Genomic DNA, 59,780 nt, shown 5'->3' with positions numbered 1-59,780 from the left:
AACGGCTTCCATTTATTTGCGATTGATTTACGGCCGAAAGTGTGGAGGAAACAGCGCTGCTTATCCTTCCAAGTTCAAGGCAGAGTAGAAAAACAGGCGGCACCGTTTCGGACGAAAATCAGCATAATCACAATGCGAACGCGAAACCGCGATGTCGAAACGCGCCAAAACGCAAGGGTGGATCCGGAGGCGCCGTCGAAAGTCAAAGGCTAAACGATTCGTCTGGTCGATCGTCGACGGCGTTTGCAACATCCGTGACTGAACTGCAGAAAATGCCCGTTTGGACGTTTTTGTTTCCACACTTCCACATCTCCACCGAGACTTAATACCACCGACGGACGGCGCAGGTGTTGAGAAAGGAGAGGAAAACTAATGCAAGATTCATTTCTTCGGCATGTGGCGTCGTCCAGCAGCCTCCCGCATGAAGCTCCGCGCGATGCCAAAACTGGTCCCACCGGTTTCGACAGGTGAAAAATCAATCAGCGAATTTATCGTCTCGTCCGGATGAATCTTTGGTTTTTTACGCTTTGTTTTCACACCACTTGCTCTCACTTTCGTTCCCGTTCGCCCGCGCGAGGTTACGATCTTTCGGGAGATTTGGTTTAGCTTCCCTCCTACCAGAATGCCACAACTAAATCGTGCGCACTAGATAAACCGAAAGCTAAAGCCCGGGAAAAGCATCTGCTAGCCGGTCCGGCAACTGATTGCAGGCTAATGGAAGCGATGCGAGGTCATGGATTGCGATAAGCGCACTTTCCGATAATGCTGCACGGGCGCCATTAGCTGACGGGTTGAGAGTGGCTTTTACGCCCCGAATGCTGGACTTGAACCTGAGATTAGAAAAATGTACAGGGTATGGTATGGGTATAAAAAAAAGGCTCATCCGTAAAATTTCACTTTCACACTCACCAAAGAGCCACCTTTCGACATCTTTTTCTTGCTACTTAGTAAGCTTATTAAGCAACTACAATGTTTGTGTGGCCTAACGCACCCGGTTCACAATTTCTCCTACAAATTTCGTCAAACCCAGGGTCAAGCAATTTGTCTCAATTACTTCGCAGCACGCCGTCCTGCCTCAGCTCAATTAACTCATCATGATTTTTCCTCGCCAAACGAGAGTGAAAAGCATAAGTAATTGCACCGGATAGATTTGATCGAACAACAGCAACAATGTGTAAAATGTGGCATTCATAGACTTACATTCCATCGTGTTTGGAAATCGTTAAATTGAATTATCATTCGAATTAATTGTAAAAGCGCACCTTTTTTCACGAAATTTTTCACTCCATAGAATGTCTGTTTTCACTGTCGATCGGGTCAATCATACTTTTAGAAAACACCCACAATTGATGGTAAATGTTATCGCCCTCCGCTTGAAAAGGTAATTATTTAATTTACTTTCGAATTTTATCAGGAAGAAAGAAAATCACAAAGGTTGCTTTTAACATCAACACCAAAATCATTGCATTGCCACCCTTGCTTCATGCGAACAACGGGAAAAAAGAGTTCTGTTTTCTTCTCCCTTGAAACCAACGCACCCCTAGCTCTAGATCTCTCGTCTCGTGGTGAAAAATGTCTAGTATCACTTGGACCGACTTGTTGACACAGCTTCCGCCGATCGTCAAGCGGCAGGGCAGCGTTGTTGAAGTTCCGGAAAAACAAGCACACAAATAGTTCCTGGTTGCAGCGAAGGTTGAAGCCCTCTTCAGCCCCAATGCAGCTCGCGTTGAGGCAACTGGAATGGGTAGAAGGAATGCCCGGCAAGATTCCACCACGGAACTGGAAGTACCGAGGGGAAAACATGAGCAGGGGAGGGAAGGGTGAAGGAAGGGTTGTTGGGACGGGCGCCCGGTGGGTTGATTGATTGTATGACTGTGGGCGATTATCATTAAACTCAACGTAGCCGCCATCGCCGCCGTCTTCGATTGGCGCCAAAAGACTTCAACGATCGCGCAAGCGAGGAAATCATCCTCGTAGCAGAACCCCGGCGTGCCGATATCAGGGCCGATCGGGCGATTTTCTTGCGTCTATTTGCAGTCCAGTCTCCCTCCGCGGTTCGCCACTTTCACCCACCGCATCATCTCCCCCGGTCCCATATCGATGTTGGACCCTGCGTGTACATTTGCGTGGTCGAGCGTACCTTCCGCGCGCGGAGAGTACTGTTAGTTTTATTGTTCCAACGGACCCTGGGATGCGCTCCGCGGTACGTTAGACGTCAAAGTGTCCGCCGGCCGGTTGTGGTAGTTGTACCGCAGGCCAGGCACCTAGCACGGGGCTGCGCTTGCAAGACAGAAATTTAATGAAATTTATCTATTAACAAGGTATAATTCAGTTAGGCCAGTGGAAGTTGCCCCACGGTCCGGCCCCCAACACGGACAGAGGACCCGGGTGGCCGCAAAAGGGTTTTCTTTTTTCTTCCCTCCCTTTATTTGAACTAATCCACGCCTCTTTAATCTGTCTAGCGGTCCTACAATGTGGCTTGAAAGTGAAGGAGGCTCAATTTCATCGCCACGAACACTAGACACGCGGGTTTTTCTGCAGCTCGAAACCGAACGACTCCGATGAGCGCGGCTGAAACAAGCTGCCCAGCGGACCTAAGGGCTTTTCCGGAGATAAATGAAGAAACAAAATCAATTTAAAATAGAAAATCACAATGAAGAGTTCTTCAAGCGCATTTGAACTGCGTACAAGTAAACGTACTCCGCTCGGTAGCGCGGGTGAAATGATACACCCGAAAACTTTTCCGCAGCTTTCCGCGGGTGGAAACAAAACCCGCTCGCGAAAGGTCTTCCCTCCTCATCGGCGTTCCCTCTTCCGGATCCGGCCACTGAGCGAGTCGGTTGCCCAGGTTTTGATGGTAATTGACTCGGTAACCGAGCATCGGCCGTGCATTGAAGCCATCATGATGCGGATGATGATGAGATCATTAGCACCTTTCTCTCGTTCATTTCGTTTCATTTTGGGTGTGTGTGTGTTTGTTTTTTTTTCCTACCCTTTATCTTAACTTTAGCAGCTTTTCACCACCGCGTTTCTTAGATTCGGCACATCTCCCGGTGAAGCGATCTTACCGAGGGGAAGACGGGGCGCGGGATGGATTGAGCGAAGCATAAACCACGAAGCATAAGTGATGGCTTCGATGGCCGCATTGGCATCCAAATTTAAAAGAAGAAAATTCAACCAAAAGCCAGCTGTACTGCTTGAATGCTATGGGATGGGCGGTAAAAACTCCATATTAATAGCACAAACCTAGTTTCGTCGACTACCTTTGGGTAACTGACGAAAAAGGGTGGTTTTTTGCTTTAAATCCCTCTTCACACCGTCTGCGTTCCTACTTCACCGTCAAAAAGGAGGTAATGGTGACGAACTGCTTTGGAAAATGACGGCGCTTGGCGGAGCTCACAGTCGGCCATCCAAAGCCAAGTCCTCTTCTAACCTATTTCCGGTGGAGGGGAGAAAAAATGGTGCGAGTTCGACATAAAATGATCTCCAGGGAACGAAGCGAAGGCATTGATTATGCTCTAATGAGCAACGCAAGGGGAACTGTTGTTCCCGTGCGTTCGTTGGGTATTCAATTTAGATTTTAATTTACTGGATAATTAGGTTAAAGATGGATTACGTTCATTCGTTAGTTCTGCTGAACGCAAAAAATAAACCGAACTATTTTTTGTTTATTAAACATGAATAAAACGGTATAATTTAAAAATTAATTTCAATTTAAAAATTAGTTTAACAAGGCAAACATGTTCTATAAAAACTTATACATTGATTACAAAATAATGCAGAGGCCAAACGTTGGATTGCGTTACATAAATCATTATCCACTGCAAGTCCAGAAACAATTACGATTTAAAGCTAGCATTTTCCAGCCACATGATCAATTATTCAATTAGATCAGAACCCTGAAGGGTAACATTTATCTGCATAGAGTAATCTACGTGAAAGATCTGAATCATTTAAAGGGGAAAACATCCATCGGGAAAATAAAAGAGGGTAAGGGCGTTATCCAGTAGGAAACGAAACTACCTTAATAGGTGAACCCTGCACGTCATTATCGTTAAGAATCGGAATGAATGTGCTTTTTGTGGAGGGAAAACTAACGATCTGCCGCATCATGGCTACCACTTTCCTTTCGCTGGAATTACTAAAAATGGTACACCTCCGGATCATTCTTCTCCCGTTCCACCCCGTCATTCTAACGGGGTCTGATCCCCGTTTTCAATTTCTATTATTAGCACATTAGCATCTTTGCGCAAGGCTGATCTGAGCTTAACCCCCCTCTCCCCGTCCGTCAAGGGCTCCCATTTCACCTTTCCATCGCTGGCACTTTTCACTTTCAGACTTTCCGACGCGAGAGGAAAAATAAATCTTTATCCACCCGATCCTCCATCCTTCCGCCGAGGGGTTAGCGAAACAGTTATATCCTTTCGTCCGGCCCTCCCCTTTTTCCGCGTGATCATGCACTCATGTTTCATTTTTATGTTTCCTCCCGCAGGTATGCCATCAAACGAAAGCAAAATCAAAACGGGAGCGATTTGTTGTGGCGGGCGAGTTATGGCTCATAGGTATGTTTATGAAAAACCCATCTTTGTACGATCGCAGGGGAAGCTAATGGGAGGCCGGGGGTGGGGGTGTAAGTAGTGACGATCGTGGCAACCGTGGCGCTGCAGCGGGATTAGATTTCACCCTTTTGCGATCGGATACCAGGGAACCATTCTAGGCGCCCGATGGGCAGGAAAGCCATCATTAGCGAAAGCATAAACCGCCCCCTCCGTTTGGCTAATCCCCCCCCTCCATGCTTCCCTCGAGCGGAGATCGCGCCGGCGCACGTGCGTTTATTTCTTGCGTGCGCAAACACCAACCCGTCCCCTCAGGGGATGGCGATTTTTCTTACGTTTGCTCATTTAGATTCCGCGCGGCTTCCCCGATGCATAATTAGAGTGCAAACTCGGCTCGCTTCGAGCAGTCCGACGCGGGGGGAAATGCCGCGAAGGCCAAAGGGCTGCTGCTAAATTGTTCATTTAATTTCTTCTCTGTTTATCTTAGCCCGACCATCGGTTGCGGACGCTCCGAGCGCACGGTTGGAATGAAACGGACGGATTATGACCCGCTCCCCTTCCCCAGAAAGTAATCCCCGCACTCGCCGGTTGGAGACAGATGTGGGAGATCATTTAAGCAAAGACACAAACGGAAGACAACTCTCATTTTTCTTAACCCCTCGCCTCCGGCGCCCGGAAGCAAACGTGGTAGCAAACCTCAACAAATGCCACCGTTAGCGAGTCTTTGAAAACAATTTTAATTAATCCCTTCCGAGCCTTGCCTTGCTAGTTGCTGTTGAGGGACCAATTTCGCCCACGCAGCAGCAGCAAACAAACAACACACAGTACGGTCCGCAAATTAGGCCCGCAATGGAAGAGGTTTTATTTCAACTCGAATTAAACTCGAATCGCGGTGAATGCGCCGGCGCTTGGATTTAAACCCGGCCGGAACGCCGGTAACAGGGTCAATCGCGAGTGGAATGAGCGATCCGGTACGACACTGGGTGGATGTGTGTGACTCGCTTTTAATTGCTTTTACTTTTATCCTAAACAGCGTACAGCGTTTCGCTGGCAATTAAGCCCACTCAAAATTGATGGCGTTTGGCGCTTTTCTGCCATACCAATTTTGTTTAATTTCAACTGACTTTTGAAACCCCTCTCCTTCAAAAAAGGCTTCTTACAATCACAACAGAAACAAGAGAAAGTTTTAACCTATCGACCGGCGGAAATGTAGAACAAGCCGTCTAGGAAACAGAAATGAGGAGAGTGCAAGAATGGGTAATGCGTAGGCGCTGAACGGTGGCCACGAAATTTAAAAGGAGAAACGAAAGAGGAGGACCGGGAAGTGGGGGGGGGGGGGGACAAAAATCCAGATCGTCTTAAGTACTTCGAGTGACTGAAGTAATTCAATGGGGCAATTAAGAGTCCAGCAGCAGCTCGACGCACGCAAGAAAGTGACGACAGCCACTAAACGGGCGGAATGTAAAAACAACGGCACAAAACTTTCGGAAGCATAATTATGTGGCCTCCTACGGTGGACAGCACATGTGTGAGTTTGCGCGTATTTTCATCTCCCGCATGCCTTTGCCTTTTACCTCTCAGCAGGTCACTTGAACAAGTCCGATTTCTTGTCCGAGCGCCGCTACTTCGCGAGACAAAAGAAATCGCTCGATCTTACGATCAATGGCCAGGTTGTCCAGGTTCGCGGTGATATATCTTTCCCCTACCTCTTCCTCTACCCGCTTCCGAGGTGGAAAAGGTAAACAAATCGAGTGACACGTTAAATAATGTCCCCTAGACGTCGGTCTCTGTTCGAGCATGGTGAAAATGGTGATAAATTAAGGACTTGTTAAAGCTGTCGCGTGACTACGATTGCGAACGAGCACGTGCTGCCTGTCGTTGCCGTCGACGTTGTCGAGTTTGTTTGACAAGGGTCGCTGATTCATTTACAAGATGGAAGGGGACAAGATCGCTGAGTGAAGTGCTATATTTTGTTCAGTCGTTGTTTGAAAGATAAAATGTACACGTCGTTGTCAACATTTCTTTTACGCAAAGACGTGTTGATAATAAAGAAAAGTAATGCAATCAGTTTGCTGATCACTCTTCCACCATTGATTGAATTAAATTATCATATTTGCTATATTAAATTACGAGTTATGAAAATTGTATTAATCGATCGCATGTTAGGAAACCCTTGAAATCAATTTTGAAATGATGCGTGCGAAATCGTACAGCTACAGATTCCTCCCAATCACTCCACATTCCAACAACAATGCGGAAGAGAAAACAAATGAACCATACCTACAGCGTGAAAATCAAATAAATCGAAATACCTACGGCGCGCAACGGTTTCCGTTTGTTTGATGCCAAAAAGTAAACCGAAAACCAGAACCCGCAACCGTTAGAAGCGCGCTGTTGGCGCTCCCCGCCAGTGCGTTATACATTTCCACTCCGGTTTGTTGCTCCCTTAGGCCTGCCATATGATGGTTTTCATCTTCATTACACCCCATTGCCACAAACACACACGCGCCCTTCGAGTGATCTGCGAAAGAGAAAACGTACCGCAGACTGAACCCGTTTGGTGTTGATTTTATTTCAACCATTTTTTAACCAACCACAAGACTTACGCTTGTATTTATTTAATGTGTTTACCGTTGGCTGTGCCAACCTTCGAATGCCATCGCCGCTGACCTACCCGTCGGGGGTGATCTCCGGTTGGAAACAAACAAGTGAACGGAAAGTACTCTCGAAAGAATGGGAACAGTTTGTTCGATTTCGACGTGTGCAACGCTGGTCAAATGGTGGACTTTTAAGTTGTTTTTGAAATTTCCATTTCATCTCCAAATGCCTTCGCGAGCAAATCGATCGCCTTTGTTGGTGAATGTTTTCGAACTTCAATCACTTGTACATCGAAGGCGCATGGACGTAGACGCAGACATAGAATTAGCATTAACACTCGAGCGAAACACAGTAGCAACATTCAATCAGCACGAGGGTTATCGTACCCTTTTTCACCCCCAATGGTGCTCCAGTTGGCCGCTCAGGATATCTTCATCCCCTAGGTTCATCACCCGAGCGGCTCGATGGTCGTTGTTCTCGTACCCCGATCGTTGGAACGATAGCGATCGCAGCCGATATGTATCGCCGATGCTAAACATTACTTCCAATTTGCCGTACCGGCGCGATAAGCGATCGCACGAAACGGTGGAAAGCGTATTTGCAAACAGTAAACGCCCGCCAAGTTGGGCTGCCAGTGCTGGCCACCTTGGCGGCTGTTTGGCCGAATGAAACTTGTAGCAACAAAAAAAACCGAACACGTTTTATTTACGACGAATCTTCTGCAGAATTCTGAGGATTTGTTCCTTCGCTCGCCTTCATCAACAAATTGCTGCAACTTCATCCAAACTGGGAAAAAAAATCGGCACGCCATCGAGTAAATCAGAACACACACACACTTTCAGAGAGAAACGTTCGATATCTAGCCTTTGCCATATCCCGCCTCTTCTAAAAAGAATAGTTCTACCACAAGAATTTCCATTCTCATTCCTTCACCAGGCAATGTAAAGGTTAATGTGCGGTTTCTAACCAAAGTTACAATTAAATTATGGTGCGCGGATGAGGTGGGGAGTAAAATAATATAAAGAGCGGTAGGAGAGAAAAGGAACACCAATAAAAATGCAAAATCCAATACCATCGATCCATCCACCCGAAGACGGATTCTTGAGACCACGATCGAGAATTTCTACATACATACTTCTCCAAAGGGTCTTTTATGGGGTGAGTTCTTTGAGGTGGTGGGAGTGATGGTGGTGGAAAACAAATTGCTTTCCCCGAGGGCTTCAATCGGCACACGAACCCCGCTCAACCGAATGCGCCGTGTGGAACGATTTTCTTTAGATTAAAATGCTAGCTCGGTTGGAGGACCAAGGAGCTTCGAGCGGACGCATTCTTCCGTGGTGCATACGATTTATATGCAAAATATGCTGTAACAAAGTAGTTCCGTTCGTTCGGCTTTTTCTTTTATTCTCTTAAGCAGCGTTCTAGAGCGGCATCTAACAATCTAACCGAAGCCAAAGACGATCAAGCCCGTTTCGGTTGGGTTATTTGCATTGATTGACTGATTACTAAATTTGTGCTTCATGGTTTCGAAAGTATTGTCTAGGAAGTTTCCAACGGTGCTTAGTAATGAATTGCACCTTGCAAAAGAGATTTGTGTTTGTTAATTTCACAAACCATTTCCGTTTCATCCAGGAAATATATGGCGTTTATCCTCATTTTCCTTCCTTCAGAGAGTTTTTCTTTGTACATTTAATGATTCGCCTTCGTAGTCATAAAAATATCATTGCTTAATAACTCATTTATTTGTCACGTTTGAGTATGGAATGTAACCTTGCTATTCACCCCGCAAGGGAATAGTGTTTGACCCACTAAAAGAAAATCGTAAACAACCGTTGCCGAAGGTCGAAATACTGAGTTACATGATGAATTTTTATTCTTTATTCCATTGGAATTTTACTCTCGAAAAACATGTTTCGCAAATCCATTCAATCCATTCCATTTCGCCTCCGTTCGACCAAACTTTGTCTCGTTTCGTGCAGCAATCGGCCATAAATCAAACAATCAATAAAACTGCCAACCGTTACATGTTCGGTCCATGTTGACCCGTTCCGGGCATGATCATATTTTCCGTAACATCGCGTCATTGGAAAGTGGTTCTTGGAACTCAGTCGCAGCTACCGGCCGACTGGCATAGGAGATCGTGATTTTTATCATGCACCTGGACGTTCGAAAACGGATACAAACGTACCAAACATACCAGCTTAGCTTCCGAGTTTTCCCTCCATACTTCGTATCGTTCTGCGGTGAATGTTTCTTGGGGCAGCGGAAAATCCAGCTTCATATCGCTGTGTGGTAAAACAACGCCGGCGATAACCGAGCATCGCATTGTGTGGAGAAAAATTAACAAAAACCCCCATGAAACCGCACGAGGAGCCCGGAGCCGAACCAAATCTCGTTTGTTGCTCCAATAATGGAGCTATCGTTATTTTATGTACCGGCGGCTGTTTTCCCTCCCCGCGGAAAGCTTCACCAAACAAAACCGATCGATTGTCTAACGTTCTACGGAGTCCGTTCGCACTCCGCGGGAAAAACATTTATGTTGCGCCGCATAGATCCCGGCTCATTGTTTGGCACTCGAAGGAAAATGCTGTAGAAAAGGGCCCTTTCGGTTCGATTCGTTGAACGTGGGTGACGGTCGATTCGGTAAGGAAAAACTAAAAAGAGTTGGAGAGCAGAAAAATGGTTGATCGTTATCATCGCAATTGAAAATCATTGCTATTGGAAATAGGCTACATTCTAAGCGGCGAAGGGTGGCCCCTCCGAAGTGGTGAACGTTTATTAGCACCGCCATCATGCCGGAAGCGCCGCAAGCGACCGCCATGGATGCAAATATGTGCTCTATCCGGTGCACTAGCCGGTCGGAAGCCATGGGTAGTTGAGGAAAGTACAAGAATGGTCGGTTGCAAAGGGTAGGAAAATGGAATGGAAAACAGAAGCAAGAAGCACTTTGGGTAATCAACCGTGGAATGGCATGGAGAGCGATATAGAGTCATTGCACCAGAAGTCGTGGCGAAGCCAGACGGACCATAGTTGTGGTGGTGGTGTATGTGTGCATAGTGATTGGAAAACTGATCTCCTTTTTATGCGGCGGGAAAAAAGATAAATAAATTAGCATAGCTCATAGATATATCTTTCTCTTCGCGGGTCGTTGCCAGTGTGTGGCGGCACTCATCGATCGGCCCTCCGCACTACCACCACCACCCCCAACCATCATGGATGCCCATGGATAAGGATGGATTGTGTTTTGTTTTCCATTTCCCGCCACAACTCTCGTTTTTTTTCCACTCGCGTCTCCTCAAGAAAAAGCGATCGGTCGATTGTTTTACTTTGTCCGCGACTTTCGCGCGTTCTTATTAAACGGAACGTGCGGAAAAGATTACTTTTTGTACGGGACGAGATCAATGAAACCTAACCTCCCCCTCTCTCCCTCGTCTTGTTGGCAAAACATGGCGATCCAAATCGGAAGCTAATATAGTTTCCGCACGACACGGAAAAGGCGGTGACTTTGCGGTCGGCTTTTACTTCTGCCCGCACCAGGCAGTGGTGAAGATTGGGAAAAAATGGTAGACTGGTAAAGAAAAAGAAAAAGGAAACCCTCGGCAAATTGCTCCATTTTAATCAACAAGATTGGACGGCTATTATATTCTGCCGAAACTTGGCATCGGAACATGATGGACATGAATGTTAGCGCGAACATCTATAAGCCGTGTCTTTCGACGCCGTGGATCGTGGTTCCCGGGTTGTGTGCCATTTTTTTTTTTTTTTCAATGAAAGCGGGCCATAGACATTCGGTTGACAGAAAACCTAACAACAAGCCTCCTATCGGCATCATAAATCTTCAACCTGTGGTCCCTAATTGGGAACAGCTGATCGCCAAACATTTAATACGGTTGGCATTAAATCATTGCCAAACATTCCCGCACCCGAAAACATCGCCAATAAATTGAAAAACATTTTCTAAACCCATTTTACCAGATAAATAACGAGCCGTATGTTGCGAAACATTTCTCTTTTTCCCCGGACCCCCGTTACGTGCGATCTCGGCGAATGATTAATCGCATCTTTACCGCTTCGCACGCACATCGAAAAATGTGTCAGTAAGGTCGTTCCCAAAATTATGCACACACTTCGGCCACTTGAGCGGAGTTCACTGAGGGGCAGATTATCCCGCAATTTACGAGTTGAAGTTCACCGCCCTGATTGTAAGTCGAGCGTCGGGGCCAATTCGTCGGTTATTTATGCACCTTACGAGCGGGATCTCACACCAGGTGATCTTATCGGCGGTCTGTTTTCACGTTTTTCCCCAAGCCGGCACGCGGTAGCGCGGGACAAAACAAAGCGGAACGATTAAACACATGCCATTCCCCCCCACGGCAGATGCCGACGATCGCCGAAAAGCCCCCTTCACCCTCGGGTACGGAAGCTACTCGAGCTGTCTAATTTGTGTTTTCGCCTTCCCGCGTGAACGTGCGCGAAAACCCGCCGCTCGGCCAAGAGTCGGTCTACCGTCGGATGGTATTTGATTAATGGTTTCTTTGGCTGTCCGTCGATGCCGGGCGTGAACCGTTGGATAAGGTTGGCCGTTCGATGCCGTGCCCCTTCGTTTACCGGTGGAGAGGACTGTCCAGGGAGGCTATTGTTTTTCGAGCCGCGAGCCTTTTTGGCGGCACGGACGGCAGAACACGTGGCACCAAATTTGGCGTGAAAATAAATTAGCACCGGCATCGGACGGACTGCTGCTGCTGTTGGAGGGTCATAAATTTTCCCTCGACACCGCACAGGGATGGAAACAATCAGCAAACCGCGACGACGGTTTTACGCCCGTTTGGAAGGGACAAATATTTAGCAAACATCCGATTGGACGCGGGAAAATTTGAACACCGTTTTTACAGACACCACAAACGAAAACAGAAGGTTCCCTTAAGAATCACCGCATGGGACGATTTGCTTACAAGCGTGTTGGTATTGTGCATTCATCTCGAAACACCAGAAGGGGTTTTCTTTTGCTTCATTTTAGCTTCTTCAGCCAAGATGCCACTCGATGCACCTCCGGAACGACACTTGAACACGTTTGCCAACACTGCACGTCGAGTTGTTTACTTTTCCGCAGCGTAATGAAGCATTCGAAAAGCTGTTATGTTTGGGCTTTTACCGCGCCAGATGACTATCGCCGCGAAGAGACACAGTTTTTCGGCACTCGAATGTGTGCCACCGTGCTTTGCATGAGCAGGAAAATCACCGGCAGAAAATGTGGAAAGTGCCTGCCTACATTGGAGGATTTTGTGTGCGAGTACATACATTTATTGTAACTACAACCAATTGACCCCGAATGTACGGCGCGGTCGTACCGCGCATGTGGATCAGTTTGAAGTACAAAAACATGGAAATATGTGCGGAAGGAAAAGAAATTACAGAAAGCGACCGAAACAAACTGCTGCTTTGCTGCTCATCAGCCGACGAGCGTTGAAGTGGTGGCCCGGTGGCCAAACGGCACAACCGAATTGTGGGGCGAGAAGATCGACAAAGTGAAAAGAAGAAAATCACATCCTTAACGCATACCTTCGCCATCAATTAACCAGGCCTGACCGGGGCGTTAATTAATGGCCAATCATTAACCACCCCTAATAGACGATAATTTAGACATCTGGTAAGCATGACGGATCGGTTTTCTCTTACGCGCATTTGATTGGTTTGGTTTTTTCGTGTCTCGTAACACTTCGACCGTTCTCTTAAACATCGATATTCTACGTTCCCGAAGACACGCGGAATGGATTGCGAATGCGATTGTCTAGAGGTGACGACCAACACACGCTACGTTGCGAGGACACACCATCGACTTGTCATCAACGAGGGGACGAAGTTCAAGCGGCTAATTAAATTATCATGACCAGTCTCTCGATCTCTCCCGCCGGTCGATCGGTTTTCCCGAATGACGCCACCGGGCGCAGAGTGTGATCATGATTATCTCGACGATGACGATTATTAAAACACCGGCAAAGACTGTAATCTTGGGCTGATGAGTGTGTGATGAACGAGGCCGGATCGAGCTTCGACCGACATTTTATTTTGCTTCGAGCCTTCAAAGCTAATGGAAACCTGATTCTGTGCAGCGCCGAAGGTAGCGAAAGTAATTCAATCAATGCCGGGTTGTGTTTTTTCTTTTTGTAAAGGCAACTCTTACTCGCTCATTAAGTGCAGGCAATGAAGTTGTGGCCCCGAGGGTGGACAATGAAAGTAAAACATGAGCTGAGCACTGATTAGATCCCGAGAAAAAGAACACATGGATGTTAGTGGCTGGAGTAGGTCAGTTGGTTGATATCTTAAGGGAGATAAGACAAATAAATACGTCGTGCCTGCAGCGTTCACTTTCTTTGATCTCTCGCTAAATCACATGACAAATTAATACTCTGCATGATTATTAAAACCAGTTGGTATACTTGGAAAAATTGTATAGATGAATCAGGGTGAAACATTTGAAATGCGTCATTTTGATCTTTTAATGCTCGAAAACAAAACAATAAACACAATAATAATCAAGCTGTTATATGAAAAACTTTTCCCTGGAGATTAAATAACATAATACAATACACCTACACGATTTTCTTACAACCAAAACCAACCCTTACAACGGAGACTTCGTAACGAAATCTTACAATTGCAGCGAATCCGTTACATTCCCTCGCTCAGCCAATGGGAATGTGTATTATCGAATAAAAGTACACGCTCCGGAAGGCAGACGACACACCAATCGACGATCTAAACATCCATCCGAAGAGTTTAGTAACCTAACGGGGTCGACCACTTCCTCAAACTCACGAACAGTTGAAACATGTGGCATAACATCATCCCGGTGGCATCATAGGTTCACCCCCGGGACACACCGAGCCAACGGAAGGCACTGTGTCGGTGTCACACTGTCAACCCCGAAGCTCATTAGGCGGACACGATATCGATGCCTTCCCTTCGGTTTTCCTATCAGCAAGGGAAAATCATGCACGGTGGTTAACAATCCACCGGGAAAACTGCCTCCCACTGAATGACGGTACGGTGCACCGTGCTATACGTGGATACCCGCTTCATTTGTCTGACGCCATGCTGAACACGCCACCAGAATCGACCCGGGAAAAAGCACGGAAAAAAGCCATACTGGAATCTATTTTAGATGTTTTTTTTTCCTCCCCCAGCCGTTGTCTAACCAGACATAATAATGTTCCCTTTTCCGCCTATTTTATCCCGCTGTCTGGTGAGGGGGAAAATTCAAACCCAAATGGTGAACCATCCGCAAGCGAATTGCACTTCGCCAAACGAAAGACTTGTACGCCCGCGCAAAGCGACGAACCCATTTCCCGGGAACTGTCGACGAACGAAGCAGGGACAAAGGAAAAGCAACGACTGTCAGAAACTCGACTCGACGATGATCGTGACATTTGATTCCGTGGCCTTAGCACAATATCCACGCTACCGAGCCTCCGTAAGCCCGAACGAATACAACACCCACAGATGATGGCGCAAAAAAAATATGGCTGCCATAAAACCCGACCTGTGTGCCGAAGTTCAGTGGGTTGATTTGAGGCTATCGCTGTGCGCACACGATGTGCCATCCTTCCCGTCCCGGTGTGCAGATCTTCATTACGTGATCGCAGCCCGAGAACACGACCTGTTAACCAACCCCGACGGACGGGAGTAAGGCGTTGGTTTGCAGAGGAACGAAGGTTACAATGTTTGATTTATGAAGTATCCCCATTTTATCCGCGACGATCCGGCTGGCTACATGGATACGAAGATGATTCTGGGTCAACCAGCCGCAGGAGGGAACGGAAAAGTCTCTCCTCGAACAATGTTTCCACGGCATCGAAGGATTTTGGTGTGGGTTTACTTCATTTTATTACGCGTATCGCGATGCGGTTGCAAGGAAATAATGATTTGTTTTGGGGTTGGAAAATTTGCATACCATGTGTTGCGGTTTGCGAAAGAAGTATGTTGGAGGGAAATTTAATTTCTTTCGACGAGTTTATGCCTCATAAAATCTAGTGCATCGTAAACTCACATTGATTACCTTTTATTGTTGCCGTAAGTAATTGATTATTTATTAATTTATTTGATTGAAAAAAGAATCACCATCAAGCGGTGCCCTCCCGAAACAGGACTTTCGCCGTCGACGTCATTTCCCATTAGCTCGATCCCGACTCGATCGACCCCCGACATTGACACAGTAATCGTTTCAATGATACCGGTAATTGAGCCGCTATTGCCAATAATTTCGCGGTCTCCCGATTCGCCGGCTGGTTCGATCGTCCCTTTCCCGATCTCGTGCCCTGATGGACAGTTAATTATTAATTTCATGCCCATTCCCGCCCCCGTGCGCTCGCGTATCGCGACGTTATAATCACCGAACCAGTCCGGTTGAAGTTGGAAAACAGGCACCACGGACAATCACCGGCTAGCCACGGTGCAAACCCCTTGCGAAAGCAGCCCTCCCTCTTGCAGCTCGTTAAGAACTCCCACCAGAAACGGGAGCCGGGTGGGGTTTGAGCGACACTGAACCTCGTCTCGTGAAGGAGAACCGCTGGGACGCAAGGGAAAACGCGGCTACTATTCGCCCACGTCCACGCCTCGGGGAAGAATCTGCAACCGTTTGCAACGTGGAGTGGAACGGGTCGGTTACCTTTTTTTTTTGCGAAGTTTTTTTTGCCAACCAACTAACGGGCGTCGCTCATCGCTGGACGTGTTTTGCTTCATGTTGGTGGGCCATCTTTCCACCGCGTTACCTATTATTCCACGGTGTCAGTGTCTCGACGAACGGTAGCATTGTGGGAGAACGTTTAGCATCTGAAGAATCCGTTTCACGTAGGGTAAAGCCGACAGCTTCAGGCTTGATAAGTCACAGTAGAAAAGGCAACGGCGTAAACTGTTGCAAATTTTGGACACTGGTTTATTCATCAACTTCTTCTCGTTATGCTTCGACTTGGTTACCCGTGCTTTTCATTCCACTTGCAAAATGAACATCCGTTTATCCCAGACACTTATAAAACAATCAGTTTGTCGTTTTAATGAATGGAATGTTGTCCGAACCATCGTATCCCATCACAACATAAAATGCGCACCGCCGAACATGAGCCCAAGACTGACCCTTCCCGACGCATCCATTGCCCGAGCTACAACCAGGCAGGTTTTTCCCGTGTCAAAATCGCGGAAATGTAATTAAAATAGCACTCAAACGGTCCCACACACCTTGCGAGATAATATTTTTTATTACATTCTTTCGCCGGTTGTTTTTCTTTATAGCGCCGTTGATTAATATGATTGAATAAAATATTCCTCCGGTTGTGCAGGCGCAGGCAAACCGTTTTTCCTTCCGCACCCCGGCCGGGTGATAAAACCAAATTAGAATTACAAATTCCACCTGCCATCGGGGAGGGGGGTCAGAGGAAGAATTTTCCAACCCATTCTTCTGTCCATTTTCCCTACGCGTCAGCTGTTGTATGTTTGTACCGGTCGAGTCCGTTAGCGGAATGGACACTTGTGCGCGGACGAGATGAACCCGTTTGACGCAAGTAAAGCATGGCAAAAGGTTGAAAATGAAATCCGCAAATCAATTGCAATGTTGCTTCGTTGATTGATCATTCCTTCTTTTGCCTTTCGACCATCGCTCGGGCTACCACTTTTCACTTCCTCCTCTGTGTGGAATGTGTGGAAATGACATCGATCCTCGATCGCTTACGGCAACGGGTGACCTTTGCACTCGGCTGAGAAATGAGAAAAATGTCTTGCATTACAACCATCGGGAAATCGAGTGTGAAGGTTCTTGTTTATGTTATCCTACATGTTTTCACACTCACCTTGCACACTATCTCCAAACAAGCGTACGGCGATAGTGACGCTGAAGATCGCTGCAAATGTCAATGGACAAAAAGCTCGCGAAAGCTAGTTACGAAGCACAGCGAAACCAAAAAGGAGGACAGCCGGCCTCGGAGAGGGTCCATAAATCTTTCGCCAAATGCTGGTTTTGCTGCAAGGGTGCTGGAACCATCGGGCCGAACCAATCCGTAAGTCTTCCAGTTTTTCTGCAATGTACACGAGGCATGATCGGGTCGCCCGATCGGGCAACACCGCAAGGCAGCGGGCGTTAGGAAAAAGGGACACAAACCTTGACCCACACGGCTACGTGACCCATTCCCTGCGAAGGAACCTGCGCGAGCTCATACCCTCAGCCGGTCCTGATGGTAGTAATTGAAAATTGAACCGCATAAATTGTCCTTTCGCTGGCAGCACCGTGCGACCGGCAACGACGACTCACACGACCCCGAGCAAACACATCGGTGTAATTTCGCGCACTCCCCGCGTGCGCCCGGCACGGTTACATTCTCTCCCCGAGGGCGCGAGCATCGTCAAAGCACGGAAAACAAATAACCACCGAGTAAAATGTAATAAAAACCCAAGCCAGCAATTATCGGTACATGATTTGTACATCGTTTTTGCATTTGAACCATGATTTATAAGGAAACATTCCAGGCACGTACCGATTGAGGCTGTTGTTTGCGTTTTTGCCTGATAGAATCTACGAGAAAATAACGGATAGCATAAAGCATCGGTGGTTTAGGATTCATTGAAAATGTTTTTCTTGTGCCAACATTTTGTTTTTATCTTGTTTTTTACAAGAGAACCTAGAGAGATATTCTGTGTAAGATCTATCTTATTTAAAGTAAACATGTAAATTGCATTCACTGAGTGAAATTCTAATGCGATATGGATATACACACTTTTTTAACCGCTAATGGAGGACCTACGTACAAAATTTGTAAAACCATCAAGTTTAAAATGCTCCACAGAGTTCATTTAAATTCAAGCCTGTGAATAAAGTTCAAATCTCATCAACCATTATCAATGACATACTCTCGAAAGTGTTTAAAGGTGTATTCACTAAGGTGGTGTTTTAAAAATATTTTGCTATTATGCTAGAGAAAAGTATGAATATCCTTAAATCTTTTACAGCTTTGGAAATAGATAGAGAATTGATACAAATTAAAATTAAGATTTGGTTACAAATCGATTGCCAAGGCTGACTGCATAAAACTACTTAAATTTTATTTCCGTTTCTTGGAAAATTAGATTTCGTTTTAATACTCTTCACAAGACAACTCATTTACTGATTCTACCATTTTCTCCAAACCACTTTCGTTTAGATAGATAATATCTACCTAACCCGCGAGATTTTCCAACGGCCTTTCGCTATAAATAACAGGGCGCCCATCCTCGATAGCATAGTGTTAATGAGAATCCCTTTTCTTTGGTGAGAACATTAATGCACATCCCCCAACCACCCCCCCCCCCCCCACCCCCCCCCCTTCCCCCACCCGCCATTCGAGCAGGGGACGCCCGTGATCGCGTCATCGATAAACTAGCAGATCCCAGTGCAACCGCTGCGAGTGTCAGGTTTTACTTTCGAGGCAAGGTTTATCACAAATTTACAGCGAACATAACAAAAGGAAAAGTTTCCCGCCGCGCGGGCGAAAGGAAAAGATAACAATGTTTAAGTGAATTATGAACGAGGTGCTCGCCTTGCGCGGATAAACATGTTCCGGGCATGTTCCAGCCTTAGGGTGGAACCGCGTTGCTTCCGCTACAGTTCGCTTTTTCTCCGCTCCGCATAATTGGCTGTGAAACGAAAAGCGGGTTCTGCTTTAACAGGCAGCTCGTCGCGAATGGGGAATCCACGGCGACACGCATCTTAATCGGGGTTCTCATGATCTCGCCGCCTGCCTTGCCTAGCCTTTTGATTGCAAATGTGCTGATGAAGCTGTCGGCGCGACGAAACTCTCGCCCTCTATTCCGACACCAAAAGGGAAATGCATCCGATCTTCCCTCGGCGTGGGGTTTTGTCTTGTTGAGGTTTCCTAAATTTTCCCACCCTCTTCAAGTTCACACCGAGCAAGTCGGGAAGCCAACGGAACCAATAGTTCACATGCAGCGTGCACGCTCGTCGCTGATAATGCTCGCGGTGCCCGTCACGGAAATGGCACAATGAACTCGGTGCAACCGCGATTCACTCGTTACCTTGGCCCAGTGACAGTGATGGGAGCCCTGGACCGTTTTTCCGTTCGCCCGCGGACGAGTAGAAAGTGGCCAACTGTCACCGGGTACGACGTTGCGCGTTCCGGTTTGCTGCATTCGCCGCTCTTATCCTCTGCCATCGCAAGGTTAACCACAGCCCACCACCGATCGTCCGCATCGAATCGTGTTCCCTTTGCCGATCGTCTTTCGTTTGCTCGTTCGATCGATGGATAGGTTTCAGCAAACGGGCGCCCGATCATCCACACCATCATCAGTGTGGCCGTCGTCGTCCTCGTTGGGGCAGAAACCTCTCCTTATTTGTTTTCCTCCCAATGAAAAAAGACACACTGGCCTTACTGGTTCACTGGAACAATAGAAACACCATCATTAGTGGTAGGTAAAAAGCAGATCATCACAAGGCGCCTCAACTGATGATCATTCATTCACTGCTCCGATCAACACAAGGAGAGAAAAACCGACCTCGAAGTGGCCGGCATCGGCTGTGATAAAAAGTAGAACCGTAAATCGCCCACACGCTAATCAAATAATTGGTTAACGATCTGTCATTATGACACCACCGTCGATTCCTCCCGTCAAATGGTCGTGCCTGGCCGTCTCGGACCGAGTAAGCTGCTCAACCAGGCACGCTTCCAAACACCCAAACGATACGGCCGTCCTATGGGATCGATCATTTTGTCCATCGTTGGTTCCATCCGTTCGTTCGTGTAATTAATTAGACCCATGGCGTTAGACATCGAAAAGGTGGCTTCCGAGGTGGCTCCAGCCGATGCGAAGAGGAAGCGCCATTTGGAAGCTTCCGTACGATCGCCACCGGGCCCAGCGGGGTGTCGTAATGTGACGGCGGTATAAATCAATCACACATACCGACACCGACACCAACACCAGGCCGTGCGGGAACGCGGCCCTTGATGGCCTGCGGCGAGTTGGTGAGATGGCCACACCGGACGCACGGCTGTGGTCTGCCACTGCCAATCACTGTCACTGTCAGGTAGGCAGCCAGCTCCCGTCTTCGGAGACCTCATTCGAAGACCGTGGTCCGTTCGTTCGTCATTGTTGGTCACGGTTTGCTTCATGGAGAGTCCAGCTGGGTTTCCGCCGTACGGCCATGATCGCGGCCAATCGATCGGGGATCGATGTCGGCTCGGCTTCTCGGATCGATCGCTTCGGGGGTGTGAAATTTGTAATTTTCCACCACATGACGGCCAAGGAGGTACGCCCCGGTTCGTATTGCCTAAGCGATCGACAGCAGCTGAACAACGCATCGCAGTGTGACCGGCCGGACATCGATCGGTGGGACGAATCAATCTGCCCGCTGGCATTGAGTATTGCCGGAATGAGAGCGAACGGACATTCCATTCGGTTGTTTTGGAGCCGCATTCCTAGCCGCGATGCAGTGCGATGGTTGCTCGTGGAAATATCCACTACGGAAATGCCGATGAAAACGCTACGAAAATTCAGTTAAAAACAATAGATAGTTAGTAGAAGTAAACATGTAGAAGAAAGTAAATAGATTACTGCACAAACCTATGCTACTAGCCTTCCATTGTCAACCGGTCGAAGCCCACCGCACGACTTCTTCTCTGCTACCAACCGATGACCCACGACGTCACCATCGTCATCCTGTGTTCAACGTCGACTACCCTTAGCTTGGAAACCTACACCCAATTACGCAGCTCATTAATTAGCCAAAACATACCACGGTACCGGTGCGGACCACCGCATTCTGCGCTTCTCGTCCGGGGCACCGTTAATTGGCATTGCTCCCACCGGAACCCACCTCCGATTGTCCCGCGCCGTGCAATGTGTCATGCGTACGACCGCGTCCAACAAAGGTGGGCACCAAACAAGTCCAGCCTAGTCGTCCGAACGCGTTGCAACGGATGAGAACCGGCATTACCTCACGACAATCATTTCCTTTTTTCGCAATCGTTCCGCACGCACCGAACCGGCATGGACGGATGGTGTGTCCCCCGGTGGTGCCAACTTTCGCTGGTTCGCCAAGAAGTCCGCCAAGATGCTAAGTGAAATCTGGCGGCCCGAAACTTCCTTCCAACGGGTTGTACTGCCACCATTCCGGCCGCCGGATGCAGTTGAGCGTGATTTGTACAGTTGTGTCTTTTTTGTCTAAAACCTACGCTCACGAGTAGACGACCCCGGAGACACCTCAGTCAGTCTGGTTCTCTGCAGTATTGGCGGCAAACGGTAGATCAGGTTTGGGTTTATCATAGCAACCTATCACGCGCTCAACCCCGTGCACACAACCTATAGAAAACTCTGGCGGATGAAAGCGAAACCCTCCGTTGACCCGACACTCTACTTTCCACGTACTCGCGTAGCTGCTTCTCATGGTAACATGCGGGTTTTCTAGTTCCAAATGCGCGCATGTAAATCCGTACATCGATACGAGAAAGTGAAACCAATCGACCAACAGCAACAACAAAAAAAAGGCTTCGCGACATCGTTCCGTACCCGGTCGACTGTGGGAATCTCTGGCAGTCCCGCGGGCTTCCCATTCGGTTCAGGTTGCGTATGGGAATGGTCGGATGGCTTCATACGTGTGGTTTGCCCGTCTGGCGTCTAATTCCAGTAGCGTCTTCTATTGTAACTGCTGCTAATTGCTGCGCTCAGTTCGGGTTGAGTCTCCTATCCTCAACGGCGTCTCCGTGCGCGTATAATTAACTTGTGCATCTGGAAAAAGAAAAACAAAACAAACACTACCTAACCGCATGGGTTTAATTTCTAATCTCAGAACAGACCTCTACCACCTTTCTGCCCTGGACCCTGGTGGCAAATGCACGCCATGGAAAGGGAATCTCCCTGGCCCTGTTTCAACCGCAAGACGAACGAAACGAACCATCCCGCCGTTCGTTTTGGAAAGCTATCGTGGAAATGTGATTCTGGGGGTTGAACAAAATCCATCCCAAGACCGCACCGCGGTACCCGAAGCACACCAAATGCTATCGCCAACTTCGCGACCGGATGGTTTTTGGGTCATTGGTTAAGGGATTCCCCCCACAGGCACAGTGGAAAAGGGAGTACCAAACGCGTTCCCTCCTGAGCAATGGAAAAGCTAAGCTTTAGTTGATCTATTTTTCACGCCTCACTGTGTTTTTTTTTCTTGGCTTCGATGGGAGACTTGGGACTCTGGCAAGCTGCCGCCACCCTCTCGAGACTTGATGATGCAGTTTTTATTTTTGTGCACAGAATCACGCAAACCCGGACTGGATGATGGTATAGACGCACGCTTTAGTTTAGTTAGCTTTTTTTTTTGCTGGCTACAAATCATACCCGGGGTCGCTCGGGGAGGCAACCCGGTGTCAGGTCAGTAACGAATTTATAATGACCAAGTCGCAAGCCGTCGTGGAAATCCGACCCCGATGGGCGTGTGAAAAAGGAAAAGATATTGGGAAGAAATGGGATCACCCATTGACGGTGTAGCAGTTCCGCCGTTCTATTAAATTATCAGTCGGTGAGGTTTATTTTATTCGGTTATTATAGACCTCCTGCGCAATGATGAAGATCACGGAACGTGCGTCAGTCGAGGCGGTACGAAATCGAAAGCGTACGAAATATGAGAGGCTTAATGGAAGGGTTTTCCCTGAGTATGACTCACTTAAAAAACAACACGTTGGTAGTGTGTGATTAGTATTCGTCCAACTTAGGCTTGCACGTAAAACCAATTCAATTCAATTCCATCAATTTTGTTTGTTCAACTGAAGGTGTTTTTAAATCTATCTTGTTCCTTTATATTGAAGGTACCCTGCGTCAAAAGTAGGCTATGATACAAAATTTTATAAAAATCGTAACAAACCTCAAACTAATCGTAAACAACACTTGAACATATTAAATTAAATTTAAACAGGATACAAACCAAAAAGAGGCTTATATTCGGCATAGTTTTCTTTTCGGAGCGATTCCTTGAATATATAGTAATAAGTTGTTGTATTTTCTTCTCGAAGACTCTTCCTTTCCAACACAAGGGAAAGAGTCAATCACGTATGTATCAAACTTGTTTAATATGAAAAGCCAATGATTACAATGATAAAACATTAACGTTCGCCTAGCTTCGACGAATACCACAATTCGTTAAATACTTGTACGTCTGCAACCTTAAAAATCACACACACACAACCCCCTCAATCACTTGTTCTTCGAGAGGGTGCGCTGCTTTTCGGCAAACTCGACCAGCTTCTTTTCCACCGCCAGACCCTTGCGCTCGCGGATCGCATCCATGTAGACGCGCGCCACGTTCGTGAAGTCGGCCTTCTCGCCGTACTGCAGATACTCCTCCTCCGTCGACGGCACCCAGTACGGGTCGATATCGACCGTCTCCCAGTGGCTGAAGACGAGCTGCGGCATCGCCAGCCCGGACGTCTGCTTGCGGATCTCGGTGGCGAAGTTGAACGACTCGATCACCGGTATGACGGCGGTCACGTCGAACTGGCCGCTGCCCTCGATCAGGTCGGCGGACAGGATGCGGCCCTGGCGGCGGCCGATGACGGCGTACAGTTTACCTGTCATGAGAAGGTGGAAAAGATTGCATTAGTATTTTCACACTGAGTGAGGGGATCATTTTAAGACAATTATTGTAAAGAGACTTAAACTCTAACTCAATTATGGTTTTCTCATCAGAGAAAAATTAGTTATTAGACGTACCACATGTTGTGAGGCAAAATGGTTGTACCAATAAAACTTCATCGTTTCTCATACTTGGGAAGTTCTTCAAGAAAAAACCTTAAATAGCTTTCCCACCCGCATACAAATTCATCTGCGAAAACGATACACATAATTCCACGGCTCAATCCCCAAACCAAGACTACGAACAGAGATTAATCGATCCACTCCTCCACCCTCTTCTTCTCTTTGCAGACCGGCCTGGCACCGACGAAGTACCACTACTACCCGCACAATCAACACATCTACTTCCTGCCCGAGTGCGCCATCCAGCAGGTAGGTGCTGCCGCTTGGCTCCTTGGTGCCTTTCCCGCGAGCACACGGAAACGGAACCCGTTAGGAAGATAAAGCCACTGAAGTTTACCGAAAACTTCCACCTCATGTTCAGTTCTGATCTGAATATTCACCCACCCGTTTTTCGATCTTTCATTTGCCTTTCGGAATAGGTGTGCAACGCTGTCTACGTTCGCCTCAACTACACCCAGCCCCTGTGTGCCTGCCCTCCACGGTAAGTTCCATCCGGAATCGGACCATTCCGGAGCAAGCAGGTTTTTCCTACTCGCGCCTCGAAACGAAAGTATTCTGTGCTTCGCGCGCGGGTCATTAATCGACGTGACATGGCGCAATGTGTTGAACTACGCAACCGGGTTTGGTTTCGTCAAAGCGATTTGTTTTGGACATTGTTTTAAAGGTTGGGTTTTTTAAAAGCAAGGTGATTTTCCCACGGCGTACTAGAGGGAAGATGGGAATTGAACTCCAGAACAGCAATGACCTCTTCTCTCGGTAGAATCAGGTGCTCATGCCCAGAAGTCAAGTGTAGGGAATGAGATGGGTTTTTTTTCCTCCCCGATGAAGTTTGGAATGGAATGTGTCGAAGCTTAACAACGCTAACTGGCGTTGCTCTTTAAACGCCCGTTCTGGTGGATGGTTGATTATGTACCGATTACCAATCGGAAAAGCCATTGAACTGCAATCACAATCCCAAAGAGAATGTTCGAATCTTGAGAATCTTCCCCGAATTCCTCGGAGCTTGATCCAATTTAAGAACACCGCGCGGTTGTCGCCCCGTAAAGTTCTTTGCACGATGTCGTACGACGAGTTCATTCACGTTGGAAGAGCATGCCATGACGACGACACGGTCATCAACGGGGTGCGCGCATAAATTTACGATCGTTCCATCGATCTTCCAAGGGCCAACCTAAGGAGTTCGCATACACACGCCGTAGTCATGTAATTGGTTTTCACTTTCCGCACCGAAAAGCCATGACCGTGGCGAATGCGGCTCCAATGGTTCCAAGAGCCAACCATGGGAGGATCTTCCGCACCGAGCAAGGGGACGCTCGCTGATAGCAGTATCGCTGGATAGCTGGCCGTTCCGTTTTCTTTTCTTCGGCCGTTGTTTTGGTCATCCAACGGCGTCCGTTTACCGACGACTGTCAGCACCGGTGCTTCGGCTCCCGAGAGGTTGGTCACGCTAGCTGGCAGGCTGGCGTTGAAGCAATTACCCTCATCAATCATGCTTCGGAAGTTCCCCCTCCATCCCGTAACCCCGAGTTCCAGTAGTACTAGTACCGGTACCACTACTGCAGTACTACTCCCAGTGCTTAAGATGGTGTGGAGTGCTGTCTGTTTTATTTAGTTTTTTGTTGTCTCTCCTTCAGATCCTCTGCTCCTTCGCTTCGGTTCACATTGCAAACTGTGGGTATACTCCAAACCCCCGCGAGTTGAAGGCCCCGGCGTACGGAACCCGTTGTGTGTACAGCGCGTCTCATTATGCTTGCTCCGGCAGACTAAACAAGCTGCTAAACATGATGTATGACAGCCAGCGGACGACCGGGACTTCCCACGTGTGTGTCCCCCCCCCCCTCCCCGACCCTTTTTTGTGCACCCAAATCACCCACCCTCCTCCTCACCACACTTATGTGAGGCTTTGGTGTAGAAAGCGGTTTTTGCCTCCGATGCAGCTGAAGGGTAAAAACGAGGGTACAGTTAGAGTTTATTGAATTTCACCCCCCTCGCCCGTTGTCTTCGTCTGCGAGAACCAATAAATCTACACGGTAATCGAATTAGTGTCTCGGGGTGTACCACCTTCAGGACGTTGGTGGAAGCAACCACGTGAATGCAATGAACCTTTCTGCACCAGACCGTGATGCTATTACATGAGCAGCTGGCCAGGGTAAAGGAAGTACAATTAATCATGCCTATCTGTGTCATACACTGGTTCGCACGCACCCGGTCCGGGCATTTAGGCCGCATCGAAAGTATTGATATAGATACCAATGGTTCGATTGAAAAATTAAATAAAAATGCAATTACACTTGAAGAAGTAAAGCTAGCTACTAGCGTTGCATGATCTTGAAATGTAAAATAAGATCGAAGTAAACCATTACCGCCAACGAATCGTCGTGGCATGATCGCATTCAATATGTCTTCCTTTTAATTTTACATGCCCCAACAATAGTTTCCTCTGTTCCTTCGGTTCAATTCCTCGCGCGGGGTCGAGGATTCCAACATTAGTCCAACATTCCGTTCGTATGTTGCGTTTGTGCGCTTTCGCATAACTTGTAACCGATCCTCGTGTACACCACACCACTCGGCCACACTTTGAATGCGTCCCCTGCATGCCTTCACCCCACCATCCCCCCATTTCGGGACACCTTTTAGGATCGCTCTACGAAGAAAAGCCCATTTTGCATTGTAATGTTATGTTTATTAATATTACACGACGACCCGTTGTGCAACGATACGGTCTTTCTCCTCCCTGCCCTGCGCCAGATTTTGCAAGACATTAGCAATTTTATGACATTCCACCCAGTGTCCCCGCGTGTGCGGTGACCCATTCGCGGGCGGTTAAACCCCACAGGGATATAGGGAGATGGGGTGCCCTCTAACTGCTGGCACACGTATCTAATTAAATCACCGGAAAACACGACACACAACGTCATGGGGAGAGCATGGCCGGAGAGAGGTCGGTTCACAGCGGTGTTCTGGGACAATCGCCCCATGTGGTCCGTGGCCAGCGAGTGTAAGCGCGAGGATTTGTTGCGCTTTATTAGGTCCTCGAGACCACGGCAGACCGTAGAAGGAAAGGAGAGTTATTAGCCGTACGGAACTATCCGCGCGCGAGGGATTTATTCCGGCATATTAACTGTCCCACCCCGGGCATTCTAGGATGCTCTGCGCCCGGCTGGGGGGAGGGAGAATTCTTTCCCAAAGTGCAAGATGTGGACGTCGTGGGAAGGGAAACCCCTCACCCACCCCGCTAGGATTCAATTATGTTGAGATCTTTCAACGCCACGCCGGAGCGCCACGCAGAAGATCGTGAAGCGAGAAATTCGCGTTCCTCCGGTTTTCCCCGGGAATGTGGAAATGGCACGCTGTACGATAATGTTTATGTAATATGCAATATTCTTTCGCCCATCCGCGTACCCCCTGCGCAAAAGCGCGACGACACAAAGGGAAAACACGGATAAGAACACGATCGCACGATCGTTCATGACTCGCTGGGGGTGACTGTGTGTGTGTGCTGTTGTGGGACGAAGGGATAATGAAAACTGTACGGCGCACTGAACACGGGTAGCAGCCTCATTTCCCTGCTCGAGGCGTTGCGATTTAGAGTCGATGTTCGCTGTTCGGGAGCGGGAAGCAAAAGAAAAAGCATCAAGCAAGCAAGACCTAAGCAAACGACAAAAGAGACGATCATGATCACCCGCTGCACACCAGTCCGAGGGACCCTTACCAGCTTCACCTGCTCGAGCTTCTTCAGTTAGTAGTGAGTCCCGACCGAAGAAGTGTTGGTCGTTTTCAGCAAGAGCACGGTACAAACGCGCCTCGTGAGTAAAGCCATCATGTCGTTCCATTTCGCCGGCCAACGAAGATTAGTCCGGGACACCAACCGTTCCACATAATCCGCGTGTGGTGCCTGTTGCACTACGGTCGATTGTGTAAATATATGCTCGCCATTAGCATATCCACCGGTGGTAAGAAGGGTTCGCTGAACAATCGATCCTAACAGGAGCTTTTTAATGGAACCAATCCGCGGACGTGTCGTTAAGCATGTGGTTGAAGGAAAAATGTTCAAACCTTCGGTCCCCAGAACCCAACGAAATCATCTGGCTACTCTAGTTCCATCCACTGCGGTCGCGCATCGTGCCGACCCGAGCTAAAGATTGGACACTTTTCCTCGTGTTCGGCGATGCATCACCAATCGGAGGGCATCGATCTTGCAGGATTTTTTTTTTTTTGGGTTTTCCACCATGCCCACCTTCTCACTGATCGCGAAATCAGTGTGGCGCCAATTTCTACATGAACCGCCAATTAAACTAACCTTGCTCGTGTACCCCGTCTTAGAGCGGTTTATGCAGATACAGAAGATCCGCTGCGCAAGATCTTAATTTGAAACCGTGTTTAAGTCGCATCTGATAGTTCGCGCTAGATCGCACTGATCGTGCATAATTATGAATAATTAGAAAATCTCTCAATTAATTCAGTCGAAGGGTGATCACCGTGGAAGATTAATGCTGACGATGAAGTCGGAGATTAGAAATAAAACATACTATTTTAGTTTTGTCTTTTAGTGTATCGAGAGTAGTTTTAGCAGCAGTTCACGTTATATATTATAGCTTCTAAACAAGTTCTGAAAAGAGAAAACAACAGATACTCTGCGATCTGCATCAGAAGAATTAAGAAGGGATAAAAAACCTCATGTTCAAAATGCCACTAAAACCATTCCACCACAAAAACAAATCTTCAGATGTCACCTAGAGCGAATTCATTTCAGTCAAATGTTTTTATTTTGATTCGATCAAGAATGTTATTTGCAGTTTAAATATCTCGAAAGACTTTTAACGTATGAAAAATGTAATTACATGCTACTTAACTCAACAAATGAATCCATTTGGCTTCGATAAACATCCGACGTGCAGGACTAAACCAAACTTGAGATAAATCCTAAATTCAACAATATCTTGGAAAACCACGATAATCAGTTACTGGGTTTATTATTCTTTTGATTTTGAGGAAAAGACAAAAGTTCAAAACCGTAGATGGTACGCACCGTTCAAAACATTCTGCAATTACCTATGAAAAGCTAAATTGAAAACTACAAAGCAAACGACATTTAACCCCATCGAGCGTCGAATTGAAACCGGCAATAAAGCGAGGAAAAGCAATCAATTGCCCTTTACGATGCGAAAAGAGAAAACCCCCCGCGAAATGGCCAACCGTTTTTGCACCCACCCCGTCCGACGGGCAGTGCAATATTTATCATCAAATCCGACGACCCCCTTGGCAGCAAACCATCGTTCGGGGAGGTCTGTTAAATGCTTCAACCCATTGGGGAGAGAAAAAAAAAACAGGGGAACAAAAAACATCATGCCCCGTTCAAAGGGTTCCACAATTCACACATTTACCTTAATTAACATCCCGCCGACATCCCACATTCCAACCCAAGGGATGTAGAGAGAGAGAGAGAGAGAGAGAGAGGGGTGGGGGGGGGGGGGAGGGGAAACAAATGCATCTCCATCGATCATTTCCAGCGATGGCGCCCCACATGGCGCTCCGTCCCCGGCGATGTGCGCACACGTATGATCGAACAATTATTACTATTTTTATTTTACATTCACCCTTTTCCCGGGGCGCAAACATACACACACACACACACACCGGGGTTCGGGGTCTGTTTACATATGGCCTATTGGAAAACCCGATGGTGTCAGGAAAACTCGCGATAACCAACGGGGATATCGTTGAGTGGGTAAAATAATGGACGATTCAATGAAAGGAAGGAAGAGAACTGGCTCACACCCTACTGCGAAGGGTTTTTTTTTCGTGAAATGGACAAACCGAACTTTCACTCTATCCGGCCCTGGAAAAGGGAACGAGAGGACGCTCCAGGCTGCCAGGAGTCAAGCGAAGGTTAGCCCTTTTTCCCTCCTAATGATTGGAAATTACTATACAATAACAATCCAAGAGAAGGAGCTGCAGCTATATGCGAGAAATCAGGACTCATTAGTGTATCGCATCCGGGAGGTAATGTGAGAGCTGTGAAACAAATGACACATTCAATGAGTTAATGATGTTCAGAAACGGCCAAGGTTTGGTATTTACGAAAAGTTTACTTTTTTCTCAAATCAAATGAAAATCAGTTACATACATAATAACAACTGTACCATCTTTTCACTGATGTTGTTGATGTACTTATTTTTTCCATCCGTTTTGGGTTTTCCCTCAACTGATAAGGGGAAAAAGAAAATGTTTCTCAGCTTTCTCGATGAAAATCTTTCCAGCTGTGATCGGAAAATGGGCCCAGTTTTCTGTTCCGCTTCCCACCGTCGGCCGTGTGCGTAGCATTCGGTATCGTTTCGATCTCGAGTCGATCGAAAATCATAATCGAATCGAATCTCCCTCCCCCCCAAAAAAGCCTCATTAGACCCCCACGCACGCCACTAAGTAAAAGCACCTTCCTCCACCGTGTTGCGAGCGGAGTGTATGCAAAAATTTCACCCCACCACGTGCACGGGGAAAATTGAGGTTTCGATGGCACCCCACAGGGGCGTCGAACTGCAGCTGGCCGGACTGGGCGGACGGAAAATGGGCAAATGAAGCCGACCAAAATGTTGCCCGCGCCGGCCTCGGAAAGTGCTCGGAAAGCCGGGCCCTGGAAAACATTATTATGTGCACCGCGCCAGCGACGATTGATTTTAATCGTGTTCCATTCGCGCCCAATCAACCGGGTCACTGGGGTGCGCCATTGGCCGCCGTTTTGCTTCCGCCGGTGTGGTGGAGGAGAAATGTGGTGGTCCAGGTGTTTTGAGCTGGCTGAGCTGAAAAGTGATTAAATTTCTTCGGCTCCTCCCAAAAGGCTAGATCCATTCGATTCCATTTCAATTAAGATCGGTTCGGCTTGCGGGCAGGTATGGTAGGTAGGGTTTGCACATCAGTCTGGAATTAGGAGGATTGCTTTTTATCTATATTACACAAATATTAACATACGCTAATACGTTTCGAACGATATGTGGAAGCACTGCTAAGCTTAAGTTCTGCCAAAATGTAGTTGCCATATAGGAGATATAAAAAAAAAGTCTGATCAAAAACATAAACTGGCAATAAACGTTGGTGCGAACACAATAGCAATGAATTTTAAATCAAAGTATCCACGTTAATTGATTGCATTAGGGGGTTTTCATTATAAATCCAACTTTTATTTCTGCAGACCTTAGAATTGATGTCTTTGGATTGCCTTTTTTACGTTGACCTTGTTCCCAACTGCAAACATAAAACTGCATTAAACGAAGTCAAATAAAAACGCTTGCAAACACACTTGATTGATGAATTGATGAATTCGATTATTTATAAAATGAGTCAAACATCACTTGCTACGAAACAGGGGAGGAAACAAAACGCACACACATTAACTAAGTAACTTCCGCACCACCCAAACCCCAACGATCGTGGAAAGTAGAGTATGAAGTACAGAGGATCCCGACAAAAGCACACTTCCGGTACCCGACTTGAGGTCACGGGTCAGAACGACAACATGCGGTGGCGCCACCGGTGCCGGCGTATTCTGGGTCATGACATGTGGAATAATCACCACCGGAACTCCCTGCGGATTGTAGTCCGCCCGCATCGGTTGCACCGGTTGCACCGGTTGCACCGGGGGCTTCCGTCTCGTCGGCACCCCGCCCATGTTGGTCGACACCGTCTGACACTTGGCGGCCGTGCGCCAACCCTCGCAGATCTTGGTCGACGCGAACGTGCAGCCCATCTCGTAGTTCCACGCCCCGCTGGCCACGGTGTAGTTCACCTGGAAGCATTGGAACTCCGGCGGCCCGACCGGGTACGTGACGTTCCGGAGCGTCGGATTGGAGCCGGCCAGGAAGAGGTGGGTCGTGTTGACCATCGACACGGTGCAGGGGGTGGACGGGCTGGCCAGACAGATCTGGAAGTCGCCCGCCGAATGGCAGACGCGGCAGTTCAACGCGAGCCCTAGAAACAGTGGAACGCAAAATAAACCGATGAACGGATGAACTAACCAACTTGGGCTACGCTTTTTTTCCATCCAGACGGTTCCAGAAACGTACCACTGCCAACGAGGCACACTGCAACGAGCAACGTAAAAAGGTGGCCCACACCGACGGTGGGCAAAACCTTCAGTTCTTGTTTGTAAGACATCTTGTGGCGTACTGGAGCACGGTTTCTGGAAAGATGTACCTCTGAGATATGGGACAGAAAAACATAAACCCCAAACATACTAACACCAAACCGTTTTGTTTGTACAGCGGTTCTTTGCAGCGCCACGGAACTCACAGAAAATTAAAAAGACATGAATCATGCCTAACATGTTGATGACTAGATACGTCGAAAACAATTTGAAAATGTGTTTTTCTCCATACTCTTTGTCATGTATCCAATTACATCCGGTTGGAATGCAATTTAAAGAAAACACCGAACCATCAGCCTATTATGTTATGTTGCATTAAAAGATGAGATCGAACAGGAAAAAGGTTGCTTGGATTGAAAAAAAAAGCATGGCATGGACGGTTTGTTTAATGGGAGCATATTTTCAATGTGGGTGCGTCATATTCTAAGATGTAAACATTGCAAAAACCGGTAAAGATAAGAAATTAAAGCAGTAATATCGGTGTCGTGAGTAACATAACATCCATCATATTTATAATCTACTCGTAACTTAGTCAACGTTTGTTTACTACTGTTGACGGAAGTCTCGATCGATATCAATGTTGATAGATATCGTTTTTACCGCTGATGCATCATTTCTAAAAACTTAACTTTGTTTGTATGTTGTTTCTGCCTTCCGTGTGGGAAATCCCCTCAAAACCTTGAACTGAAAATTGGCTATCAACATACGACAAACATGTGTGTCTATACGGAATTAGTAAAAAGAGGACGAGAAAAAGAATACGGTGTCATGTTTGCTGTTTTTGAGGCCTATTTCGCTCTACATGAACAGACTGGATACCATATTGGCTGAAAAGATGCGTCCAAAATCTGCCACATCGTTCCTTGTGTTGGACAAATGAATAACGCAAACCTTTGCACGGGGTGGACAAACTCATTAACGGCACTTTGCACGTATCGACGATGGGATATCGCGAGCGATCTCAACGGCGATCAATCTTTCTCCAGAAGACAATTCCACTGGCACGTGAGGTAATTATTTTCTGCTCCGCTCATCCCCTCCTCCTCCAGGTACCGCGATCCGTGCTCGGCCAGCCTGAACGAAGACGATAACCACACGATCAAGCTCGTCGGCAACCAGCAGAAGCGAGCGATCACCCTGGCGAAGACGTGCGAGAACACCAACGAGCTGCGCGACTGCCGTGCCCCGAAGGACTGGTCCATCCTGGCGCTCCAGAACACCCGAACCGGCAAGTCGCACTATCTGGTCATCTGCAAGTGCCCACCGCACTACCGACTCGGTAAGAACGTCCCCCCATCCCCCACCTGGTCACAATTACACTCACATTAATCCGGACTTTTGTATTCCTCCCACCCCTCCAGAGGGACCGCTGGCGCACGATCAGCCCACCTACGCCGGCCTGCCCGGTATCAACGTGTACGGCATGCTGTGCGTGCCACCGGAGACCTCCAGCTACTATTCCTCCAAGCCGGCCAAGACGCCCGCCAACTCGTACAACAAGTGGAAGATTCCCTCCCGGCAGCCCGTCTCGTCGTACCGTGCGAATGCCGCCGCCGCCGCCGCCATCGACGCCGAGACGGAGTCCGAGTCGCGGACATACCAGAACGCAACGGACAGCACCACGCAAGAAGGAGGCAGTGACCAGTAGAGTGACCACGCCCTTTAATCCTGGTCCTCCATCAATCTTCGGCATGCAATCAGCATCTCATAATTTTTATCCCAATTTTCCCTGGCAGTGAACCCCACGCTGCAGATAGCTTAACAAACAACCACCAGCCCATCATCAGAGCCCATCACACAACGTGTCCCCCCCACATTTATTTATTGCGCCTGTATTTATTATTGCGAGCACTCCTACCGGCGACCGCCGCCGAGGATGCGACAGACTTTACTAATTAGTCTATTTTATTTATTGTACTGCGGACGAGAACAAATTTGCGGTGAACAAATTTACCGAAGCGAACACCGATCGGTGTTCGGCCAAACGAATTGGTGCGCGTGAATCGAACGGAAACGAAACACGGTTCCGGAACGCGCTCGTCGCGACATTTGGGAACCGTTTTTCTGTGGTTTTCGATTCACCCACTCAGCGATAGCAGCGCGTTAGCAGTCGAGCCAGAACGCGACAAACACTTTCCAAGCTCGAGCAAACGCTCATCTTGTCCGCACATCTTCTTCTTTTCATCGCTAACTGAGCCAAATTACGGAGGAAAAGAAAGTTAATATAAACGTCAGTCACTCACGCCACGCGGGTGGGATCGTGTACTCCACGTGCGCTGGCCACCGTTGCGAGACATTTGGACGCGCCGAAGAAGAGTACGAGGGTCCTTAAGATTTTAACATTTAATTTATTAAAATGTAACAGACAAAAAAAGGCAATTAGAAACCGCGAGTCCTCTTCCGAGCGGTTTCGCAAGGCTTTTTTAGACGCGCGCACAAAACCATGGCCACCAGTGATGGAAAGGACAAGATCCGGACAGGACGGGAACCCACCGGTGTATCGGTAGTCTCGAGCAACTTTACGGCGTGTACACGCTATTGCTACGGCTTATTTATTATTATCCTACTATAACGAGCTCCTTTTTTTAAATGTAAAGGTAAACCAACGTCAATCCCATTAAAGTCGGGACATTGCGAAGTAGCTTGGGGCCAACTGGGGCTTCCCCACCGTTGCACCTCCACGTGTCACGAAAACTCTCCGAGAGGGAGAGAGGGAGAGAGGAACCGTGTGAAAATGTGTTTTTAAAAGTCTTTTTTAACCGACTTATGTGTTTTTTTCTCGCACTCCAAAACAATACGAGCATTAATAAGAGCTGGAAGGCTGGAGCATCGACAAAAAGATGCTCCATTTTTTTTGTGTAAATAGTATTCCCAAAAACGGTTCGGTGGGATGTTTGAAGTGCTCCCGGACCGGAACCGGGGTTGAAGGTGAAAGTGAAAGATGGAGTGAAAGACGAGCGAAAACGATGGAGCGATATATTTATATTGAAGATTAAAAGTACGGTTAACAACTAAAGTAAACGAGGGACAGAAAAAATGTGGAAGTAAACGAAAGAAACTGAATTTTACTATCAGTTTTCTACCACTACGTAAGAATATGAAGAGAAGCAAACGGAAGAGAAAACAAACGATCAAATTAGAAACGAGAGAATAAAAAAAAACCCACACTATTTAAAAACAACGCTAGAAATGTAAGAGAAACGTAATGATAGTAGCAATATTATTAATAAAAAAAATACTAATACATTAAAAGCTGGTGTTGTTTTTACTTGAACATTTTGGGCCTAAAAAAAGTTGGTTTGGCTAATTATATGGCCAGGTCTTAGCAGTATGAACAAACGAGAAAGAAACAACGAAACCGATTGTTTGTTACGATTGTGGATACAAAACGTACAGTGTATGTTATTCATTTCTAGATGTAAGGTAAAACCGTTCTCATGTCGAAAGTGTATGCAACGGAACAGGACACATGCTACGGGCAGTTCTGTACAGGTGGCGTAGTTTACTGGACGTCTTCGTACCTTCCCGCTTGACGACATGTGGCAAACACGGAAAACGTGGGTCTTTCTAATACTGTCGCTGGCATTCATTTTCAGTAATGGCGGTAAGAGAATCTACGTGTTGAAATCATCTTGAACGAACGAGGTTAAGATCTTTATTACGACTTCAATATTTTCCAGCATACGGTTTGACCTGCGGCTTCTGCCAATCGTCGAATGATTACATCAGTTGCCTCAAAAACAATCCCGTCGAATGTACTGAGGCTCTCGTTAACGTGACGCATCTGTTGCTGGCCCCGCACAACCCATCGCTCAAAGCAGTGTCCCCGGGGCCCGATATTCAGTGTTTCCAGGTGAACTTTACCGCGAACGGTGTGACCAACTATCAAATGGGCTGCACGTTCGCCCGGAGCCACATCTGCGAGGGATGGACGGTGCCGAGCCAGTGCAGGATAGTGAATGGCACTGCTTCGCCCAATCCATCGAGCTACGGAGTACCGTCAGCGAAACCAAGCGTTAGTCCGATCCCTTCCACAACACCTGGAAGCAAGTATTCGACACCATCGCTCGGTACAAGCTCCAGGGCGACCCCACTGAAAGATAATGGAACTACAACGACAGTGTACCCAACATCATATACGGAAGGATTTTCATCAACTCCAAGGCCGGAGACATCCAAAGCGAATGTCGTTACCCTGCGTTTCGATCTACTTTTGTTGTTGAGCATGGTTCACTTATGGTGTCAGAATTTGTAGTCCTTCGCATGTTCAGCACTAAACAATCCATGCCTTTCATATAATAAATACGATGATGATTGAAAAACGAGGATATATGTTTTACATTCAAAGTACGTATACCTGTGTACAGAGAATTGCAGGTATTTATTAAACATGTATTCTTACAAGCGACCGCAGACAACCAATCCTTAATCGTTTAACTTTTCCAAACCACTTCACTTCTTTCGCCCTCCGCGCGCATTCGCTTTGACCTTACTCTTTTTGCCGGGACCTTTGCCCGTCTTTTTGTTACGTTTGTTTTTCGCCACCTCGGCGCGACGATCCTTCTTCAAACGCGGATCGACCACCTTAAACCGACCCTCAACACCCTTCGGGCGGCGCACCTTCTTGCCACTGACACCGGTCCTCTTCGCCACAACGTACGTGACCTCCTTCTTCTTCCCGTCCGCCTTTTTGTAGAGCCTAAAAATAGGTATGAGAAGAATGATTAGCATAAGTTTAAAAAATAGGAAACCCTTAAATATAACTCCGGCCGACTACTTACTTCTTGAGGAGACGAATCTTCTCCTGGTTCGTGTTGTCCACATTCTCCATGATCGTTTCGGCCTTCTTCTTGATCTTCTCCAGTCGCTTGGTCGCGTGACGCTTCTTGCGCGCCTTCGCCTCCATCACCTTCTTGATCGTGCGCACGTTGAAATCTTCCTTCGCCTTTCGATACTGATCGACCACGTCCTCCGGTACGGGCACCTCCTTGCGCATCGCCTTCGCTTCATCCTCCAAAAACCAGTCGGGCAGGAAGGTATCGTTGAACATGAACCGGTTCCACGCGGCATCCGTAATGTCCCGGCGCATCTTCTTCCCACTCACCAGCAGCTGCCCGAGCGCCAGCTCCTGTTCGTCGAGCTTGATCTTCTTCGGCTTGCTCGTCGGCTCGGAGGATACGATCTCGAAAGCACCGCCCTTACCGGACACCTTTTGCAGTGTAGCGTGCTTCGAAGGAGCCTTTGCCTGTCCCTTCCCTCCTTTATTATCATCATCATGCTTCTCCTCCTCCTCCTCCGAGGAACTGCTGCTATCATCGCTTGCAGATTTCTCATCGTTAACATCGTGCCGAGCCCGCCGACGAGCCTTCTTGCCCAATGGGAGCTTCGGTTGGGGTTTCTTTTTATCCTTGTCGGTTCCGAGGACCTTAACGCCCGCCTTCTGGTACGCCTCAATCAACCGGTCCACGTCGTAGTCCACTTCCTCGTCATTTTCGTCGAGTTGGTGCTTCTGGAACGCATCCTGTTCGTACCAAAGTTGCACCCGTTGCAGACGCTTGTCCGTCTTATTGCGGTCGTCCAGATCGGTAATAAGCGGATTGCGATCCTCATCATCCGACGGATCCACACGATCTTCGTCCTCCTCGAAACTCAACTCATCCTCCGAATCGAGGGCCAACCCTTTCGAATCGAAATTCTCATCCGCCTCGGAATCTCCGTCCGATCCGTCGGCCAGCAGCGTGTGGTCCTCAAACAGATCGCCTTTTGTCTCACTATCGACATAGACGTACTTTTTCTCCTTAGGGGCCTTCTCGTCCTCCACAACCAAATCCGGAGCTTGATCAAGTAAGCTTTTGAGCTCCGACTTACTGGCAACTTTGTTTAGTCGAAAATATTCTTCGTTCGACAGTTCCGTCGGTCCATCATCGCCCTTGATGACCATCTTCAGACTGAGCCTTTCATTCAATTTGGCGCGCTCTTTGTTCGCCTTCTTTCGCTTCCGTCGCGACTCATGCTGCTCCTCGTCACGCAAGGACGCTATCTCTTTGTCCAACTTTTTCAACTCCAACAGCTCTTCGTCATTTTCGTCTTCATCTAATTCCGCTCCCTCGCCCTCCGCCTTCTGTTTGTCCTTCGTTTCATCGGCCTTCGTGTCAGTGACCTTTTCAGCCTCTTCCTTGGGACCAAACTCGGGGGTGAGAAGCTTGTGCCACTTAAGAAGCTCCTTTAGCTCCTTCCGACCGAGGATCTTTATGTCCTTGCAGCACTCCTTCAACTCCGACGTCGTGCGAGGATGGTTGGCGATTGCGGCATCCTCCTTCGCGAAACGAATTTCCGTGATTCGGCTAAGCAGCAACAGCGGCTTCTCGTTCTGCAGGAACTCGGTTGCGGTAACGATTTTTCGCACGTCGGTTCCTTCGTACCCCTCGACTTTCGGTTTCTTGGCAGTTTTGCGCTCCAGCTCTTTCAGAATATTTGTCACATTCTCGTCCTTCGGTGTGATGTCTAGCTCCTCGAACACGTACTTGGAATCCAGAAACCGAGGATCGATCTTGTCCGGTGCTTTGTAGTACTGACATATGACGAATATTTCCGCAGATTCCTTACGCGAGGCGGACGGTTTCGTCGCGTGCACCTTGCGGAACAATTGCTTCAGCACCCAGATCAGGGCGTTGTAGTCCTTCGAGCGGAAAACCTTCGTGATGAACCAACCGCCCGGGCGCAGGAACTGGGTAGCCAGCTTGACCGCACTGAGCGTTAGGCACACCTGCTGGTAGGCATCGTGAAGCCAGTTCTTACCGACGTTGGGCGCACCATCATTCAGCACCACGTCGGCTTTCCATGTTTTCAACTCTTTCGTCAGATCCGACTTCGTTTTGTCCGAAGTAATATCGCCAATCAAGCTGATGCATCCGGGCACGTTCCGGATCGGGTGAAGATCCACACCGATCACGATGCTCGATACGGGCATATTCTGTTTTGCTACCTGCATCCAACCGCCCGGGGCGGCACACAAATCGATGCATACTTGCGACTGCTGCAGAAAACCGAACCGACGGTTCAGCTGGATCAACTTGAAGGCGGCACGCGACCGGTACCCGGATTCTTTGGCGAGCTTGTAGAACTTATCCCGCCGATCCTTTCCAACTTTCGATTTCTTTCCCATGGCTCTGCAGTATCGGGATTAATTTCACAAACGAATTAACTTCAATGTACGTTGAAAGGAAGTTATTTGCACAGCACAATACACTTTTTACACCAGAAACCGGCCGAATTTCCTGCGTGGTCGTTGTCGCTGTTCTTCGACAACAAAACCATGTGCTTCAGTGACAGAACACACTCGTTTTGACAGCAACCGAAGTAAACAAAAGTTTGACAGCACGGTTTAAAATAATGGCAGTGTTGCCATCAAACCGTTCACAATACGAATTGACAGTTGATTTTCAGAAAATAGAATTCAATTTAAAAAAATGCGTACTTACCAAGTACATCAGAGTTTACAGTTATGTTACAGCTGTACATAGGATGAACCAAACGTTGTGGTTGATTTTGAAATGCCTTTTTACACCCTTCCTTGACGGCCGACATAATTTGACCTACAGACAATTGAAAAGATGAAAGTAATAAGATTAAAATATTGCCTTGTAATCTACATATCATTAAGTTTACCAGAAAGAGGGCCATGAGAAGCAACTGATGCCAAATCGACTCCGACCGTAAGATCGAGCTCCCAACGGTCCACCAAAAATGCCACACCTTGCATCGGCTCATCACACAATGGACCCGCAAGGCTCGCCATTTGAAACCCGTTCAAAAACGACGATTCATATTGTTTGCGAGGGTCTTCTGGTGCCTCGGAGGGAACAGCTTCCCGCTCCAATGGTTCACTTTCGTGCCAAACAGAAGAATGTACAAAGTCGCTCCCGTTTACCAGTAAATTAGTGCCACACTTCTTCGGTCCGAATGACCAAATGCGATCGAAAGGGATTCTCTCTGGTAACAGGCCTTCCAAACTCTTTCGTAATTCAGTAATGGAATCTTGCAACGCTTGGGGAAGCGGTTGCTTTTCGTCATGTGCTCGGATTAATGCTTTCAGAACGGATTCGTTACGATTCAGCAAGTCCACGACTTCTTGTGCTAGTGGGACGGCTTCCAGCTTGATCGTGCACTGCCGATTGGGAGTTTGCATGGTAACGGTTTTATCTTTCTCACGATCTTTAGCAATTTCCTCTTCTGGATTCTCCTCCGATGTTGGGACAAACGGGACGATCGTTTCCTTGAACGGTACGATCGGTTTCGAGACGTTCAGCTCGATCCTCGCGTAGGTTTCTTGCAGGTCCTTAATGCATCGTTCGAGATGCACTTCACCCAGTGTTAGTAGAACATGCTCACCACTTTCCTGCACCCGAACCTGCACGCATGCATCCGCTTGGTTGAGCAATTTTAGACCGCGTACTAATTGGGGCATTTTTTGGATATCTTTCGGTTCGACCGCCACACGAAGGATCGGTGTGGCAATTAACGGTAGATCGACGAACGGTGGACAGAATCGTGAGTTGCAAAGTGTTGCTGTTTTGAGCACAACATTTTGCAACCCACCGATCCCAACAATATTTCCTGCAGGAACAAAGTCCACTGGTTCCAATTGTCGTCCCATGAGCAGGAAAAGGCTATCTATTTCCACCTCAATCAGATGTGGATTAGTAGTTGCATTGTCCGCCTCCGTGTGCATCGTTCTTGGATCGTACTTAGGCCCTATAACATACACCTTCGATCCTCTCCTCAGTGTACCACTATATACTCGAGCAAAGGCTAGGAATATTTCCGCTTCCACCCCATCTTCAACGGCTCCTTCATCGATGGCATTGAGCGTAAGGTTTTTCGTCAAACGTTCCAGCGTCTCTTTTGCTCCCGCAAGGGCACCATGTTCGATCGGAAACATTTTCGAAACAAACACGATCAATCGATCACTTGCCGCATCGCATCGCATGATGTCATCCTTAAGGGCGCGTGTTTCGGGTGGATAGGAGCTGAAATCAAACAACCGGGAACAGAGCAACTTCTCTGCTTTTATGTCGGTGATGCTAGTTGGATTCGGGACGATACGGCATATTGCACCGAGTAACGATCGTTCAATCGGCAACCAACCGGAAAGAAGATTCCTCACCGGCACCCGCCCATCGGCGTGTCGAAGATCGCGCGGATTTTGGGTAACGCCACAGCGTTCCGAAATTGATCGTAGCTTTCCCTCGTCGCGGTTTTCTACCAGCCCGTATATATTCCACAGATTGTCCAACACGAGCTGCACAAAAAGTGGCTTCCGTCCTTTCTCCGCCGCCCCGCACTCGATAGCTTTCCGTCGCGGGGAGTAAAAATAGTCGCCCCATAGACCGTTCAAAAGCTCCCCGGCGTCAGTAACACCGTCAAGTTTGCCTTGGTATAGTTTAGCGAACGTGGCCAAATCGAATGCCCACCCGTCGAGGGCGGAGCCGAACAGTACGTTTCCTTGCTGGGGAGAATAGTAGAGCACGGAATCGTCCGCCTCCTCCAGGGCAGACGTTTGGTCAACACCGGCATTGACTTGTTCTCGTGCTAGCACATCCGTTGCAAACAGATTGCCAACGACCGCATTCACTTGTTCCAGCACCTGCGTTAGGTGAAGATATGCTTCCGCCGGTTCCAACTTCTTTTCCAGCACAAGCCGATCAATCTTGTTCAGCAGCAGAACGGTGGACAGTTGTTCACTGTAGGCCTGCTGCAGGCAAACGCGAGTCTGTGGACAAACCCCTTCGACCACGTCGACGACTATGATGGCCCCATCGCAGAGGCGGATCGCTGTCGACACTTCACTGCTGAAGTCGACGTGTCCGGGGGAATCGATCAGATTTATCAGATGCTCATCCGCAGGTTCCGCTTCGCACGGCGTCTCTTCCCGATGGTACAAAGCGATGCTACTACTTTTCATCGTGATCTGGCGCTCTTGCTCGTCCGGTCTGCTGTCCATGTAGCGGAGTTTTCCCGCCAATCGGCTGGAGATGATTCCATTGCTTGCGATTAAACTATCTGCCAGAGTTGTCTTACCGTGGTCCACGTGTGCCAGGATACAGATATTACGCACCCGTTTTGCATCCGTTTGCAACTGTAGTAATTTTGATAATTCCACACGCACCATTTTGTCCACAATCTTTCGCCGGCGAACGATGAAATCTTTTTGCCACCGACAAAAATCAGCTGTTTACAAAACGCACGTGTTTATGTTTTTGTTTACGTTGCTCGGCAGTGATGCCAGATAGCGTCCGTGATGCCAGCGTGGCAAGAACCGTCAACGGTAGTTTTATTTTCGGATTTTACAAATAGATAACGAATAATTAACTTGCGATGTAATTTAATAAATTACTTTGCGAAAAATGAGTAGAAAACGTAAACGATATTTTGTCATCCCATGACACAACCCGCAAGAGCGTCACGTGGGCCAATTAAGCAAGTTTGAAATGCAATCGAAAGCACTGTCTCGTTTCTCGCTAGTGAGAAAAATCTCCGTAACACCGGAATGCCAGCAATTACTTGATACTGCATCCTGGAAGCGAACTCGTTACTCGATCTCCGTTCAGCGTCATGAGGGAGAAGTCTTTCCACAGCGCCTCCCCTTCGGCACCGGTGCGCAGTTCCGCCTGGATCTTGTCCCAAACCTTCTTCTTCGGGTTTAACGCCGGCACCGGATTGCTCGTGTTATCGAATCCTTCCACAATGATGCGCTCTCCTACCTTGGAACCCGCCGGGACTGCAAGCGCCTCGCACTTTTCCGTACCGGCCGCATACAGCACCAAACCTTCACTTTCGACGCCACGAATTTTCGATGCCTTCATGTTCGTCAGCACCACCACCAACCGTTCGCGGAGCTGTTCCAACGAGTAGTGAGCCACCAGATTGCTAACGATCGATTTCCGCTCCCCACCACCTATGTCCACCGTCAGTACGCACAGACTGTCCGCGTCGGGGTGCTTGATAGCGTCCAAAATTTGTCCCACCTTCAGCTCCAGCTTATCGGGAGTGTTCTCCCCGGCAGCGCCGGCTGACGGTGCGGACGCATTATTGGCGGATTGCGCTTTTGCGCCGCCCGGTGGTTGCTTACCGGCCTTGGTTGGCGCTGGATACGCACGCTCCGTCAGCTCCCGATAGTAGTCGGTATCGAAAATCTTTCGAATCGGTTCCAGCAGACGATTAATATATCCCTCGACGGCTGCCTTCAGATCGCCGGGATGCAACTCTTGCGCGGCAAAGCAGGCCTCCAGCTTTTCGTACTCGGCAAACACCATATCGCCACCGAAGTCCGGTTTCCGAGGAACAGTGAATACTTCACCTTCCTTAAACATCGGATAGACGACGTGCTTCACAAACTTTAGCAGTCCATTGTCCTCGATGTTGCCCGGCTCGCAGAAAGCCTTCTTAATTTTGCTCTTGACCTTCGCCGCACTGTCGAGCAGATCGATTTTCGAATCCTCCTCACTGGACGACATCTTTCCACCGGCCAGTCCGGGTATCATCGGATTCATAAGATGAATGCGCTTAGCGTAACCCAACTGCGGGAGGTACTTCTCGGCGAAGGTAAAAATCTTCCGCTGATCAATGCCACCGAACTGTGCGTCCACCTTGAGATACTCTTCGTCCAGCGCCTGCAGTCCCGGGTAGAGTATGCCGGACATCAACGGATGTTCGACCTGCTTAACCACCTCGGCACCGGCCTTCTTTGCGTCGTGCTGCGTCACAACCGACGACAGGCGGTATACGTCCAGGGTGTACTCCTTCGACAGCTGGTAGTCCGTTCCTCGCACGAACCGCAACTTTTCCAGCGGAACACCCAACGAGGTAAGCATTGCTTTGATAACCGCCTCGTAGTACTTTGTGCGCTCCTGCAGCAACGACCACGGTGCCTTCATATTGTCGAGGTAGGCATGCAAATCGGCGAATAAGATCGTAACCTACCGGAGAAAGGGAATTTAGAAAGTACAACTAACGTTTCTTTCCAACGAAACACCAAAGCTCTTACTTCACATCCCGCCTTCAGGAAATCGGCCACCTTCGACATTGGGACAAAGTAGGCGATATGAGGTTTGCCCGTCGTAGCCGTGCCCCAGTATATTTTAAGGTCACGCTCCTTGAGAACCGTCCGGAGATTGTCCTGCCCCAGCACCTCCTGCAGGTTGCGGGTGATGAGGTTCTCCTTTTCCTCCGGCGTCAGGTTGGCTGCCATAGTGCTGTTTTTCTTTCACAAATAACAGAAAGCCGAGGAAGGGCGAGGCAGTACTGTGCCTAAAGCAAACTTTCGTGCCAAACCGGCCACCTCACTGATCGGCAATATACGATCGAAAAGACTTGTTCGTACGAAAGACGATAATTGCAGCAAAAAAACACACGAAATGCGGTGTGTTGTCACAAACTGACATTTGATAAATGATAAAACATCGCGGACATTCATTCGACACGAACAAGTGACCTTCCCTTCAGTTGTCAAACAATTCCGACGCGAACAAAACTCAACATTCTCAGTTTTTTTAATGACAAATATCGTATACAAAATAGAGGAACGTACACAATTTGCTTTGTTTGGTGCACTTGCGTTTGGCATAGATTATGTTAAGAAATGAGTAGACCAGTGAAACGAGAAGTATCTGCGGAAGAAAACTGTCTACAAGTAAGCAAAACCAAACCAAAAACACACGTGTAAAATCAAATTGGCGGCAATATTTATGACCTCCGCACGGAAACCGGATCTTGGTCGTGACTCAGCGTCGAGTCCGCCGAGAACATCCACGAGTTCTAAAGCAAAGATAAAAAAGAACCAAGGAATGATGCAAAATCTCTTCACTTCATAACGTAAATATTTCGCAGAGTGCTGGTAAAGTGGACGATGGATTACTGGAAGCACGATATGAGTGTCCCATCTGCTACTGCTGGCTGAACGAGCCCATCCTCACCAAGTGTGGACATCGCTTCTGCCGAAAATGTATCACGGATTGGTTGAAGTGAGTATTGATTACGGGAGGCTGGAAAGTGAGCCCTACAATATATTCCTCGATTCGACATTCTCCGCCCACAGTGAGAAAAATTCCAACTGTCCCCTCGATAACGAACCGTTGGACATTAAGTGCGACATCTTTCCGGACAACTGCACGCGACGGGAAATATCGCAAATCAGGAAACCCTGCCCGAACTCGATGCGAGGCTGTGCGGGTCAGTTTTCACCCACCGAAATCGATTGCCATCTGCGGCAGTGCCCGTTCGCCATGTCCAGCCAACAGCTGCCGTGTCCGTTCGCTCGGGTGCACTGTAAATTTACGGCCCAAAATGAGCCGGCGCTCAATGCTCACATTGCTGCGGAATACCACCACCATCTGCAGGTAATGGGCAACACTCACTGTCTTCCAGAATTTTCCCCACCGTAACACGGAACCATTTTTCCCGTTTTTCCACTTCGGTAGCTTCTCCTGGACTCGCACACTGGCAGCAGCGATCGTTATAAATTCTGGGATCCACCAGCGAAAAACAGCGCCCCGGAGATGAGCTCGGACGATCTCGTGCGCTCGATGTGCGAACGGATCGTGGTGCTCGAGCAGGAGCTGCACATCCTCAAGATCAAGCTCTCCAAGCAGGAGGTCCAGCTCGCAAAGGTTAACCAGGAGGTAGATCCACGGTACAGTGGTGGGGTGCTGCTGTGGAAGTTGGACGATTTTAGCAACAAAATCGACACGATGCTGGCCAACAGCAACTGCATGTTTTACAGCGGCGAAGCGTACACGTCACCGCACGGTTACAAATTTTGCGCCCGCATCAACGTGCCACCGCGCACGAAGGACTCGATCGGGCTGCACGTGCATCTGATGCAGTCGGAGAACGATTACCATCTCGAGTGGCCGTTCAAGGGGAGGATTAAGATCACCCTGCTGAACGTGCGCGATCCGGACCTGTCGCAGCACGATACCATTATGTCGAAGCCGGAAATACTGGCGTTCCACCAGCCGAAGCAGGAGATAAGCCCACGTGGGTTCGGCTTTCTGGAGTTTGCCAAAATCAAAGACGTGCTCACCAAGTTCGCCGACAACAATACCGTCATCATCAAGATCCAGATGAACATTGTCTAGGCTGGTCGTGGTGACGGATGGTAACCGGGCGGGTGCGTTTAAACATTCCCAGTGTGCACCGACGAACTAGCAACGACTAGCGGGGTCACATGCAAAACAGAACCCATTCCAAAATCTCCCCAAAATTAGCTAGCCCCTTTTCTGTCTAGTGGAACTCTGTCCCCCATGATGTATCGGTACATTTGTGTATTCTTGTGCGTTGTCTTAGAATGGTAGCTACTAACCGTATGGGGTTTTACAGCCCCGGTAAACTGTAGTTTTAATTTTGCAGTATTAGGTGAACCGTACTTAAAGTCCGTGCCAAACACGTATTAATTTGTTTTAACAATCCGCGAATCTCCACCCCGCTTTATATGTGTGTATGTGTTGTGGAAAAGAAGAATTTCATGTCGATTTTTCCCGCCTCAATGGCTCTCTACTTAGAGGCTGTCCTAAGTCAAAAAAAACCAAACCGCTTCTTCACATTTCCGTTAATATGTCCCATTTTAGTCCTTCAATCCAGTCCGATTCCCCAGAACCAGAAACCGATGCGAGTAAAAATGAAAGGAACAAAATAATTCAACCGTAGTTCTAAACGCTTTTTTGTTGACAATTTTAGATGTTATATACAAGAGTACAGGAATTTTCGAACGTGATAGAGAACGACAAAGGCAGATAAATAAAAGTGTATGCTTAAACGTACGGCTTTCGGATAGCGCGCTGCTTTTACCGTTGATCCGAAAACAAAAACACACACACACACAAACTACCGTTCTATTTTCCCGTATGAAGATTGTAGTTCTATTTGACCGTTTTTCTCGTTCACAATATTTCTTTATTTGTCCGTGGTAATAAGTATATGTTTGTTTTGTGAAAAAATGTATATCAAGTAATTATGACTAGTCTACGGTTTAATTGTAGTTTCTGTTTTCCCGCGATCATTACTTTCCTTAAAAACATGACCCTAATAATGTTATTGTTTTCGTTTCCTGTAAATGTAATGTTACTAAATAACCAATATGTGTTCGTTCACATCCATTTGTATTTACGTTGCACAACATCTTTCATGCTTTTGCCCCTTCTTTCCGGCGCTCGCTCGTACGCGCCCGTCGTCCAACCAATAACCAGATCCAGGTTAAGCTTTGTTGCCTACTTCTATTTGTTACTCTGTTGAATGCCTTCAATGCTGCATCAGCTCAGCTGAAGTGCTGCTTTTGCCGAGTGTTTTCTCATTCGATTGACAGTTTGTAGTGGGAAATAAGTTGGATTGATTTACTGACTGTGACTTACCTTTCGACTTGAGTTGAGTTGAGATCTGTTTTTTAAAGTTTGTTTTTCAACCATGCTTGTTCACTATTCATACGTATTTCCACCGACACGATCGGTTGGCTTTCGATGGCCAGTTGCATTAATTTCTTTGTTATTTCTTTAATGTTCGCTTTTAATGGTGGTTAACAGTTTGTGCATATCTTGTGTTTGCTTTCACTTTCATTTCGTTCCAGTATTTTATTGTTTTCCGTTTCGCTTCCGCGAAGTCCGGTAGATGAAGATGGGCAAAAGTGTTGTGAGCTATCGATAATACAACGTCGGAGGAATATGTATTTATATCTATATCAGCATGTAGTAGCGTCTAACTATCGCAGCGAATGCACTAGCTAGCGGCGTGTGACGAGTAACGAGGCCTTTATTAATCGTGACATATGATCCTTGTGTTCCGTTGCCAACTGGCTACGGGCTTACAGCTTCTACAAAATGACCCGCACCTAACATGTACACACCGCGCTTCTACGATACGTTTTGCTAACGAGGTTTTTTCTTTAGGTTTAGGATTTTGGTTCTAGTTATTGGTTTTTACGTTTTTCCACCTCATTCTACTAATTGCAGCTACTAATACTTTGTTTTCACTATTCACTACTATTCCCCCCGTTCGCTATGGTTAATGTTTGTCGAACTTTGCGTCTTGTTTCTAATGTTTTTGTTTTTTGTTTGTTGCGATTAAATTGAACCATTTTGTTTTTCCTAGACACGATTCCTGTAATTTGTATGTTCGCTAGCGTCTGCCCACTAGGCATGCCATTGATTGGATAATAATGAAGTATTCAATGTAATTTATTGGTACAGTAAACGGAGTTACGTAAGAACGAGAACATTTCCTAAACCTCCGTCGAGCTAGTTCTCGGATTGATTCGATTCCACTGTAATCTGGGCATGCAAATTTGACTAACACAGTTCGCACAAACGTACTCCAGTAGAGCACACGTGCTTCACACCAGTTCGCGATGGAGACGCCTGGTCAGCGTCGCCATGGCGATGGTTGGCTGCGTGCAGCAGTCGACATCGTGGTGCGGGCTGCGTACGTAATGATCCCGTTGAAATTGGCATAAAAAGCTAGCCCATACATACGGTAATCACCTTCCGTGACTGGCCACTGCACTGTGCCGTACGATTGTTTCACTCTCGTTGTCTGTATTGATTGCATACGATTGCTGCTCTAGATGCTAGAGGGCGCGCACTTGGATGCGCCGTGGGATTTACCTATTGTTTTTTTTTCTCGATCTTCTCTAACCATTCTTATACTACTTATTTGCATTTACTTTGACTAGTCATGGACGACGCTAGGTGTTACTTATTAGTTGACTGTTCATTATACGGCGGACCAATAAATCTACGTCTCTTCGCTGGTGGCATCGAAGTGCGTCTTCATGTGGCCTCCGTTGCGTAAGGAAGTGCTTCTCTTCCCCCTTCTTTGTAATATGCATGTTATGTGCAAGTATATGACTGATATGACTAGATATAAATTGGCGCAATCCTTCGGTTTTGTCAATTTGTCTGATGATGTTTTTTGTTTGTGTATTGATGATGATGATGATGAATATGTTTGCCTGGTTATCGGTTCGTTATATTGACTATTTTTTTATATGGTTGCCACTCCATTTGGATAGGTTTTTTTTGCTCCAGAATCTTTTAGTACAATTTCTGTTACGTGCACCTCCCATTACACCCTTGCTATGAAATGGTACTAAGGTGAATGTATCCATCTCCATTCCTCCTAAACTATTTATGCAGACAAAATTTGAAAAAAAAAAACAACATCCGTATAAATTATGCACTCTATTTCTTCGATGTGTCCTAGCGATGCGATCGATGTTTCCAATTTCATACATTTAGTGCCCCCCATTACTAGATGCATTTGAGGGTGAATGGGTGTGTGTATTCTTTTGACTTCTTTAGAGTGCTATAAAATTTGCTAGCTTATTTCCGGCTGTGGGTAGTCGTGTTATTCGTATTGGCATGGCAGTTGTTCGTTATTCTATTCGCGTTAGTGCTGAAAGTCGAACGCACTCCAGCAAGGCAAAATGGACCGTGTTCCTGCAGCTTCTGAAGCGCGGTGAAGAATGCTGACTATACACCTACACTACACCGGTTTACTTTTTCTTTAAAACGAATTTACACTTACTACGGCCCAGAGTAAAGGATAGCGTGTCATAACGTGTCGTGTTTCGTTGAAGAGAGAAAAATGAGGAAAAATCGGCTGCAAAAGCTTACCTTTAGAGTAAGCAGTAGCAACAAACGTCCGTTGGGGACGGTTAACGAAATGCTTCCAATGGAATGACCTCGACTCTTAGTGAAAAAAAAAAACAAAAAGAAAATTACCGTAAACTAAATAAAACAATTAAAAACTTAAAGCTGGTATCAACGTATTATAATTATCCACAATAAAATATTACAATCCGGCCTTTCTATAACGAAAAATCATATGTAACAACGTACACAGCAGAAGGTGCATCTCTGGCGTACACAACCTGGAACTTATTTTATCTAAATCGGAACAGCTCGTTGGCTGCGGTTAAGCTGCTGGTGGTTCAATTAATTTTCTCTGACTCTTGTCTGCCTGGCGGTACCTTAATATAAACTTTTTCATCCGGTTGCGCAGTGCAGTGCAGCGAAAAACGCAGCTTGTTCGACTAGATTCTCCTCTATCACATCTTAAAAACAAATCGATCGAAAGCCGGCCATGTTGTGGGGAGGCCATTTACGCATTACGATACGTCGTGGTGTCCCTACGATTCCATCATTTTTTGTGGTTACTGGTTTTATTTTTCTTTTCTATGAATGCCCCTAAAACCCGCTCGAGTCGCGCCCCGAGGCGTCTTCGAATTAATTGAACTAACATAGCTTTCGGGCCATTCGAAAAAAAACGGCTTGATGTTGGCAGACAAACTTGCAAACTTGTTCCTAACGACAAATTCCTTTTGGTTGGCAGATCAGTCGACGAGCGAAAATCCGTTACGGCTCGGTAGTTTTTGTGTGCCCTGCTGTGTCGGCCACCGGTCACGCCAAGCTCAAAGCGCCGGTTTTTTTTTTGGGCCATTTCATCTTGCGAGTATGTGGTTGTAGTTTTTGTGTTTATGAGTTACTTACTTGGTATGTTATTTTTTTCAGTTTCAAACAATTGACGTTGGTCAGTCTCTCTGACTAATTTATTGAATTCTGTTTGCTGCATGGCTAGCGAGTGCTGCTTTTACGAGTAAATTACAGAATATTTTTAATTCTGTAGTAAGTCTGAATTTTACTTTTACTTGTCTGTCTGCTTCTTTGTCGTAGAGGACTACGCTGCAAGTCATACAAAACCGAATGGCTAAACGGTAGCTAAATAAGTGAGTTCCCTATCGAACGTTATTTGTTTCCTTTGTTTTTGTTTTCATTTCACTATAATTTTTATATATGGCGTGCAAAACTGTTTTGCATTCAGGGATTTTATGCCTTTGATTTTTGAATTTTTTAACTTTACCAGAATGTGGAACCTGATTTTATCTGAGTAAACTTCAATTCGGTATTTTCCTAATCATCCCGCTACAACCTGGCACATCCCGTGTACTTTTGCGTGTAATTCCTCTCAAACTGCATCTGAGCGGCACCGAAACGCTGCATGTAAAAGATCCGACAATACTTCGCTCAACACCTCAAATTGACTCCATTTGCTCGGCGAGCTCCGGTATGGGACTTTCGCTCAGGGGCAGCTGCATCGAGTGCGGGATCGAGGACGCGTGGGACGTGATCCATTGCGACGAAGGGTACAACGAAGGGCCAGGCGGTACATTCTGTGGGGGCGATACACGAACGAACGAACACTCACGATTGTGTTTGGTTTTTTGTGGGTATAATTTTTTTTTTTTGGTTCATGAGTTTTTGAATGTGGTAAGCAGAGATTTAATGACAATTTCGGTTTTAATAATGTTTGTTCAGTAGCTAGATGAAAATGGACAATGTTAATACAGTCTGACCGAAACTGGAACACATCAAAAGCTACGGAACACATTACTCATTTATCTGGCTTCACTAGGTGGCGCAAATCGTTAACTAGATAAGTACAACATAAAGGAACAAAACGAAATTTTTCAAGAAAAAAACATTGATAATACAAAAAAATGAGCGCACAGATTTCTACAAACACAATTTTAGTACAATATGGTACAAGAACTGCATCAAGCAAACTAGCAACGTTGTACGACAACGGTAAATAAAAATACTAAAAATTATTAACAACAGAAAACAAAACTAACCGCTAAAGGAACTAAGTATTCTCTACACTAAACTAGTAACTGAAACAGATTGACTGAGAGAATTAAAACCGGGCAATTTCTCTGACATTTGTTGAACAACAACGTAAGAAAACGTTTGGCTGTTTTTTTATGCTTCTAAAAGGACATCTTATGTTCGCAACGAATGCAGCCAATAGCAAACCTCTACCAGAGACACTATTATCTAGAAAAAAAAAATTGTTTGGGAAGCTGTTTCTTTTGGTCTGCGCTGCTTGTACACATATTTTAGCCTTCTCCTACTCGTAAACTATCGTACCCTGAAACCCTGAAAGCGGAACGGACTTGTGCGTCTACTACTATCGTCTATCACAACTATCCTCAGTAAAAGCTAACAACACACTAGTCTAGTCTTGTATCTTCGATGGTCCTTTTGGAGGTGTTGGGGGTGTTTCTATACTTGCTAAAGAACTAGTACAAGGAATACCTGGTGTAGGTGGACGAAAAACGAACGCTCGATTAGTCGGTTATTAGTCACAAACATAAGGGGACACACACAGACACTGCATCTACCCGATGCTTGGAGCAATACATTATCTACAGTTTGGGAGCATATGGAACGGGCGTCGGTCACACACACATAATGCCACTACATTTCAACAGCCCCCCTCTGGGTGTGCGCCCCAAATGATCTGGACGCCTCAAAAAGCTAACGATCTTCTCCCTAAGGGTGACCGGTTCTACGATGTGAACTATTTACTCCATCGCAAGGAGCGCAAGCGTTATCATGCCGGCGAGACACGCACTGAGATGAGAATGGACATGGTTGTGATGTGTTGATCATGGCATCATGGGCAGCAGCATCGAGAAGCGTGCGCTGGTTCTTGTCTACTTTTGTGTCGTATGTACCTGGTGGTAGAGTGCGGCCACGTTCCACGGACCGTCGCTCGAGGGCGTTCCCTCGCTGATCTGGCACGTCTTCATCGAGCTCGGCAGCGTGCTCCAGGAGCAGTGCCCCCGTTCGGAAGCTGCCAGCTGTTGTTGTTGTTGCTGTTGTTGAAGGTGGTGAAGCTGTTGCTGCTGCTGCTGCGAATGATGATGGTGGTGTTGATGGTGATGTTGAAGTTGGTGAAGCTGGGCGTACAGATCGAGTGAATCCTGGGATGCTTCCGTCTCGAGGATGGCCGTCTCGCGGACGGACTGCAGCGTCGGATAGCCGGAGTCGACGCCGGACTCGGCTCCCTCGCCGGCGTACGGTAGCGGCGGTAGGATTTGCGTTTGCTGTGCGATCTTGTAGCTGTGCTGCCGCAGCATCTGCCGGCGGCTCAGGCCCGCCTCCATGGCGCCCTGCTTCTGCAGGATCTGTCGCTTCTGCTGCAGCAACCGGTGCTGCATGAGCTGCTGCTGCAGCGGAGGCTTCTGCTGGAGCTGCTGGGCGGCGGCGGCGGCGGCAGCACTTAGCTGGTCCGAGCGGACAACGCCTCCCCCGGCGGCCCTCAGCAGGAGCTGCTGCTCCGGATCGAGCTTACAGCCGCCCTGCTCGGACGCTGCCCCCCCGATTGTACCTCCAGCGGTTCCCTTCACACCCAGCACCAGTCCGACGTAGTCGGTCACCTTGTTGTAGTACCCACCACCGTTCACCGGATCGAGTCCCCCACCACTGCTGCCGTGCGAGGACGATGAGAGCGGCTTCAGGATGAGACTCTCGAGCGGGTTCACCCGAAATTGGCTGTGCTGCAGCTGGCGTACGTTGATTTCGTCCTGCGGCAAATTGGCCTGGTACTTCACCTTCAGCTGGGCCGCTTCCTTCTGCAGCAGGTGTAGCTCCAGGATGCCCTTCGCTTTGCACGTCTCGTTCAACCGTTGGCTGTTGAATGCGACCGGTGAGTTTAGCGGATGATCGGCGGCGTTGATCAGACCTTGCGTTACAAGACCATCGCTGGCACGACGTCCTTCACTGAAATCGAGAGGAAAAGAAGAATAAGAGAGAACTAATTGAAACGAACCATTCGTTGGGAGAAGAGAAAAGCAAACCTACCGAAAATCGACCGGTGATCGGGTGATACTGCGATGGTCCCCATTGTGCACGTCCTGGTAGACCGTGTTTGCCCGTAGGAACGATCCAACCATCTTGTCAGACATGGCGTACACACACTGAGGTTGATTGATGCAGACCGAGCTCGTGACCGCACGGAAGGCAGCTGGAAGGGCACCAAAACAAAACCCTAGTTGTAATTCCATGCCAAAAGAAAACGGAAGCTGTCCACCCGGGCCACCTACCTTCATCTTTGACGGCAGTCTCGTACGCCTCCGTAGTGGCCGTGCAGGAAGGCAGACTACCGGCCAGCTCCGCGCAGTCGGACAAATTGAGATCGAGGCTCTCGAAGGTGGAAAAGTTGCTGCGCGACGAATCGCAGCTCAGATTCTGGCTCAGGCTCTTCGGGTGAATGTTCGTGACGACACCGCTGGACGAGCTGGAGCTGGCAAACGAGTTTAGCCGCTGGATGGACTTATCAATCGACTGCTGGACATCTTCATCTAAACATGACGGTGCGAAAGAAGGAAATAATTAATTAAGAATAAACTATCCAAGTAAACACTGCATCCGGTCAGTTACCTCCCAGATCGGTTTCGCAACCCTCATCGGTGCTGGAGCTGTACTGCGCCGTAATGGACGTCGGCTGGGGCGTGTGGCCCGTGGTCGTGGAGCTGGTCACCGCCAGCCCGGCCGGTTCGTAGTGCTGCAGGTAGGAGTAGGTTTGAATGTTGTTGATGTAATCCTTGAACGGCGGCACGGTGATGGACGTTTCGTTCGAGGTGGAAACGTTCGTCAGGTAGTCCTTGCTGAAACCGTTCAGCGGATCCGAGTAGCGCTGGGACTGCGGTGGAGGTGGCGGGGTCGCCGTTGACGCTGCTCCCACGACCGATGAGCCACCCGGAGGCTGGGGCTGTTGCTGAGATGAAGCTGCCTGATGAAGGTCGCTGTTGTTCACTGGCGAGTGTGATGGTGGTTTCGTATACCGGTTCGCTTCACCCATGGACACGGGACGCGCCTTTTTCGTGAGGGAGATGATGGGGAAAAGGAAAATTAAGAGGAAGCACAGTTAGTAAAGCCTACGAGTGTCTGGTAGAAATCTTGGAAGATGTACCCTCCTACATGATCAGTTTCTCAAACTATGGAAGGTTTCGATCGATTAGGATGCTAAATTACAATAATCACTACAGTTGATAAATCATCGTTACATCAAGCTGCCAATGTCGACTTATTCACCTAATCGATACAAACCCTAAAATGTTAATGAAGTAATAAAAAAAGGAAACTAATGGATGTGATTATTATAATCTGGTTTATTTCAATTTTCTCTACGTCTCTCTACAAATCCTGAGGGGTCGCGATAAAGTAGACCGCACCGTATCAACACAAGCGTTCCTATGTTCGGTGCCATAATTACCGCTAAAAGCCTGCAATGGCTCTTATCTCTAAGATATTACACGCAAACAACAGCTCCGCTAGCACTAACGGCAAACATAATCACGTCGAGATAACGGCCCCTCCCCACTACAGACTCCCCGTTCTATCATAGTGAGGTTAGGCTTACCTGCTGCAGCAATCGGCGGCAGTCTTCCGTGCTCTGCTGGAGGATGCGCTTGTCGATGTTGCTGGACAGCAGGCGGGTCGACGATATGCGATTGGAAAGGATGCCCGATTCACGCAGCACGATCGAGCTGGTTTCACGGGAAGCTGCCAGCGCACCGGCCACGTTTGACGATAGGGACGCCGGCAGGAGCCCGGTACCGGTCGGGCCGGTAAGATATGTGGAGCTGCAGTCACGCTCTCGCAACGATGCCAGCTGGTATAGGGACGAGTCGGCGAACCCCGAGCTGGACGTGTACGAAACACCCCGGAAGTAGGAGCTATCCTTCAACACGGGCTGCTGCTCGCGGATACTCGTGTCACGCAGCATGATTACACCGGTCGACATGGCGGGAAGGCCACCACCGCTGCCACCGGTGCTCGGTACGCCGGAACCCATCGGTGCGTTCAGCAGACTGTGTAGCGTTTCGGAGCTCTGGTTTATCAAACCCGAAGGCATCGCGGGCGAGATCTGCTGATGTTTCGGGGAACTTGATTGGTCCGCTCTGGCGAACGGTTGGAAACGGAAAGAAGGTAAAACATGTTACATTATGACTAAGCCCGATCATGACGCAACGCTTACTTGTGCTGCGAACTGATCGCCAGCTTGCGCATCGCCTGCTCGGCGACATTGCTCGGTCGGCGCCGTTGGGACTCGAGCATGGCCGACTTTCCGGGCCCGATGCTACCACATCCCGCCGCAGCCGCGCTCGCGCTTTCGTGCGACATCGTGCGGCTTTTCAGTCTTTCCAGGAGCAGCAAATAAAATGCTGTGTAGTGATCGTAGCTGTGCAGCTGATGACCAACAGGTGTGGGAGGAAATAAAACCATAAGCAACCCATCAATGCAAGAGTGCGAGAGCTAGAGCTCCCTCCTTCCCCACACTACCTTCAAGCTTTCGCGCGTCTTCAGTATGTCGATGCCGAGGTTCTGCATGATCTTCAGTATCTGCTCGTTCGGTTCCGTCTCGAGCGCGCTGACGTCACCGCCGGCGTTCCCATTGATGACGAGGCTGCTGATCTTCGGTGTGTCGATGATCTCCACCATCATCCAGCGGTGGCGCTTGATTTGATCGATCGAAAACCGGCGCGACGGGTCGAGCACGAGCATCTTCCGGATGAGTGATTCACAGTCCGAGCTCATGAAAAACGGGATCCGAAACCGCCCGGACAGCACGCGATCCCGCAGCGATTGCAGCGTTGATCCATCGAAGGGCAGAGCACCGCAGACCAGCACATAGAGAACTACACCCAAGGACTAGCGCCGAGAAAAACAGATTCAAATTAACAAAAACAATTTCGCAAACTAAGGACAGTGTCACCTACCCATATGTCAATTTCTGGCCCAGTGTACCGTTTACCCTCGAACACCTCCGGTGCGGCGTATGGCGGTGAGCCGCACCAGGTGGCCAGCAGTTCGCCCTTCTTGTAGAAGTTCGAAAATCCAAAGTCCGCTATTTTGATGTCCATCTTAGAATCTAACAGTAGATTCTCAGCCTGCAAGAGAAACACCGACGTGAATTGCACAGAATACTTCATCGGTGGATTTTGCGCGGTTTGCTCGACCAGCTTACCTTAAGATCTCTGTGTACTATTCCCTTATTGTGGCAATATTCTACGGCGGATAGTATCTGCCAAAACTTATTCCTAGCTGCACGCTCATTAAGCCGCCCGTACTTAGCAATATAATCTACAAATGGAACCAAGAGAATAAAATGAAACAAAATTAGGTATGTCTGGATGTTATGTCTTCGGTGCACCGGCGACAACGGTGGCCGGAGTGTCGGGCCACGCGAAACGTTTGATCATTCAAATCATATGCAACCCGAAATAGGGCTTAATCATGCATGGAACCTAATCCATGATTCGATCGTAAAGCAAAAGGTCAAAACTATAGAATCACTTCATGTTTGACTACTCGCTGCTGGCAATCTGAAATTCGGACATGGATTAAATTAACGAATCGTAGCTGGTTTGGTCCGGGGGTATTTGTTTTTTTTCCTCCCAATGTCAATTCGTCTGTCCGTCGCCAGCCAAGGCGTGTAAAATGAGCCTTCGTCTCAAAATCGTCTGGCCGCGGCCCGAGCTCTCACAATCGATCGTAGTCTTTATGACATCGCTAGTGCTCCGAACGCTTTTACTTACCGAAAATTTCGCCCTGACTAGCATACTCCGAGACTATGTAAATCATGCTCTGGGTTTCCATAACCTGGAGGGAGGAAAACCAACAAAAAAATAAACCGAAGAAAAGTTTAGTGCATATTAATTCGGTCTGCAGAAGGTACTCTAAGCTGGGCGGGCTACCAACCTGGTACAGCTTAATGACGTGCGGGTGGTCTAAGCGTTTCATAATCTCCACCTCACGGTAGACCTTCTGCAGGTTGCCAGGATCAAGCTGGGACTTATCAATAATTTTAATTGCTACCTGTAAGTAAGAAAAACAGAAGAGGTTGAAGAAAATACATGGAAGATACATTAATTCGCATTTCGGTGCACCATGCTCCGAGGTTTTGTCGTCTGGCTAAACGCGGTATAAAACCTAGTCACGTTGACCCTTTTAAATTCAACTTGCTTCGAGACCTTCCCATGGAAGGCGGAGCTAGGATAGGAAAACATTCATAAGAGCATCCTAAAATTCCAAGAAATTCATTATACTGGAAAACTCCCTGAAGGGATACCTACCAAGGATCCGTTCCAGCTTTCGCAACAGGCAAGAGCTCTCTCTCTCTCTCGTTGGAGCTCGTCTAGCCTTTCGCTTTCAACGAGGGCCGAGTCCTTTCGAAGAATAAACCCACAACCAACCCACCCCCTTGACCTTAGCAAGGGCTGAAAATAGTCCCGTCTAATTACATGCTTCTGTTCTTTGGGTGACAGCTTTGGGCGGTAGTTCTCGGCATGCTAAACTGGCCGAAAACTTGTCTAGCTGGAGGCGTTGCAAAACTTCAACAGAGTTCGAACAAACCTATTCGCCTACGGCGTCAATAGAACATTGATACACCAAACCTACTCGAACCGCTGGAAAATAAATAAATACAAACAGCGACCTTTGGTCAGTTCGTGCATACAAATAAATTGTGATCTAATTAGTCCCTAACGGCTTGTATTCGGAGAATAGTTTATCGCTTTCTTCCTCTCCGAGAACCTCTAAGAAGAGTCTGGTCGGGCAGTTCCTTGCGTGACACGTGTCACATTTACGCACGACAACGCATAAGAAAGGATCCGCCAGCAACGACAGAATACTTACCTCGTTTTTGGTAATTCGATGGCGAGCCAGCTTGACCACGGCAAAGTTACCCTTGCCGATCGTTTTCTCGATTTCATAGAAACCGACACGTATCGGGTCCTTACACTTGACGCGGCCACCACTGCCTCCGCTTCCGGCGTTCCCCGGCGTGCTGCCACCATTGGTGACTCCGGCGCCATTACTGCTCACTGCCGACGGTCGTGGCGGCATGCCCGGGCCGGACGATTCGTGACCGGACCTTCCACCCTTCGTCACTCCGCCGCTGCCCGAGCCGGCTCCACCACCGGCCACCACCCCACCATTGTGATGGTGCTGGTGGTGGGGATGATGGTGATGGTGATGGTGGCTGCCACTATTGGCACCAGAGGCGCCAGTCACGCTGCCAATCACGGACATTCCGTTGCTGCCGGCGGCGCCACTGCCAGTCTTATGGTAAAAATGGTACCCGTCCGACTCCACCGAGGACGTCGACGCTGAGGTTAGGATGTGATTGCACGGCATATTGTTCGTTGTAGAGTTTGCTGTCGCTGCGGCGGCGGCAGCGGCAGCGGCGGCGGCGGCGGCGGCTACCGCCATTGCAGCCGACGATGAGGAGGAACCGGTCGGATTGCCCGCTGCGGCGACCGACATGGCGGCGGACGGGGGCGCGGCGGCCATCGACATCGGCATCGGCATCAGAACGGAGGCGAGCGAGGACGCACTGCTGCTGCTGGTGATGGTGTTCGTGTCCAGTGTGCCATATTCGCCCATCGAGCCCTCGAGTGTCCCCTAGGTCCCGTCGGCGAGCGTGCTTCACTATCCGGAGGGATGCTTCGCCCGAAAAATATTCCTTCCACCCGGCGCTTGCCTCTTTGGTCGTGGAAGGGAAACCTTCCGATTCGAGGGCGACTGTCCGACAGCTGTCTTCGGGGTTGCACTAATTCAATCCACCGTTTTGGTCCATTTTTGTGTGGTTCAGTTCCAAATCTGACGTAGCGAAAAGAGAACAAGGATAGCGAAAACAAAACGAGGTTAGTTGGAAAGGTACCGCTTAATCGGAAGGAAGATTGATTGATTTGTAAATCCGATCAAACACAGCCACATGGCAGGGGGAAGCAAAACGACAGGCGGGGAGTGTAGTGAAACCGCTCACATTGACCCCTATCTCAATCACGATAGCACGAACTGACGGACCGGCTTAAT

At 48.0% G+C, this 59,780-nt stretch overlaps 6 protein-coding genes across 6 annotated transcripts in view; 2 read left to right on the top strand and 4 right to left on the bottom strand.

Annotated features, from left to right (window-relative positions):
* The window catches only part of LOC131258575 (uncharacterized protein DDB_G0271670), a 19,153-nt gene extending 12,855 nt beyond the window's left edge, over positions 1–6,298 (top strand). The window contains exon 3 of the mRNA XM_058259927.1: positions 6,141–6,298. Coding sequence (XP_058115910.1) covers positions 6,141–6,298 — 158 coding nt within the window. The remainder of the gene's footprint in view (positions 1–6,140) is intronic.
* A 16,863-nt stretch (positions 6,299–23,161) lies between these two features.
* LOC131272499 (elongation factor-like GTPase 1) lies at positions 23,162–42,244 on the bottom strand. The gene is made up of 3 exons (XM_058274251.1): positions 39,733–42,244; positions 39,546–39,659; positions 23,162–23,740 (listed from the first exon to the last, which is right to left on the bottom strand). The coding sequence occupies exons 1-3, from the start codon at positions 42,233–42,235 to the stop codon at positions 23,367–23,369; spliced, it is 2,991 nt and encodes a 996-aa protein (XP_058130234.1). The 5' UTR covers positions 42,236–42,244; the 3' UTR covers positions 23,162–23,366.
* LOC131272501 (pre-rRNA 2'-O-ribose RNA methyltransferase FTSJ3) lies at positions 36,401–39,341 on the bottom strand. The gene is made up of 2 exons (XM_058274252.1): positions 36,846–39,341; positions 36,401–36,763 (listed from the first exon to the last, which is right to left on the bottom strand). The coding sequence occupies exons 1-2, from the start codon at positions 39,227–39,229 to the stop codon at positions 36,517–36,519; spliced, it is 2,631 nt and encodes an 876-aa protein (XP_058130235.1). The 5' UTR covers positions 39,230–39,341; the 3' UTR covers positions 36,401–36,516.
* Positions 42,245–42,430: 186 nt separating the features above from the next.
* Positions 42,431–44,448, bottom strand: LOC131272504 (tyrosine--tRNA ligase, cytoplasmic). The gene is made up of 2 exons (XM_058274256.1): positions 44,111–44,448; positions 42,431–44,042 (listed from the first exon to the last, which is right to left on the bottom strand). The coding sequence occupies exons 1-2, from the start codon at positions 44,312–44,314 to the stop codon at positions 42,624–42,626; spliced, it is 1,623 nt and encodes a 540-aa protein (XP_058130239.1). The 5' UTR covers positions 44,315–44,448; the 3' UTR covers positions 42,431–42,623.
* A 175-nt stretch (positions 44,449–44,623) lies between these two features.
* Positions 44,624–46,877, top strand: LOC131272507 (TNF receptor-associated factor 6). The gene is made up of 4 exons (XM_058274260.1): positions 44,624–44,755; positions 44,953–45,086; positions 45,161–45,461; positions 45,543–46,877. The coding sequence occupies exons 1-4, from the start codon at positions 44,705–44,707 to the stop codon at positions 46,200–46,202; spliced, it is 1,146 nt and encodes a 381-aa protein (XP_058130243.1). The 5' UTR covers positions 44,624–44,704; the 3' UTR covers positions 46,203–46,877.
* Positions 46,878–49,873: 2,996 nt separating this feature from the next.
* On the bottom strand, positions 49,874–59,348 carry LOC131272498 (serine/threonine-protein kinase par-1). The gene is made up of 13 exons (XM_058274250.1): positions 58,599–59,348; positions 57,663–57,779; positions 57,500–57,563; positions 56,929–57,044; positions 56,681–56,851; positions 56,244–56,612; positions 55,939–56,150; positions 55,321–55,861; positions 54,339–54,774; positions 54,002–54,259; positions 53,760–53,922; positions 52,631–53,678; positions 49,874–51,283 (listed from the first exon to the last, which is right to left on the bottom strand). The coding sequence occupies exons 1-13, from the start codon at positions 59,346–59,348 to the stop codon at positions 51,146–51,148; spliced, it is 4,383 nt and encodes a 1,460-aa protein (XP_058130233.1). The 3' UTR covers positions 49,874–51,145.
* Between the last annotated feature and the right edge of the window lie 432 nt (positions 59,349–59,780).

Source organism: Anopheles coustani, chromosome 3, assembly GCF_943734705.1.
Source record: "Anopheles coustani chromosome 3, idAnoCousDA_361_x.2, whole genome shotgun sequence".
In the NCBI taxonomy this organism is placed as follows: domain Eukaryota; kingdom Metazoa; phylum Arthropoda; class Insecta; order Diptera; family Culicidae; genus Anopheles; species Anopheles coustani.
This window is presented reverse-complemented; position numbering and strand designations above follow the sequence as displayed.

Coding starts and splice junctions, on each gene's coding strand:
- LOC131272507 (XM_058274260.1), top strand. CDS start 44,705: ATGAGTAGACCAGTGAAACGAGAAGTATCTGCGGAAGAAAACTGTCTA. Junction 44,756..44,952: donor CGGAAGAAAACTGTCTACAA/GTAAGCAAAACC, acceptor AATATTTCGCAG/AGTGCTGGTAAAGTGGACGA. Junction 45,087..45,160: donor TGTATCACGGATTGGTTGAA/GTGAGTATTGAT, acceptor CTCCGCCCACAG/TGAGAAAAATTCCAACTGTC.
- LOC131272501 (XM_058274252.1), bottom strand. CDS start 39,229: ATGGGAAAGAAATCGAAAGTTGGAAAGGATCGGCGGGATAAGTTCTAC. Junction 36,764..36,845: donor AAGATTCGTCTCCTCAAGAA/GTAAGTAGTCGG, acceptor ACCTATTTTTAG/GCTCTACAAAAAGGCGGACG.
- LOC131272498 (XM_058274250.1), bottom strand. CDS start 59,348: ATGGGCGAATATGGCACACTGGACACGAACACCATCACCAGCAGCAGC. Junction 57,045..57,499: donor TAGTCAGGGCGAAATTTTCG/GTAAGTAAAAGC, acceptor TTCCATTTGTAG/ATTATATTGCTAAGTACGGG. Junction 53,923..54,001: donor GACTGCCGTCAAAGATGAAG/GTAGGTGGCCCG, acceptor GTGCCCTTCCAG/CTGCCTTCCGTGCGGTCACG.
- LOC131272499 (XM_058274251.1), bottom strand. CDS start 42,235: ATGGTGCGTGTGGAATTATCAAAATTACTACAGTTGCAAACGGATGCA. Junction 39,660..39,732: donor TTCTCATGGCCCTCTTTCTG/GTAAACTTAATG, acceptor AATTGTCTGTAG/GTCAAATTATGTCGGCCGTC. Junction 23,741..39,545: donor TGTAAACTCTGATGTACTTG/GTAAGTACGCAT, acceptor TTCTCATGACAG/GTAAACTGTACGCCGTCATC.
- LOC131272504 (XM_058274256.1), bottom strand. CDS start 44,314: ATGGCAGCCAACCTGACGCCGGAGGAAAAGGAGAACCTCATCACCCGC. Junction 44,043..44,110: donor TCCTGAAGGCGGGATGTGAA/GTAAGAGCTTTG, acceptor TTTCTCCGGTAG/GTTACGATCTTATTCGCCGA.